The sequence below is a fragment of the Girardinichthys multiradiatus genome, chromosome 13 (assembly GCF_021462225.1).
Source record: "Girardinichthys multiradiatus isolate DD_20200921_A chromosome 13, DD_fGirMul_XY1, whole genome shotgun sequence".
Taxonomy (NCBI): Eukaryota; Metazoa; Chordata; class Actinopteri; order Cyprinodontiformes; family Goodeidae; genus Girardinichthys; species Girardinichthys multiradiatus.
Genome location: NC_061806.1, coordinates 18,719,520 through 18,780,467, shown reverse-complemented (window position 1 = coordinate 18,780,467; position 60,948 = coordinate 18,719,520). Strand labels below are relative to the sequence as shown.

Below are 60,948 nucleotides of genomic sequence, written 5' to 3'. Positions count from 1 at the left end.
TGTAGTTTAAATACAGTTTCTAATTTATATTTGCTACGTATTTGACCTTTCCAAAAGACGCCATTCAAGAATAGCAGCATTATCTTTTATAGCTATCTTACACGCTTCTATTGGTAAAAGCTGTTCAATAAAACATATTTAATGATAAATACGGTTTTCACAGGGAATACAGCAAATAATTTTATTTTTTTCAAATTTTCTAAAGGACATATTAAAGTTGAAATAGTTTTTTATTTGCATAATTAAAAACATGAAGGTGTTAGCCATTATCATTTGGGATTGGAGGAATGGGATTACGAACCAGTCATTTTAAAACAGAGAAGCTAGCTAACCTCCTACTTCAGCAAGTTGCTCCCCATGAAAACATTCCCAGCAGAAGCAACATGTGGCATTAGAGAAGACTTTGGATCATAAAGTCATGCTTATTTTAAGTGAAATGTGGTGCTGCAAAGGGGAAATGTAGTCCTTTGATTAAATTCTGGGTTCGGGCTCCACAGTCTCCCCTTAATCAGATATACTGCGAAAACCTGGGAAGGGAGGCTCAGTTAACTCAACCTGCAAATCTGTACCCTTGTCAGAGAAGCCAAACAAAGCCCAACTTTAAATGTGTCTTTTGAGGCCCAATTCTCAGTCAGGTGGTCAAAACAAAGCCAGACTGTTTTGGCGAAATTTATGGTTTTGGCCACCAACACTGTCCTTTTACCTTTTCAGTCGGGCTTTGGAAAAAACCCCAGTACTGTTACTGCTGAAAAACAGGTAATGATGTATTATTTGCTTTTTGTATACAGCATACTGAAAAAAATCATCTTTTCCTGGAATGTGAGTCCTTCAGTAAATCCTGATCTGATCTTTATAGAAACCATAATGATCCCAATTGAACTTTTAAAGATGTTTTCTTTCTGCTTCTATGAACATCCACAAAATGTCTTTTAGTATATTTTTAATTATAAATTATAATAACCAAGCTCTATGTACAAAAGCAGAAAGTGCTGGATCATCTCCCAAGTTTCAATCATGCCATGCTGTATAGCGCTTTTCTGTAAAATGCCTTGCAATAGGAAAAACAACAAACTGAAGAATATTTACAAGAAGCCTCAGTGTACAAGTTGCTGAAAGACTTTTTCCTCTGATTGGCTGCTGTCACGCATGCCCCACCAACAATCACTCATCTGATTTTAATATGAGGACCAAACCTTTATTTATGTTATTAATTTTTTTAATTTACACTTATGCATTCATGCTTCATGCTGATTCAGTAACCACATTATTCGTGTGTCTTTGCTATAGGATGTGTTTTCCTGTTGGATTATTTGCAATTTCTCAGTTAGAGGGGCACAATTTGGCTACAGTAGTTAGATAGTTGAAGCAGTCTGTTGTGCACATTTACACATTTGCATGCAATATCACAGCAGTGCACTTCACAAACACATTTTTTATACATTCCCGGGAGTAAGGACGTTCAAATGCCTTAGATATGCATACTACAATACAATACAACCCATTTTAAAGTCTTGTGTGAAAGAGCACATAGCTTATTTCTGCATTAACAGTCAGCAAGTCTTAAACAGTGTAAGTATTTGACATGATACAATCATTACATCCTTAACATGATTGCCCCATCTTTGGCGATTTTCTAACAGTGCTGCAGCCAGTGGAGCTGTTCTCTGAGGCAAGTTGAAAAGCCTAAACCTCAAGGGAGAGGGAGTAACTACAGTTAAAAGAAACTAACTTCCGTGACTTTTCATGCCTCGGAGCAGCCACAACAGCTTCTCTTCAGTGCAGTCTTTCAGTGCATCACCTATTTCATAGTTTTGATACTTCAGAAGAAAATCTGAAAAGCAATTTCTGCTTTCAGAGAGGCCTTTTGTGTTCAGGTGAAGTACTTGCAGCCGGCAGAATCAATGAGGCAGGACTCAGTGCATTTAAGCTGCCCAAAGGACCTGCATGAACATAGAAAATGGTTAAAAATGAATACAATTTCCTGTTTAAAGAAGGTCCACTAACATAAATGTAAAGCATGTAGAAGGTTAGCTTAAGGAAACCAGCTGGTTCTGGTCAAAACACATCAAAATAAGTCCCCCTCTGCATCTGCAGCATAGTTATATGTTTTAGTTAGGCTTTTAATAGAATTTATTGCACAAAAGGCTTTATAACACAAAATGAAATTATGCACTTTCTACCCGTGCTGTAAGAAGATATTTGACCTCCCTCACCATTCACATATTATTTTTTGGTCCTCGTCCAGCAATATAATATAAGCAAGTGTAGCTGTGTATTTTCTTGTCCTGACTTGCTCTGTATGTAGCTTCATGTATGTAGCTTCATTCATAAACTCCCATAACCTTTGAACAGCCTTCATTTCAAAGAAAAGCATCTCCACAGCATCAGGCTGCAATTACCTTTTTGCTTCACTTCACAATTGAAATCTTTACCAAATGTTGCTGCAACTGACAAATAACCAGGTAAATTACATGTGTATGTGGCCTAAGAATCAGTTAACATACCCAGAAAGATAGGATTTGCAGGTCTGATAGCCAAAGTCCTTTCCATCGCACTCTTCTATTCCCTCATGTCGGTATCCATCTCCACAGTAGGCCCATTTACAGTCTGCAGGGGGTAAGAGAAAATGTGAGGATGCGACAGAGGGGGAGAAAGAGGACGCTACTAATTTCTTTGGCACAGCAACCTGTGTTCAGTGATGCCAGCACAGCATTTTCCTGCTAATTAAATTGGTTAGAAGCAGAGCTTAGTGAGAGGCTGGCAGGAAAAGAGAAGGTTGAGGGATAAATAAAAGATCAAGGAAAGTCTTTCAGAGAGTAGACTGCACCACATCAGCACAGGATCCGATGGCGTGCTGTGGTTTTGCTTTGCAGCACATTCCTTTTTTTCTACAGCAATAAGCTAGTTTATAGTTAGTGGTTTATAGTTAGTGGTTTATTCTGCATAATGAACTGAAATAAAATAGAGAATATGATCTGGGAAAAAGTGAGAGGCTGAAGCAGTTAACTCACTGAGACAAGAATCGGTGACAATCTGGTTTCCGTCATCGCACTCCTCCCCATGCTGGACCTGCACCTTCCTGTCCCCACATACACCAGCTCTCTCTGGGACAGTCTCTGTGGACTGGAATGGTTGAAAGGGCTAAAGGAATTGTGACGAGAATTTTTTAGTAGGAGCAAGGGTGTTGCTATGCAGACCTGAAAGAATGCTAACTCAAGATCGTTTTAGAGATTCTAATTAAATTATGCTTTCAAGCTGATGTTCAGTACACGTTTGAATATACAATGCTTTGCAAAAGTATTACCTCCTGAATTTGTTCACATTTTATCACATTACAACCACAAACTATAATGTATTTTATTCAGATTTTATGTGCTAGACCAACAAAAAGTAACATCACATAGTTGTGAAGCAGAAGGAAAAGGACATGTGGTTTTTACATTTTTTTTTTTTCCAAATACAAATGTGAAAATGTGGTGTGCATTTGTATTCAACGCCCTTTTCAACGCCCTTTACTTAGATGCCCCTGAATAAAATCCAGTGCAACAAACTTTTTGGTCTACATGCAAAACACCATGAGAAGAAAACTGACACTAGGTATTTATCTCTGAAACACGGCTGTGGCAGCATCATACTGTGGGTACATTTTTCTTCTACAAGGACAGGGGAACTAGTCAGAGTTGATAGGAAGACATTTGAAGGTAAACGCAGTGTAATCCTGGAAAAACAATCCTGTTTGAGGCTGCAAAGAGTTGAGTCTGGGAGGAAAGGCTGGACTTCCTTTAGGATAACAGTCATAAATGTACAGCCAGGGATACCATGGAATGGCTTAGATCAAAGCATTTTCATGCATTAGAATGGCCCAGTCAAAGTCCCAGGTTCATATCCAACTGAGAATCTGTGCTGCTCTGTTAATTCTATCACATAGAATTCCGATAAAATAAATTGTGGTTGTGAAGTGACAAAAGGTGAAAAGTTCAAAGGTTTTTTAGCAATACACAATATTATTGCTAATACACATCTTTGAATCTGTTTACCTGTATGGGGCTCCAGCCGTCTTTATCCTTATAGTAAAGCATCCTCTTATCTTTTCTTAATACCATTGCATTTTCTACATGAAGGCGACCCATCTCCTCTTCACTGTTCACCACAAATATCTGCATAAAGAACCGGAGGACAATCACAAACCTAGTGACCATATCAAATATGCAGGTTCAGTTGGCATTGTCAACATCTAAAGTCTCACTGCAGTGAGTTTGTTGCCACCATTTCGCTGTGTGTAGTAGTTTCCAAAGGGGGCATTATTTGATCCAGGTACAGAATCACAATCACAGCGACCCGGTGGTCCCGGCAATCCCCTCTCCCCCTTCTCCCCCACCAGATAGAGACCTGCAAAGGAACGTGCATGGATAATGCACTCATGTGAGGTATAATATGTTATGACTGAGGAGAAAACAGAGGTGTGTTCGTGAGCTGTTCACAATACCTGAGGCTGGAGGTCCAGGTGGGCCAGGGAGGCCATTAGGACCTGGAGGTCCTGGGGGCCCCATGACTCCTGGGGATCCTGAAAATCCTTTCATGCCCTGCACAAATGAAACACCAAGCCAATATTAAACACTCAGAGAATGGCCTTCTTACAAATGTCATTTTTATTGTCTAATCCATGTCTGGTCCACTTATACAAAAAAAAAAAAAAAACTTTCTTTACCTGTTTGCCTCTTTTCCCTGGTCTCCCAGTTGGTCCTCTCTTCCCTGAAACACCTGGTTCACCCTTCGGGCCCACCTCACCCTTAGAGACAAGTTCCATTTTCATGTAAAACTTCTGAAATTTTCCCGACTCAATTTACCAGACCTCTCAGCCCCTTCATTTTATTTTTAAAATGTGAAACACAAAGGTTCACTAAGAATTTGGTAGATATTTACTTGATGGAAGGAAGGAAGGAAAGAAGGAAGGAAGGAAGGAAGAAAGGAAATAAAGGCATAAGGAAAGGAAAGGAAAGAAAGAAAAGAAAGGAAATAAAGGAGTGAGGAAAGGAAAAAAAGGAAAAGAAAGACAGAAAAGAGCAAGGAAAGGATGGAAGGACACATGAAGGAAAGAATGAAGGTAAGAAACAAGGATGTTAGAACAGAAAAAATTGAGGTAGGACACAACATTTAGACAATGGGATATAAATATTTTTCCATCTTCTTATTGCCTTTTCCATTCTTATGCAGACCTAGAAATTAGTGAAATCAAATTTCATTTTTTTTTGAGTTTGCATAAAAACCCTGAAACTTAAGGAGCATGTAGATTTATTATTTTCTAATTTTAGCCCTTACCTTCTGTCCAAGCATCCCAGGCAAACCAATTGAACCCTGAGAAGAGAAAAATGGGTGAAAAAAGACAGCAGGAAGAAATATGTAGTTTTATTAATGTAGTCATGAAAACTAACTATTATTAGAGCATTTTCAATGAACCCTGGTGATTTAGACATTTAACCCCTACTTTGAACTTTCAGCTCATTGAAGGCAGCTGCTGTAGAAGATCTTATAGTGTATTTAGATTGTAAGGTCCACTGGGATGCAGCAAGTGCTGTTTGTCATAGTTCCAAACAGATGCACTAAATGCAAAGATACAACACATTCCAGATGATGTCTGGATCTGAAATTTAAATAAACACACCTTGTCCCCTTTTGGTCCTGCTGAGCCTCGGTCCCCACGGTCCCCCTTGTTTAAAACAAATGATCGAAATATGTTAAATTTCAATTAAACACAGAATGCAGTTATCTTAAAATTATTTAAACCTTTCTGACCAACCTAGTTTAAAAAGATGTAATGAGCCCTAAGAGTATTTTTTGCTGTGATGATGCTTCAAAAACAAAACCTTTATTAAATTTACATTCATATTATTTTCTGTAGTGTTGCATTTATGACAGAAAAAAACGGCCGTAGGTCTACCGACAGTTTTTGGTTTCACTCACAAATTTCTATAATTAAGAATTTCAATTTCTTGCAGCTTTGTCTCCAGAAATGCAAATTGGTACCATATTACTTTTGCATGTTCCTAATATGATCCTTTAAATGTGGCGAATTAACAAACATTTTGATGGCTATGAAACTTTATGTTACATCTGTAGCAATAAAGGCACTCAGAAATATGAACTTGTAGCATACACACACACACACACACACACTTAACCAATGCTTGGGCTAAAGGTCTTTATAATAGCATTGCATTGGGCACATTAATCTTTTATTTTCAGATCAGGATCCTGGAATTGGAGCTGTGTCCAGATGCTATTTTTACGACTTGTTTTGTTGATGAATGTCAAATATGCTCTTTAAACTAAATAATCTTATTATGCTTTTAGTGCATGTTGGTAACCCTGAATTAAACATCTGCAGCACTAGCCCGGCAGATATTATCTCTGCTATGGAAGTCGGTCTCTAAAACGTGAAGAATAAGGTTTTTGAAAGAATAGTTGGTCATTTTCAGTCTTATAATCTTGTTTAGATAATGTGCCACGTGTAACTCCTACACTCCTCCATAATCAGTGCCTGAAGACGTCACGATGGGGCAACTTCTGCGTTGTGACTCAGAGGTTATGCCAAATTCTAACTCTTGGGAGTGAGCAGGCTGCACATTCGGTTGCATTGTTTTTGTGCACCTTCTGCTTTTCCAACAAGCTTCTTTCTTTTTTGCCTTTGTGCTCCTCCCATAGAGACCAGAACCCAGCATATCCAGCAAGATTACTTTTAGACAGTTTTGCAACTTAGTCCAGAAGTCCAAGTGAATTCACCACAGATTCATTCAGAGGTCAGTGCCAGGAGAGAAACTACCCATCAGTCTTAGGTTTGTGTTCCCTGTCTGCAGCGTCAAAGACAGAAGCTTGGAACTCCACCTCCTGAGGTCCAAATTTGGTTCTCGAAGAGAGGGGACACCATACTATGACTGTGGACCAAAAAGTAAGGAGCCCTTCCTTTCAGTTTTATCATGGTTGTTTGGATTGGCCAACCTTAATTGCCAATCTAGTCTCTTCAGTTGGAGTTTACTTTGTCATTTTCCTCTCCAAAGCTTTCCTTAAAGTTAAGACATGTATTTAGGACTCCAAATATCCACATAAGCCACGAGTTTATCTTTCAGACATGCAGAGACATCTGGTTTCAATTTTAATCAGTTTATAATACTCTGAACATTCAAACTCATTTCACATCAGAATTTCCCTTACAGTAGTGAGATATCATGTTTGTTTAGGTTTATGCTGTTTCCCCATTCAATTAATCACTGAAATATATTAGTGAGATTACAAAAAGATTAATTATTGATTCTTTCAGTCACAGGATCCAATATAATTATTCAGTTCTCAACTGTAGTGTCAGTATTGTTAAGGTGAGAATAAAAGCAGTTTTTATACTATAGTCCTCTCATTACTTTCTGTGAATTGTGTAATTAAGGTTCTTTGACAGAGAGAAATTAGCCCTTTAGAAAGATTTCTGATCAATTTGAGGCTGGTTACAAAACAAAGTTTTAATGAATGAAGCTGATATTATTTTGATACATACATATAATTAAGTAAGTTATAAATTACTGCACGTTTGTCTCCAATCTTACCTTGTCACCTTTGTAACCAGGTAAACCCTAAAAAGACAAGCAGGGAATGTTAAGGTCCACATTTAGTCTACATGTGTGTTTTCATAATGGAACGATTTCACTGACCTTTGTTCCCGGTGGACCTCGCAACCCTGGTAGACCCATAAGTCCTGGGTCCCCCTTTTCTCCCTTATAGCAAATACAAATCAATGACGTTTAGCTGTGTATGACAAAGATACAGGTCCCATAGTACATAATAGTATATTTGTACATGGAGGGGTGGCAATGATGCTTACCTTGGGTCCTTGTGGACCAGGAAATCCTGGAAGTCCTGGTTTCCCTGGAGAACCTTGAGCGCCAGGGCGGCCCTGCAGAAAAACAAACATTGGTGCCAGTAGAAAAAAACTAAAGCACTGCTCCCTGTTACCCAAACTTGTTAAAAGAAATACAAAAGTATTCATCTCCCTTGATTTTGTTTCACCGTTTTTCTTCCTGTTACATCAAAAACCTCTATTTCTACCATGACACCCTGTGGCAGCATCATGCTGCATGTATGATGCTGCCACATCATGTCCCTTCAAGGACATTTTCTTGTCCTTTAGCAAGGACAGGAAAAATGGCCAGAATTGGTAAGAAGAAGGTTGGAGCTGAATTCAGGGAAATTCTGGAAGAAAATAGTTTAGATTGGTATTTTTAAACAATTATGAAACCATGTATCATTTTCCTTCATGTTTTACAACTACCTTGTATAGGCCTATCATAAAATCCCAATACAACACATTGTGGTTGTAACATGCTAAAAGCCAGAAAAGCTTGTATCTGTCTTCAAATGTCATATATAATTCAATAAACTCAAACAGGTCTCTTGTTTTTTAACCCTGTGAATATTTTACCAAGATTTTGTTCTTCACACTAGACTTCTGCCACATCTAAAGCACAGATATAGAAAGGAATTAACTCTGGATGCAAATCCTTAACATCGACACTGGTGAACACAAATAAAGCCCTAATTAGTCCCACTCTGCAGCTCTACGCTCGCTGAACAACAGAGAAGCATCCTGACATCTTGTTTACACCTGAATTGTATTTCAGAGCTGCGGCCATGTTTTCATTCGGCAGTCCATGATTAAAGCTGCAACGTCTAGAGGCACAGTGGACCTGCTGCGTGATTTATCATGGAGAGCAAAAGCACTTAGAGAGATTAAAATGCACAGGCAGAGTGCTGGTGGAGGGGCTTGATCAGCAGGATTTGGGGTCAGTCATGGAGGCGAATGGGACCAGACGAAGGAGAGCTGAAGAGTAAGGGAAAATGAGCAAAGAACAATAGGGTAGTGAAGGATGCACTAGGATGATGGCATATTAAGCCTGACTAGACTAATGTTGCATGACCCACTTAGTAACGGGAGGAGAATTCATATTGATAAACAAATCGGATCATAGAGAGAATGCTTGGAGGAGACATGAGAGGCAGAGAGGGGTATGAAGGGACACTGGAGACAGAGAGGACATATGCAGGAGAGAAGCTGCTCACCCTTGGCCCCGGACGTCCAATTTCACCCTGGAGGCGGACATATGGAAGGAGAAGAGATGTAGTTAGGGCGCAGGTGAATACAATGACAAATTCCTTTAGCAGAAAACTGAATTAGGGACATAATTCTCAAAAAGCACACACCTTTCTCCCTTTTGGCCCCCTCATACCAGGTAATCCAATTTCACCCTGAAAGATGACGCCAACATTTTTATCCAGCTCGTACGACCTATACTAAGCACAATACATTTGCAGCAAGATCGATACTAACATGGTTATCTAAATTTCTGTCTATGCTTGCTTAACAATATTTCTGTCTACGTCCTTAAATGTCTGCAGACATCCAATGTAAAATTATTTGATCGGACTAAAAAGCTAAAGCTAAACTAATTACACCCCTTGACCCTTTCTATATTTTACCTGGTTAGAACCACAGGCGTCAGTTTGTTGCTGAAGAGTAAGCGTCCCCACAGCATGATGGTGCCACCACTATGTCTCTGATACGCAAAAATAAATTATACTGCAACAAATTGCCTTTCAGAAGTCACAAAATTAGTAAACAAAGTCAACATAGTAGTATGGGAGCTGTTCTGACACACCAGACTGGTTAGGGATAAAATTGTGGAGAAAGTTAGGGTGGGTTTAAGTTGTAACCTTTATCCCAAGCTTTGAACATCTCACTGGGACGGTACAACTGCAAACCTATCACCTAAACTGGACATGTGGAAGAAAGTGTTCTGGTCACATGGGACCAAAATGAAACGTTTTGGCTAACAAGTGTGAGGGGAAATTAACACAGCACATCATACTGAATATACCATTGTAGTGGTGAAAAATGGTGGTGGCAGCATCATGCTGTGGTGATGTGTGTCTTCAGCATAAAATTGAAGTTTGTGGCTAAATGCGGAAGAGTTCAAGAGATGAGTTTGTTTCCAAAACACTGTAAATGTAATATTGAGAAGTGAGGCCTTACCTCACGGCCCTGTGGTCCTGGAGGTCCTTGTGAACATTGTGGAGTAACAGGCTGCTTATTATCCAAAACTTCACCTCGAAAAACATTTGGTTCTAATAAGCTTAGTGCTTGCTTCATTCCACCAATCATATGAACAGAATAAAACAAAAGAACAGCTTTTCAGTAAGTGGCCAACAGTGGGATTACAAGTATAGCCTGATGAGAGAAGGGTGTGGTATGCAAACTTACAGGTGTGTCTCTCCTCCAAAGCCGAGGAGGAGGAGGGAAGAGCAGCGGTGGAGGAGGTGACATGAGACAACAGGGGTCAAACCTCAACGCATCGTCCAGGAACTTGAGGGATGGGAGTATGCCCCTCTGCATCGCTGCAGCGAAACACTCATGTAACATGCTTTTCTCTTACAGAACCGCTGGTCCTGCAACCAGTCTGCAACACACACGCAGCGGAAACCTTACCTGAGTGAGGCGAGAGGATGCTGTCCAGGTAAGTGTGACGGGATAAGGTCCATGCAGGACACAGAAGAATGGGAAGGGACAATGCAATTTTCATCAGCTCCATGCTGTTTATTTAGTGTCCCTAAAATGGACACAACACAAGCACCCATAAGAACACAGGCTAACTCCGCAGTCCCCTGGCAGCTGTCCCTTTTCCTTTTTTCCCTGAAGGGTGTCACCATTCCATCACTTTAAAGCCTCCGCAACCTGCCACCCTTTATAGGTTATCTCTGCTCTATAAACTTGTTGAAGCCCCTCATTGCAGCAGATGCAGCCACCGCTGTAATTCCAGCCTTGTACATACTTCCTCTGTGCCAGAATTAGACTGGGGGGCTCACTGACACACACCCACACGTACAGTAAACACACACACAAGTAATGTCAACTGTAATAATGCTGTCACGGGTTCATTCTAACACCGTGTTAAATTGCGCTCATACTCAGCATTGTTGATCAGTGCAGGTCAATAAGCGTTGGGAATTGCAGGGAAGACCCCCAATTAATCCTGATGTTCTCCTGTTGTGTATAAACGGGACAACCCGTCCAGGGGATAAATCAAGATCAGTAAAGTAGCATCAACAGGGTCTCTCCTACCTTGCACTTGAATCTGATTGTGTCGCACCTGCAGACACGCTGCCTGACGCTCCTCTCACCTAAATGAAATGAAGCGCGTCGAGCAGACGCGAACGCCGATGCTTCGCTGACATTCACCGTGCAAGATCTGGAGGGCTGATAAATCAGATCCTATCGACCCCTCTCTCTCCCTCCTCCGCTGGCCAATAACACAATTTTAACAAATGCAGTTTTTTTTTTTTTTTTTTTAAACCCCTCGTCCTCTGGCGCTGAAATCCCGGGCAGAAACCACAGAGCAGTGGCGGCTCAGTCCCACTGGGTCCACTGGCTCAGCGGTATCTGTTGTGCCACCCGGATCGACTTCCGATTCGCTGGGAAGGATCTGACACTTCTAACGAGTACCTGCACCAGGGTCTGGCGCGATTTGTTGCCACTCTTATTAGAATAATGGCGCCCTCTGCTGGATATTTCAGAGTAAGAAATAAAATCAAGATTACATGTTGTGTCACAGATAAGGCAAAAACTCAATGGAGCCAAAATGGAACTGAATAAACAAATAAGTCGTCATAACTGACATATTTATACATGTGATCATTTAGATGATCTAGAAATAATTAAATAAAGCAATGTTAATGATCATTTTCAGGACTTCCTATATAACATGCTACTGCAATAGCATGTTCACTTGTCTAGAGTAGTTATTCTAAAAGTTGGGGGTTCGTCGAACCCATTTAGGATTGTGAAGGGTGGGATTTTCTTGATCAATACCAAAAACAGAAAGGATTTTAGAGCATATACTATAAAGAGATAAAAAAGGTATCTAAAATTGATAAAAGCAAAAGCTGTTGATGTTGTCTGTGTTTACCCCAGTTTAAGTGACTTCTTAGAAATGCTTGTTTCCCCACCAGGATTCTGGGACACAAGACGTTTCCTCTGTGTTTTGTGGGTCAGTTTATTTAGGGACCACTCGTCCCATTCATTATATATTTATTATCCATCTAACCCATTAATTGTGATTCTGGTGGTTTTGTAAAAAAAAATATATATATTTGCTTGCATCGTTTTGGTTTACATGGCTCTACTCCCCACTTAAGAAATATGCTCAAGCTGAAGGTTGGCTATTTCCAACATTATCAGTTTATAAAATAATTTATTTGAAGGAAATGAAGAATAAAGGTAAAGCCGTGGAAACAATACCCTTCTGAAATCTTTGGTTATATCACATGTTTTGAGGCATTCCCATTTAGTCAGGGTCAAATTCAAGGGTATGTTGAAAACACAATGAGTAAAAAAGGGTGACATGGTTGATAACATTTAACGAGCAGAAAATCTACAAATGTAGTTACTATTCTCTCCTCTTTACCTGGTTATTTTTCCAACTTTCTAAATTACTGGATCTAAGTACCAGATTGGGTTGAGCATTCTGTCCTCAAAACAAACAGAAAAAGGAAGAATGACCACATAAATAAGGCAAGGTCCTCCTCACTCAAAGTTCTAGTTTATAAAAACACAACCCTGTAAGATACAAAAGCCCCAAAAGTCAACTAAGAATAAGACCAACATGTTCCATTCATGCAACATGGAAAAGGAGCACACAATGAATCCTGTAGCTTAGAAAAAAAATGAAGTTAAATGCAGACACAAAATAAGACTTGAGTAAATATGCATGTGGTCATCTCAGGTGCACAAAGCAATAAAACTTGTGCTTTCCCCAAAAACTGCAGGCAATGTGACTCATGGTCATTAAAAACAGGCAGTTTTAGGGAAACATCGTGGTTAGTCAACAGTTTAAAGATTTTTTACAACCAACTTTTCAAAAGCAATTCAGGAATAAACCTCCAATTATCAGTCAAAGACAAATATTTGTTTTAGCAAAGTGAACTTTGCAGGAACTCTCTGTGTAGTCTGGGGTTATCGGTGTATTAAGAGGTAACATGCTTCAAGTAGGCAATAACGTCTTCTCGCTCTTTTTTCTTTTTCATTCCAGCGAAGACCATCTTGGTACTTGGAATGTACTTCTTTGGGTTTTCAAGGTAGACATTCAGAGTTTCCTCATTCCATATGATACCTAAATGGAAAACAAAACAAACAAACAAAAAATCAAGAGCATATGGAATATGCAGTAATGTTTTCAGAAATACCGCCTGATGAATGTCTGTCAGTGTGATGGTTTATTGCCTGGTGTTAGAACATCGCTCTGCCTGTTCAGACCTGATGTCTTTACTTTAAATACAGAAAACAGGCTCCCCTTAAGGTGGAGCAAGAGAAACACCGATATTCTGATGGGAGGAGAAGCTACAAACATTGGTGTTGTTGAGTTGATTGCAAGTAGACATGAGAAAGAAAAAGAGGTACATTTTGTGTCTTTGACCTGTGTACATATGAAATAAATGTTTGCAGAATACTTTATTTTAAGACAGCAAATTAGTATGAATTACCTGGAAAAGCGTTCATTCCTCTTAAAATGTTTGCATTTTGTCACATTTCAACTACAGACTTTTGTTGCTGCAAGTACAGCTGCCGGTTTTTTGAAGTATGTCTCATTTTGAACATCTCAGAGTGGGATTTCTGCCCATTCTGCGAAGCAAAGTAGCTCCAACACAGTTAGGCACCTTGTTCCATATGTTTGTTGTGTCCCATACATGGCTTATTGGCAAACTGAAAACAGGGCTTCTTATGGCTTTCTTTCAACAATGGCTTTCTTCTGGTCTCTCTTCCATAAAGGACAGACTAATAGTTGACCTCTTAGCAAATCCTCCTAGCTGAGGAGTTGTGGATCTCCACAGCTCCTCCAGAGTTACCATAGGTGCCTTAGCTGCTTCTCCGGTTAATACTCCTAACTTGTTAGTTTAGGTGGACGGCCATGTCTTGGTAGGTTTGTAGTCCAGTGTTGCACAAACCTGTCTCAGATATGCTCTGTGAGATCTTCACAGCTCACTTGTCTGCTGTGTTCCCTGATCTTTATGGTTTTGTCTGTTCACTAATGTTCTCTGACAAACCTGTATAAACCAGCTGGGTTTATACTGCGATTAAATTACATAAAGGTGGATTCTATCTAATGATTAGGTAGCTTCTGAAGCCAGTTGGTCTGACTGGATTTTATTTGGGCGTATCAGAGTAAGGGAGCCTGAATACAATCGCAAACCATGCTTTGCAGACCTTTATTTGTAAAAAATTATTGCAAAGCACGTGTCATTGCGCTACCTTCTGTTGGTCTATCACATAAAATCCAAATAAAACCCGTTAAAGCTCGCAGCTGTAACATCAGCAAATGGATTCAATGGGTGTCAATACTTTTTCATGACTCTGCGATGCTCTGCCATGAGTAAATATAAAAGTAAAATAAAGACAAACCCGCTAACTATCGTACTTGTTTGCTTCAGATGTGTTTATTGCTATTTTGGAAATTAAGATGTCTGAAGGAAGTTGAAACTTTATACATGGTGCTACATTTTTAATTCAGTGATCATGGATTAACATGGATTAAATCACATTTATTGCCTTTACATCATTAAAACTCTTGAGATGACATGCCCTTTGTAACTTTAAAAAGTGACCCATGAACATGCTGTCTATTATCCAGTCACCTGCTTAATTGTTCATTTCTTAAACAGAAGCTAATATTCTGTGCATGTCTGTAGTGATCCATACCTTTCGTCTTGTTGGCCTGAGTATAGGAGTATCCAGGTGCTTGGCCCGTCTTCCGTCCAAACAACCCCCAGAGATTTGGCCCCACCTTATGGCTCCCCCCTTCCTCCACAGTGTGGCACTGGGAACACTTCTGGACAAACACCTTCTTCCCTTTCTGAATGTCCCCCATGGCTGGCAGCTGGGTAGGGGAGGAAAGCACAACAGGAGACACAATCAGCCACATCGAAAGGCGAGTGGAAAATTACAACAAACATATAAAAGCTTCTGAACTAAAAAAGCAAACAACGCAGAGCAAGAAATTACAGAGGAGGCAAACAAGAGGCAAATAGTACCGTCAGATTGGAACGCCCCTGGGGTAGATGTCGTCTTTCTTTCTCTGACCTAGAAATCTCGTGTTGCTGCGATCTAACGGGACTTGAACCCTAAAGTCTATGAAGTAACGTTTCAGAGAGGGGCGTGTTTAGGTCGGCTTGAATAAGACTTCGGTAAAGTTAGAAAGATATTCACATATTCGGCTTTTCCGGATCAATAACTCATCAGCGGAACATTGCTTCTACAAAACCAACACCTCTCTGCAACCCCAGCAAGGCAGACAGTGAGCTACAGTCGTATTTTCCTCAAAACGAGCCAAACACCGCGCTGGTAGCCCCAATACCCACACTACACCCTACGCCCCTCTATGAAGTGTTTACTTTGTACAAGTGCATGTAAGGGTTCAAGGGCGCAGGTTACAAGCGTGCAAAATTGGAGAATTGGGACAGTAGGGGTTACGTCATCGACTAGCACCTCTGCAACGTAACTGCAACATCAAAAAGGGCGGGAACCAGAGCGGTTTTTACAGTCTTGCTGCTAAAAAGAACTATTTAAAACTGCAACAAGCAATTGTTTTGAGGAGAAGAAAGTGCAGGAAGTGACGTAGGTTTATACACCAGACTCTCGCGGCGCCATTGAAAGGTAACTTCAATGTTATGGCCTAATGACTGCCCAGAATCACTCTGAACCCAGTGGTATCTCACAATGTTGAACCTGGAAAACCAGTAAAAATATATTTGTCGGCTTGCTGTCTAAAGTTTACGCAGTTCTTGTTATTCTGATTTGATGGCTGGTTACGTTGACGGTTGTGATTGGTTTTTGCTCAGAACGTCATCTGCAGCAGTGAATTGTGGGTAATATACTTCGGCGAAGTCCGCTTCGATGCGTGCTTCGCCGAAGGGCGGATGGGGGGCACAAAGGGGGCGGGGCTAAGGACCACTCTGGAAGTGCGGGTATTGTAACAGGCTGCATTGACCTCTATGCAGAGCTCGCTGCTCCTCAAATGCGCAGGGACCGTCTGCAAATTGCAACACCAGAAAAATACGATGGAGAAATATTCAATAGCCTCGCCAAGGAGAGGTGTATTGCCATTAAAATCATTTTATGTGTATGTGATCTCACGATTTTTATAATACATTTCTTGGATTGGAAATTAACACCAAAATTGTTTTTTTTTTAGGAATTTCCCAAAGACTATAGCCTAAATAGCCAAAATATTCAGTAAAATATGTATAAAATGGTCAATAACTTCACTATAGCATATTGTAGTGCCATCAAACTCATAACACACAGAGAACACCTCATCTTGAATCTTTTGAATAAACATAACTTTGCCTTTATTGATGCAGACTTGCTTATACTGATAATAACTCTGTATTACAACCAAATAATATTTAACTTTTCCTTTGCTGTTTGCAATGTGTCACAACCTGAGATCGAACACCATTACATGAGCACACAAAAAAGTCTTGCAGCTTGTTCATGCAATATTACATAAAATCAAATCCCAATGAATAATAAAAATCCCAATATTAAAGAAGCCCTTACAGCTGCACACAAAATCCTGTTCACCTGAATACCATTTTCTGTCTTGTTTCTTGCATTATAATGAGGAAGACTGCAGTGGGAATTGCCTGCAGGCTCCACATCACTCCAACTTGCTCACTTACAAAAGAAGAATTTAACTGGATTGATATATTTTAGTTCTAGTTAGTATTTTCAATTAAGCTATGATTTTATGTATAGTAGACTCAAAATACATTTTGAATATTGTAATCTTAAGTACACTCTCTAGTAGACCCACTTTTTCTGTTACTGAATACTTAAACAACTTGACTTTATATAACTTAAAATGTTCCGACTATTGTAAATTTAAATGACTATACCTAAGCAAATTAAATGAATAACCAAAACCATTTGTTGCAATCACTTGATTCAAATGGTTCATGTACTAATTTATCCAGGTTTACATTAGTTCTATCTACAAAGAAAAACCCATAAAGGCCACACAATATAACATTCGATAGTAAAGTTATTGACCATTTTATACATATTTTAATGGTAAAAAAAATCATAAAAAATCTATTTAAGCACATTTTTCCAAAATAAGAGTTGTAGTATGATCAAGATGAGGTACTTTCTGTGTACTATGTGTTTGATGGCACTACAACGTGCTATAGTGAAGTTATTGCTTACTTTAATGATTAAACATTATTAAAATGAAAGCCCATTATCCAAAGCTATTTGATTGTAGAGCACACTGGTATTCGTGATGTTTTTTTTTTCTCTCCTACACCTAGCAAAAGAGATTTTACTGAATATTTGGCTACGGTTGGGAAATTCCTACATTTTTTAAAAGTATTATTTTCCAATCCAAGAAATGTATTATAAAAATCGTGAGATCACATACACATAAAATGATTTTAATGGCTATACACCTCTCCTTGGCGACGCTATTGAATATTTCTCCATCGTATTTTTCTGGTGTTGCAATTTGCAGACGGTCCCTGCGCATTTGAGGAGCAGCGATCTCTGCATGGGGGCCAATGCGAGTCTCCCAGTGCGGTGGTGGGCTCGTTTTAAGGAAAATACGACTGTAGCTCACTGTCTGCCTTGCTGGGGTTGCAGAGAGGTGTCGGGTTTGTAGAAGCAATGTTCCGCTGATGAGTTATTGATCCGGAAAAGCCGAATCTGTGAATATCTTTCTAACTTTACCGAAGTCTTATATAAGTGTGTTATTCACATATATGGCCAATTGGCATTGGGCCAATAGTTCACATGTTTGTAATGCTTTGGTTCAGTGCTTGTTGCATTGGAGTCACAGATTTTCTTTTACTTTTTAGGACAAAAAGTTGAGTCAGACAAGTACCTCCTGCTCTGAGTTTCTTCTTTGTTGGTAATGTTAAGATTTCTGATGGCTGGTTACGGAAAAACTAAGAACATAACGAGGAAAATTTGATAATCCTCATATAAATAGCAGTTTGTGTATTTATTTATATAATTACCATTTGCAGCAAATATTGCACTAGAGAGAAAAAAAAAACAACAATTTTTTACCTGATTGTTACAAACTGTTTTTTTATTTCTTGAGATACATATTTTAAAAAGTGTCCATATCCATAGCTGTATATGTTATGTACTACAGAACAGGCAACCTGTCACACTAGTGAATAAACAAGCTATTTTCCACATCTCTGCTTAAATTCAACTCATGGTGGTCTATCATATAAAACAACCCTAATAAAAAACTTTGAAGTCTGTGGTTGTAATGTGAAAAAGTGTGAAGTGCTATAAGTACTTTTACACTATCCGGTGTGTCCATAATATCAAGTATATTTTAATAGTTTTTATTTGTAAGATTGTGTATCTTACAAAAGCCTGAATGGTTTGACTTTCCCAGTACAAACATTCCAGTGCAGATTTATTCATACCTCTGACAGATTTAGTTATAAAGTTTGCTTTTAATTTTACCAGCATGTTTCTTCTGACCGTTTTGGAGCAGCCCAGTCAACTTAAATCTAACAGAGAATCTGTGAAGGGATCTAAAGATTAGGGTGATGGTAGGGAGACCTCCCACCTCAAATATTAGGAGCTCATCGCCAAAGAGAGTCTAGAAATACAGGATCCATGACAAATATTATACCACTTGTTGATTATCTTTTGAGAGATGCCCGTCTCATTCCCTATCAGAAACAAATTTCTTGTCTGAGTGGAAATAATTTTACATTATTACATAATTTTTTTGTCAGGAGTATGAATACTTTTCTTCCCTCTTACCTAATTCTTATGTATATCTAATAATAAAAAAAACAACTAAATTTAAGTGTGATAAAGGGCATTGTGTACACGTTTTAGTTCTTTGGTGTCTCCCTCTAGTGTTCAGTTGGTACAACAACTGCTTTATCGTCAGCTTGCTAACAGGTTCAGTTTTGCCCCATTTGTCATGAACCACTTGGAGCTGAAACCATATCCATTGCCCTCTACTGGATCAAAGTGTGGATTATGTAAACTGTAGACTTTAAGAGAAATAGTCAAAGTCATAATACTTGACGAAGAACCTTTATGTTTTTTCATCAGAACATCTCTTATAATGTGGAGACGGTTCTGTAGCTGCTGGGGAAGTATGACAGGTTGATGTCATGATGATTTCAGTGCTTGAAGCTTTATTTTTTTACTTTTTGTGTAAACTTCATCATTCACTATTTAAGATCAGTTTCTCATACTGACAGTGACATTATTTTTCAGAAGACAACATAAATTGAAACACTCTAGATCAAAGCTTTGCTTTAATAACCTGAAACATCTTTACAATAAGAACACCAAATGCTGTAATCAGGAATCAACGGTGGTCCAGTTAGATCTGATCGTCCTTTGAAGGTCTTCTCTTTGTCTCTACATCTTCTTCAGAGCTGGTCTTAAAGTCAAAATCTTCAGTCCTGTTAGATAAGATAAAGCCAACATTTTCTTCCATTAATCTCAGCAAAGCTTACTCCAGAAGCAGGGTTAGTGGTTAGCGTTAGGGTAAGATGGAAATTTAAGACTGTCAGATCCCTACCAGTGCAAACCAGTGTCCAATATGTGTTCACTGGCCAGAGTCCTGAGGAGGCTCCAGTAAGGAACGTTTCTTCCAAATCTTTGAGGCAGCAATGGGCTGGGGGCGTCGCGGACCTCGCGGCACTCTCCACACATCACCTCCCAGGACCTCCCGAATCTCTGAGGCATGTTGGGGCTGGAGTTGGGCACTCTCTCGTCATTGCTGTCCCTGCCGAAGCGCAGGGGCATGTTGGCGTGCATGTGGAGAGGTTTGGCAGTGGGGGGGTACAGCCTGATGATGGTCGGCAGGCTCATCTTGCTGGTGGCCGGGGTCACGTGTAGCTTGAAGCTTTCCATATCCAAACTTCTGCGGATTCCGCTAGCCATCTGGACATATTAGAATTGCATTTAATCAGATTAAATGAAATTGTTACTGTTTTTAGTTGTTCTACAAGTCAAAGCCAACAATTTTACATGTTCAGTTCTCAAATCAAATGGTTTAATGCTTTTTTTAGTGCTACCAAGCGATGAATTGTTGAGCAAAATCAATCAATTAATCAATCAATCAATCAATCAATCAATATTTAGTTAGTGCTTATCATATATACAAGTGTAATCCAAAGGGCACAGGAAAATAAGCTTAAAATGTAAACAAACAAGTCAAAAAATTGTAAAAGGATAGGAAGTGAGGAAATGTTGTTCAGTGAAGATTTACTGGAAATAATCCAAAAAGATTATTGATAACACACAAAACTTCCAAAACATTAGCATAGAGTTACAAAGTTGATTAATTAATTCATCAATCCCACAGGTAGCCTTAACAAGTTATGTGAGGTCGCTTTCAGATCACAGTTTCTTACAGGTGAAACTGGAAAGCAGTTTTTAAGCTTTGCTCAGAAAGCAGAACATTCTAGTAATCTGTCCTACAAGAGTAAACACTGGTATTACTCTTCAGCTGATAAAATGCATTTCTATTAGTGTGATGGTACAAAGGATTTCTACTTGATCTAAAGGGTTCATTGCCATTTTTCAAAGTTGAGCTGTAAATTTCTGTCCCTGAAGGTTTGTGCCCTACATCTTCGGTTTAGCCCTCCCTGAGCTGGAGAAAACTGTCTGCCATTCATGATGTATTATCTAAAATACAGCAGAATCAACTGATCCTCGGCCATCTGGAGACCCAAAAACAATCGATTCATTGGTCGCTTCTTACCTGCTTGCGTGCCTGTTTCCACACAGAGTGTCTGTCATCATTGCTGCTCTGCAGGGTTTCATCATTGTGGAAGGATTTCCCAAAGAAGTCCGACGCCACCGCCCCTCCAAGACACCCCATCGTCAGGAGCGCTGACAGTATGGCTGCTGTTAACATGTTGAAATCTGTGTTATTTCTTTCTGAACTGTGTTTGGACATGTGGCTTATTTCCCACTGATCGCCCTTCCACGTGTCATTTAAACCCAGTGAAAACCCACGTCACAATATGAAACCTGGCACACACACATGAACAAAGTGACACGTGTACATTTATTTTTAGGTTTCATTTAAACAAGGCAAATTCCTGACAGATCCACCAGTCACACCTGAAAAGGTATGCATGAATGTATGCACTAATTGGGCTGCTAAATGAACAGGATGCTTTTGTTTCTTCTGAGAACAGACGACATAAACAACTAAGCACACTTTACTAATTGGACTGATTCAGTTATCGGTTCGTAACAACTTGTAATGCTGGAAACAAGTTTCGGTAGTTTAAAAAGCCTTGTAATCAATCTTTTCATCTTAAATTGTGAACTAATACAACATGTACATTTTGGGTCGTATAGTATGTATGCAGCCCCCTTTATTATGATGCTTCCAAATAAAATCAAAAGTCTTCAGAAGTCACCTTAATAAGCATATAGTGTACCTGTGTTTAATTTATTCTCAGTCAATACAGCAGTTCTGCGAAGGCCTCAGAGGTTTTCTTTGAGAACGTTAATGAAGGAGCAGCATCATGAAGACGTAGGAACATAGCAGACATGTCAGGGAGAAAGTCGTGGAGATGTTTTAAACATTGTAGCTTGTGAAACAATATCTTCAGCTCTAAACATCTCATGAAGCACATCCATCATTCAAAAATGGAAAGAGTACGGGACAGTTGCAGCTGCAAAGTCGTGGTGGTCCACCTAAACTGACAGGTGGTGTAAGGAGAGCATTGATCGGAGAAGCAGACAAAAGGGCCTGTGGTAACTCTATAGGAGCTGTAGAGATTCGCAGCTCAGGTGAGAGAACAGTTGTGCTTTCCACATATCTGGCAAACTTGTCAGAGGCTACACAACATTAGGGCAGAGTTTCTACTTTGTGTTTGTCTATCACATATCCCTATACAATACAAGTTTGTGGTTCTTACTTAGCAACACATAGAAAGGTTTGAGTGAAATGAATACAAATACAATGGATTTTACATGATTTCAACAAATCTTCGGCGTAATGTGCGCCTACAAAACAATTTATATTAAAAAAAAAAATTTTACACAAATCTTATACGTATTTTTTTCCACTGTACTGTATTCAAGATGGGTATCACTGCACCCAGCATGCAAATAGTAAGAATGGTATTTACCGGACCGGATTGACGTCACCAATTATTTATATTTCACAGGTTTCAAAAGGTAAAGGCAGTAATGAGTCATTTGTAGTCGTGCTTGGACCAATAGCACACTGAATGAGAGGAATCCCTGTTAAACAACGGTGACAGTGACAGCCGGAAGGGGAATTTTAATTTGATCAATGCACCTCGACCCTGAAATTGTTGTCATTTCCCATGTTGCCATGCCTGAACAAAAAGAACATGCAATACCGTGGTTAAAGTAACTCAGAGGAAAAGAATTGCAGTCACATCTGGTTTTAGTGATACAGATTTAGCCTTAAGAAGGCTTACATCTCAGTTTACCTTTCTGTATTATCATTTTCCTCCCATCTTCTCAGCTCGTCTCTTTGTGCTTTCTTTGCCTGACCCTGGCCCTGGCTTGCGGACGGTGGGATTTGGGATTTACGACCACGTGTCGGACACTCATCCTGTGCACTATCTGCAGAGGGCTTCAATAAACCTTTCCCTTTGTTCTTTAGCTGAGCTCATAGAGCACTCCCTAGTAGACCTTGTTCTCTGAAGCTGTAATTCTCTCTTCCTAATGTTTTTAATGCTCATCTTTCGCCACCCCACTGGCCTTTTCATCTTTCCATCTACATGCTTTCAGGCCATCTTCCCCCTGCCCTCTGCTTCTACATGTTTTTAAAGCTTGTCCTGCATCCTGGATAGAAATATAGCCATCATCCCTGTGTTTTATAAATAATATATTTATTTTGGGAAATCTTGCATTCTCATAACATATTTGGACATTATAATGCTCTTCTTTTGCCTATATAGGTGCATCACTAATGTGTATCTTCATTGTGGCTATTTACTGCAACTTGCAACCAGCAGATTTATCAAAGTGAGTCATTTGGTCATTGGCAGGAAACATTTGCCCAGTTCAACTATAGCAAACTGTTAGCTTGATAAATGAAGTGCTGCAAGTACACTTAGCATAAATGCAACTGTTCCAGTCTCATGTTTTGCTTAAAATGGGAAGAATTCTCTACAGAGCATAGACTGGTTAGCATAATCAAAACACGCCAAGGTAAAAAAAAAACACGGTTTGAAAACCACCAAAACTTTCTCTCATATGGTTTAAAGTAATGAGATGTCAGAGAGACGTGCCAGAGTGACCAAATTTTCCTCTGAAGCATGGGGAATTGCTGCTGAACACCCTCTGTCAGCTGGCTTAAAGAAGGCTTTGAAAATATTGGTGGTTATTTATGGTGTGGAAACTGAAAAAAGAGCATGTTGGTGGCAGCGTCATGACAGCTTTGGGTGGTAGGCGACAATATTAATCCTATATATTGCTTAGTATCAAGGTCAAAATAACAAGACATACATTATGTATTATGTTTTTTTGTTTTAACCCTTAAACTACAGAGACAAGTCATCGTTTTACTAATCTTGATTTATCCCTTCCAAATGTCAGTCAATGTCATCTGTGCCTGACATAATATTGTTTGACAAATACAGAATCTTCTGAGAATTAAATGCTAGTATTTCATTGGATTTACATTTTGCAGATTTGTTTGCTCTAGTTTACTGGAAACTCTTCACAAGATTATGCGAAGGAAGACGGAGATAAACAAACTAACACAAGACAAACTCCAGAGAAACCAAAGGAAATGTGAAAACAGATTCTCTGTTATCACTGCTCCCTCCTTGTCTCTCTAAACATCTTGTTTAAAGTTTGGCTATGATCCCAGAATTCCTTTCCCAGACGTGGACACCCTCAAATTCCTGATATGAGATGTGGGAGTCTTCTGTTACCTCTCCGCTGAGCTGATTTATGTGGAGCTTTATCTTCACCCTCACTTAGACATCAGGCAGGTCATCATCACAACACTTCAGATGCCTGCACACTCTAAAAGGAGACCCATTCATCAAGCCCTCCTGACCGCTTATGGTTCAGACGGTGATCAAATCCATTTCTTTGGGATCAAAACATTATAACGTATGTCACAATTAGCTGACACAGGACACCCAGCGCTGCATGTGTGGTCTGTGTAAAAGCTGGACACAGAATGAGAGCGACCAGAAAAACAGTTAAAGATGCAGTGACACAAAAGTGTTCCTGCCAAATTAAACTTTCTCACATTTTGTCAAGTTACAAACACGGAATTTCAGGTGGGGATTTTATGTCAGAATTAACACAAAGTCATGGATAATTGTGAAGTAGATAAACATTTTGTTACAAACGTTTTTACTAATAACTATCTGAAAAGACACCCCCTTTACTCTGATACCCCCAAATGAAATTGTGTGCAACCAGTTGCCTTTAAAAGCCACTTAATTAGAAAATAGTCCACCAGAATATATTTAATCTTAGTATAAATGGAGCTGTTCTCTGAAGGCGTCAGAGGATAGTCAGAACATCAGTGAACAAAGTGCATCATCAAGACCAAGGAACCTAGATGACAGGCCTGGGTTAACATTTTAGAGAAGTTTAAAACAGGGTTAGTTTAATAAAACAATATCCCAACCTTTGAACATACAGAGAACTGTTTAGTCCATCATCTTCAAAGGAATGTGGCACAACTGTAAAACTATCAAGACATGAACCTCCAGCTAAACTCACAGGGTGGGTGAGGACAGCATGATGCACAGAAACAGCAAAGAGGCCCAAGGTACCTCTGGAGGAGCTGTGGAGATTCATGGTTCACTTGGGAGATTCTTTTGACAGGTCAACTATTAGTGCCGCACTCTACAAATCTGTTCTTTATGAAAGAATTGCAGCACAGAAACCACTGTTGAAAGTTAATCAGCAGAGGTTGTGCTTGCCACAAGCCATGTAGAGAATAAATTAAACATGTGGGAGAAGGTACTCTAGTCAGGGGAAACCTCAAATATACAGGGCTTACTTAAAAAATGCTGCGTGTGGTGGAAACCATTCCCACTGCCACCACAACGTGAAACATGGTGGTGGCAGCATCAAGCTGTGGGGATACTTTTCTTCAGCAGGAGTAGGAAAGCTTGTCAGAGATGATGGGAAATGGCAATTCGAATGATACAGCCAGAGTTACAATGGTATGGTTTAGCTAACAGCATGAGTTAGAATGGCCCAGGTAAAGTTCATTCCTGATTCAAAGGTATCTGTCGTTTTGTATATTGTAGTTTGGTTAATTACATGAAACCCCATTACAATACATTGAAGGTTGTGGTTGAAATGCAACAGAATGTGGAAAAGTTTAGGGGTAGGAATTATTTAGCAGAAGCTAACCGGAGCTTTTCTACCTACCATGATTGTTTCAGTAGATGACATTACTTTCCTTTTGATGAAATGTTTTAAAATGGTGTGAATAAGGGTGAGCAAGTTATCTACATCTTGTCTGTATTAGCAGAAAAAAACCAGAATCCCCATTTTTTTAGTGACATGTTCAACCTTCTGTTTGATTTATAAACTCAAGACATTAACTCAAAGGTCATGGAGTCAATTTAGAAACTGCAGCTTGCACTGACCTTAAATCTAGAAGTAATAAATACATTGACTGGGGAATATTTTCAGCTGCAGCTTTATTATTATTAAGAGCTATAATAGCGTTATGAAAGCACTTGATGCACTGTCACCAAGGAAATAAGACTCTTGAGGAAACATGTTAATTGTGGATCTCACTTCAATTATAAGTGTTTTATTTGTCCTACAGGAATGAGTTGGGTGTTGATTTTGGTCATTTTACAAATAATCTCTAGAATGAAATCAAATGTATAAGTTGTGAGCAGAGCTAGGACTACCTCGGGGTTTCTGTTACAGCGTTGTGGACCACAGTTTTCCATCAAACAAGCAGATGCAGCAGTCTGCTGGCTTGGGTATGAATGTAATGGTGCTCATTGCTCCCAACATTAAACACTAAAAAACACACAATAGTCATGGATGGCTGTTCTTTATAGGCTATAAAAAACACCAGCTACTGTAGTTCAACAGACTTGGTTTTAGCACCGTATTAATATTCATGTGATGAACCAGGCACCACAGAACACCCTGGATAAAACAGCCTTCGGTCCAGAACTCTGTGGCCAAACATAAACGGAACTACCAGCAAATGTTTAACTGTTTTCCACCAGGGCTTTCACACCATCTGTGAGCGCTAGTGTTATTTTAACAGTGAATCATAAATATGCTGATCCCAGCCATACCTTTAAAGGAGTAATTTCTCTTCCCAGTTGGATGTACTTGCATCTCTGGCTCTTGCAAGTTTTACCACTGGCAAGTTATACAGCACCTTGCAGATCCCACACAGCCTGAGAAACTCAATCTCCAATTGATGTTTTTGTTAGGCTAATTCACTGTGAATCTAGCTGTATTTTTAGGGTCGTAGTCAGTGGAAATTCTTGCATGAATGACAACCAGGGATGATAGTGACAATGAGCCCAGCAGATTTTTTGTAAATGTTAAATTGCTGGGCCACTTGTGGGTTCTGTTTATAGTTTTTGCTATTAAGGTATTTGGACATTGGTCGGCCCCATTGTCTCACAACTAGAAAGTTGCTGGTTTCGTGTCATGCCCCATATGTGTTTTGCCCATGTGATTCACCCCACAGTGCAAAAACATCCATATTAGGTTAACGGGCTGCTCTAAAATGTGCCTAGGTGTTATTGTGTAACTTGTGTATCTGGGTGCTTTGCAATAGCTTGATGCCCTGACCTGAGTGTACCCCATTTCTTACCAATTATCTGTTGGCTCTGGCTCCAGCACCTCTGCAACCCTGAATGCTAAGTCTGTAGAACTGATGATAACTTCATTAAATGTATCAGTCTGCAAACATGGTAAGGTTTCTAAAAATATATTTGAACCTTGGCATTTTTGATTCTCAGGAGTTGCTGGTTGCTTTTTTCCCACTGTGATTGTACAGGTAGTGCTCCTGTTTAGTTTTCTGAAACAGTTAACTCCTGAAAACACTAGATGGCATTAAAGGATAGAGAAATTAAAAAGTGCATAGCCTCCTTTAACAGAAACATCTCGTATTCTGTTTTTCATGTTCTGCCTTATTTAATTGTTTTTAGATTAAGGTAATGCATTTTTAAATGTTTATTCATTTATTTTATTTTATTTTATTTTTTTTTTATTACCTTTTTTTAATGTAGAACTGAATAATCACTGTGCTAACACGATGTCCTAATCTAAGAGACTCACGCCACCAGATGGCGCCCTGACACGCCTTTCTCAATTTGCGGAGAAGGTGGAGCTTCTAAAACAGAGGTGGAGAGTCAGACAGGGAGGCCGTCCTAACAGAAAGTAGGATGTTCCAGTAAAAGGGGAAGGTGTTTTTAGGAAGAGGGGGTGCAAAAGGCTCAGGTCCAATCAGAGCCTTGTCTAAACCGACCAATCAGGAAAAATGCTGGGATAGGCAGGAGGAAACTGAGCAAATGACCCTTGATGAGAGAGGAGGTGGAGGATGGGAAGGATGGGGGGAGGAAAGGGGGCCCTGGAAGAGAGATATGTGTGGATATGTGTGTGTGTTTAAAAAAATCTTCCATGTCTTTTGTCTGTCTTCAATACGAGATATATTTCTGCTCTCCAACAAATACATATAACTTGTTTTGAATTTAAAGAACCAAAGTTTGCTGGAGAGGCTGAGCTCTGTTGATTAAGCATGAACAGAAGAAAACGTTTCAATGAGAAGTGAGAAAGAAAGGAGAAAAACTGAGATTTCTACGGGTTACCAATGAGTTACGATTTCTCCCACAATGACGCCTTGTTGAGCGATTAACGCTCAACGAGGTTTAGACATGCCTGCTGTTTTCAGGGTGGAAAAAGAACAAGTCCTTTTATTGCTTTCCTTGCTCGCACTTGATTTGAATGTTTACACGGTCATTTATCTGTTGAGTGACTTTCATGATCCCTGGGCCCTGGAAACCTCTTAAAAGCCTGGAACATAAATTCAAAAAACATGCCTGTCTTTAGAAAAATAAGCATTTTTGTCCCACCTTTGCGATTAAGTTCATGGCACATGTTTTGTATAGTTTGTGCAGCTCTGGTTTTGGGAGGATAAAATGAGAGGCTGAATAAGAGAGAAACAGAGGGAATGAGTAGAAAACATGGCTGAGAGAAAGCTTTTTCCTTGATTGTTTCTCCTGACCCCTTTGCATCCTCCCCTGCTCCCAGTTGGATGGCCAGCTTTGCTGCTGTTCAGCGGGTCAGAGGGGGTCAAAGGGTACTAAGACACCCACACAAAAATCTACACTCCAACCTCTGACCTGTTTTTTCCCCAACATGCAGCTGAATGCAGAACTGAAAATGAAGCAGAAAAGACTACGTCCAATCAGTTTTACTCCAAAAGGCTTTCCTGTGATCTTGTAAAAGTCCTATTTAATTTGTCAGGGGGAAAATTAGACATAAAATCTTTTTTCCCTGTGTTTTAAAGACTCCCAAAAGGGTAGATTCCACTCTAATCATAGTAGATGCAACTACTGAGTATTATGTGTAATTGAACACATGAGACTTGTATAGGCAGGGCTGAAAGCATGCACTTCTGACAAACTTTAACAAAGGACCAAAACCTCTTAAATGAAATAATAATACTAAATTCACAATAATTTGAATAAGAAACCTTTCTTTGATTTTTGGCGTTCCTTCCAGTCACTGTGTTTTTGCTTACTAAATAAATCCTAAAACACCAGAAGTGGTGGTGCCACCCAGGGGGTGTGGGGATGAACTTCAACATTTATTTAGTTATTTATTTTTATCAATGTGACAGCAATATAATAGAACAATATTACTTAGCTTTGGTTTGGTGCCACCCTAAGATCATCAGTGTTCCTTGATCTGGACATGTCCCTTCCTGGAGGTCTGACACGCCAGGTCGAAGCAAATATCTCAGTTAATATAATCATTAATCACCCTCAGACATTTTGATACAAGTCTAAAACAAATCCAGTATATTCTTTGTTTGATTTGTACATAAAACGCTTCAAACTTTAACTGCTAAGTTTAATCTTTATTACTCCTGGATCCTCTTTAGAGCATGAAATAAAAAAAAGTCACAATTTAGAAAAGAAAAAAAAGTAAAAAAAAAGTAATAACAAATAATAAATAATAAATCAGAAATATATAATATTATACATTTTATTATATATAATAAGAAGAGATATAATATTTCATTTATTTAAAAGAAAAACAATATTAAGGAAAATGCTGCCATATGTACAACTGTAATTTTGTACCAGGGATGTTGTAGGTGTCTGTGTGTGTATGTGAGATGATGGGAAAAACTCACAAATCCCTGAATGAAATCAATGCAGATAAAGTAACAGCTCTCCCAAAGTTCTCCATTCAGAAAAAAATGTTTAAACACAAGAGTCAAAGTGCATGCACTTACTGTAGCTGCTTACGGTTCTAGTAAAAGCACTCATGTTTCACTTCCAGGAAGCTCTCAACCTCTGATACAATAAAGCCTTTAAATTAGGATTACACAGTAGTTAATGCTATGTTAGGCATTTTCCTTTGAGTACTGCTCCACTGTCTGAGAAGTCATGCATATTTTAATTATAAAGAAGAGGGAATGACAGGAAGGTGTTTTTACTATTGATATGCTATTTGAAAAATTACAAGTTGCAAAAGGATTCATAAAAGTAATGAGCTGAACAGAAACCAAAACAGTGTTGGATGAACTTTAAAGCTAACTCTATAAACTTTTGTGAGAACAACTAACAAGCTCGCACTGTGGGGGCAACCCGGCATTTTGGCTGCCATAATAATTTTACAGCAGCATCGAGACGTATGGTAGCTCCTAACTAAATGTTCATTACTCCAGCTGCAATTTTTGAAGCAGACCACTATTTAGCTCATTTATTTATCTGGTGAACTAAAATGCACTTTAGGAATTTGATGGCATAGCATCAGTGAAACAACAGAACAATAGCTGCAGTGAGTTAAAGAAACGAAAGTGAACTTTTAATTTTTTCTGTGTGTGGTTTAGCCCAGTGTTCTTCATAGCAGCATGTTTTTATCTACAGTGGTTTGCAAAAGTATTCATTCCCATCGAACACACTGTGTCACGTTAAATCAACAAAGTCAATGTATTTTATGGGTGCTTTGTAGACCAACACAAGGTAGGTCATAATTGTGAAGGAAAGGAAAATGCTATGTGGTTTATGACATCTCTTATGAGAAAAATTGTCATTTGCTTTGAACAGGCATTTGTGTTTCTGGAGCACATTATAAACAGCATCATGAAGAACAAGAAACACACCAGACAGATCAGAGATAAAGTTGTAGATATGGCTGAAGCATGGTTAGATTATGCAACAATATTTAAAAGTTTGTAGTTCGCCACGGAATATTTCAAACATGTGTAAGAGGACGATCTGGTCAGAAAAGCGACATTTTTACAGGTTTAACTGTGTGCAGTGGAAAACTAAACCTGCACATTAAAGTGAATGCACTGTCTGCAACGGGTAATACGGTGGTGGCAGCATTATGCTGAGGGGATGCTTTTCTTCAGCAGGCTCAGTGAAGTTGGTCATAGTTGAAGGGAAGAGCTAAATCTAGGGCAACTCTGAAAGAAAAGCTACTACTGCCCCCTGGGAGGGTTTAAATTGACTTAGGAGGGCTATATACAAATGCACACCGCACTTTTCAGGTTTATATAAGCAAATTTTACAATTATGCACAACGTTGTGTTGATCTATGACATACAACCTACTGAAGTATGTTGTTGTAACAGGACAGAGTGTGAAAAAGTTGTGGGAGTATGAATAGTTTTGCAAGTCACCAAAAGTTTTAAGCGTTTTTGTTGTACTGGAACAGCCCGAGTAAGTGAACTATAATACAATGAAATTAGGCCTTTTCAGGCATTTTAAAGCAAAGATATGTACAGTTCTGGACAAAATTATTCATACCCCTGGCAGATTTAGGTTTAACATAATCTTTTAATTTGACCAATATGAAAGGTCGAACTGAAAGTAAAATTAATGCTGTGGGTGGCCCAGCCAGGGTCCTGGTTTAAAGCTTTTAGATAATCTTTTGCCTTAGGTGGGTGAAGAGGAGACCTTTCAACCTTGAAGACTTTTAACTCACTGCAAAAGATGAATCGACAAAAATAAGAACAGAAACATGCAAAAGGATGATCAACCAATGTAGGCTTATGTATTTAACATTGGACATGGCATTTTTTTAAATTTAAATTTTAAATAAAACTGAAATAAATAAATAAATCTAATTTGAGGAAAATGATATCCTTTGTATTTTATCTGATTGTGATCATCTCCTTTATGAAACTAGAAGTTTTTATTTGAAATAAAAAACAAATCTAAATCTAAATTGTTCACTTAAATGAATCAGTCTTTGCTTTTTGTAAAACTACTATGTTTAAGATTAGTTTCTGTATCTGCCTATTTTGTAACTTGTTATCTCAAAGTTAATATTTAAACCAATCTATTTAACTGAAATCATTTCGTTTTCTTAAACCAAAAAGTTCAGTTAAAAAACACAGCTTGACATAATTTTTTTTATAGTTTCAAGAAAAGAAAAAAACACTTTCAGCCTTGCCTGGATTGTGTTTCTCTGCATTTCCACTCTATTCTCCCCTGCTCAGGATACGGGGGTGTGTGTGGCCTGTTTTGTGCGAATAAAATATTGTTTTACCCTGATTGTTTGTGATGGTGCTGCTGTAAAAGCATCCCCACTTTTCTCTCATTTCCCCACTCCCTCCCCACCTACGCCCGAGCTATTCCCGGCAGCCGGAATTGGAGCGTACAGCGCATGTCTGTGTGCATCTGAGTGTGTGTGTGTGAGTCTTAGTGTGTGTGTGGCTCACATACACCGGGGGGAACATGATCCAGACCATTGCTTTCAGCACGGTGTGCAGAATCCCTAGAGTTTTGAGAGAAGACAGAATTAAAGGACGGGAGACGGAGAGAGATTTGACCTCGGTCAAAGCTGTTCACACACACACACACACACACACACACAGTGTGTGTGTGTGTGTGTGTATCTCTGAGTGGTAGGGACAGCTGTGGGTTAGTGACATCATCTCTAGTTGCTGCTTCGCATATTTGATATGGCCAGAGAAAGAAATTAAAACTGAAACATCAGACTTCTCTTTAGACCTACATCCTTTGGGAAAGTTTGGGAATGTGCATGTGCGAGCTTTTGAGCACATCTGGATCTGTGCGTGCACTAAAGGTATAGGAGCAGCAATACAAACACCACACTGAACCATACACCTCGTTCTTTGTCTCCGTCTCCCTCCCTGCTGATTGATGAGTTGTATATATCTCGCGCAGTAACCAGATCCGTTTTATCCAGAGGTTGCTGTAAATACAGTCTGCTGGAGTGCCAGGCTGCCAGGCAGACAAGCTGACTGTCTCTGGCAGGGATTTGGCCGAAGCTGTAAAACCCTACTATCGTGTTTTGGAGCCCCCCCCCCGGGATGCAATGGAAGAACACATGATGTCCTACTGCAATAAGATGAGGAGTAGTGATGTGCTTGTAATTGTGTGTGTGCATGAGAGGGATAGAGCGAGGTCAAGTGAGGTCCATGTTAGCATGGCTGTGATGATTCATTAGACATCAGAGTTGATTTAGCTGGTAAATTAGCTATTACATGCAGATGAGCGAAGCAGAGAGGTGGTGCTCTGATGTGACTTTTTGCAGTTCAGTGAAGAGGACACAAGCTAGAGGACACGCAGAAGTCATACACACAGAGTGACACATCCATGTTAGGATGTGTCACTCTATCAGCTAGCAGATACGAACACACACACACACACACACACACACACGCAGGCACACACGCACGCACGCACGCACGCACGCACACACACGCACGCACACACACAGGCTCTGTGTCAGCACTGCAATAAAACCCACTGCAAAACCAATGAGAAGGGTGCATAAGAGAAAGTGTAACAAGCCGTGACTTGTGCAATCTAATTACACATAGACCCTTCAACCTAAACAACATGTTAGGCAGAAACAATTATTATTATTGCTGCTATTATCTTTCTGTTTTTTCTCTGTTTTTCTTTCCATAGAAAGTATTCCTAGCTCACTGTGTTTGTATTTAGCTGGATCTCATTCCTGAATGGAGTCTTTGACTGAGCTGTTGCTGCTATTAACTATGTGGGATCTTAGTTTTTCTTTCTCACAGTAAGCACCCCTGGCCCATTGTTCTTGCATTTTTTTATTTGTTTTCCTCCTGTCCTCTCAACCCCCAACCATTCATGCCAGGCGACCATTCATACCAAGCCTGGATCTCGTAGAGGTTTCTACCTGTTAAAAGGCAGGGCTTCTTCTCCTGTGTCACCACCTGCTTGCTCATGAGGAGGCCTGACTGACTCCTTGCAATCTTGGCTGGGCCTCCATGAAGAGATGTAATCAGGATTAAATTGGAACTGCATGTAAATGGATTTAAATCTGATTATATGATTGGATTGTATCAGAGCAGTAGATTTATTATCATGTAAAGTCAGTTTCTTGTTTTATAACTACTTATTTTTGTTTTAGCGCAAATTAAAAATCTAATAAATGGTCAGATTTATTTGCATACTTTGGGACTCTTTTTAAACTCATTTTCACAAGAGGTATTAAAATAGTAAATTTTATATATTAATGCTGTCCTTTTTTACTTTATGCATGGTCTATACATTAAAGGTTTGATATTTGATCAAAGGACATTAATTCATGAAGCGACCAAAGCTGTGAAATAAAACTACACACAGACGTTCCTTTTTGTGTGTTTGATAATTATTTGGTGGTTTGGTTCCCATCAATTTGAAACATTCAAAAATGGTCTATACATAATAAGTTTTGTGTTTCTGTTTTCGGTACATTGACATTCAAGACTAACCAAAAAAAAAAATAATTTTGAATTAAAGTTATTCCTTTTTTTGCATGTCATAGGTATGCTATGGGTTTAGATGTGATAAGATTCCTTTTGCTAGATGTGCACATTCATTTTTATCAAAACGAGACAGGATTAGAAAAACAAATAAAATTGTTCAAATATTCAAAAGAAAACAATACATTTTTGGTTGCGTCAAGCTTGGTTTTGGTTTCAATACATCCCCACTAGCTGCCAATGCAAGAGCTAGGCTTCCCCGGCTGTTTTAGGATATTAGCAATTTCTAAAATTGTTATTCACAACATGACATTGCTGAGTACAGCTTTTGTTTTACAGAAACATCTAGAAAGCAATGCTGAAAAAGTAAAACCAGCAAAATGCTTCAAGTAAAGTTTTCTTGTGACACATTGCTTGACCCGCTGCATGTTAATATGTCACCTAGCGTGCCTCACCTTTCATACATGTCAAATTCTCTTTGGTATTGTCATTGTTTTCTATCACTGTCAAAGAAATGGCTCAAAACAATGTTAAGAACAATTTAAAGAAAACAAAATTACCACAGCTAATTTGCATAGATATTAATCTTTATAGTTTTAAAATACAAAAATATTTGTGTATCTACATACACACACAAGTTTGTCTCTGCATGTTTTTGCATATAAATATTTCTCTGTAAAATATTTTGCTCTGCTTGTATTATGAATTTCTTTGCTATAGCATTACCCAATTACTGTGGCACATTTGCAGCAAACAGGATTGATGCACCGAAAACAAGGGATCGAGCGACAATGACAGAGAGAAAAAGTGAATCCAATGAAAGTGATAGGAGGGCTACCACCCACTGGAGCAGACAGCACACCCTGTCTCACTCTCCAGAAAGTCAGTTCAGACACAAAAGGTACAAAAGCCATCTGGGCTAGGCGGCTACGCTACATCCAGACACAAAAGGAGCTCATTCACACAGTTCGGCCCAGCCAGGGCCATCTGCTCTTGGTGAGAGTGAGTGGGCGAAAGGACACACGGTACCTCCACAACCCCCGTTGCTCTAAGGCACAACAGAATGGCCATCAGATTTCAGCATAATATGAGGACTGAAGTATGAAAATATGAATTTGGATGAGCAGCTTTACAAAATGGGCCATCATAATGAGGACAGTGACTGATACAAGCATGTTAGGCTGCATAATGCTCATGCACTGGGAATGACGACATGTGTTGTGCTTCTCTGCACAACAATGGTGAAAAGAGAGCAATTGTTAGATAGACAGAAAGCGAATGTGGGTGCAAGCGAACATCTAGACGTTTAACATGAAAGCACAGATGTACATACTTTCTGCAACATAACCTGTCATTCATCATACAGTGGAAACTAAACAAAGAGACAAGAGAAAGAAAGCCAAGGAGACTAAGAGCAAATGTCTTTGACTTTTTTTGTAAACATCATTTTGCATTGTCTGAGCCCTAAAGGGTTACGAATTTATGTAGAAAAACATCTCACTGGAGATAAGACCCTCCTGTGCTTTAACATTACGGGAAGTGTTAAGAAATTATGTCACAGCATGACATGACAGCTAAAACACACAAGGTTATAATGCACAACTGAAGCATTGAACTCACACTGAGACCTTCTCTGAAAGTCAGGATTGGTATGACATATCAAGCATGCAATCATAAAAGCTATGAATGTGCGTAGTGTCCAATTTTCCCCATCTGGACTTGGGACTTCCCCATTTGATTTAGCTTCCTTTGTTTTTTATTTAATAATCCTCTTTGAAAGAAATCTGTTGTGCATTTAATGCTGACAGTATGAACACTGATGCAACGCGTTAGCAAACACACTGGCCTCTTCAGACATTTAGTAGATTAAAAAAGATGTAAGTTAAAAGTTGGTGAATGGCTAGATTCAGCTAAACATCAATGAGCATCCACATGACCTTCATTAATCCATCTGTAACTGGAAAATTAAATTAGGCTGGCACATATGAAGTGGTGCCAGATGGGTGTCTAGAAGTTGCTCTGATCAATTTTGTTATTACTTAGGACTGTAAGATGAAACCACACCTAACACCACTTTTGAGGCAACCTCCCTGGTTTACAGGAATGAACAGGTTAAACACCTGCACCTGTTAACACTATATAAACTATGTTAGCTTGATAAAACCAAAACCTCTGAGATTTTTTTGTTGTTGATGGCCATCCATGTATTGCAAGTGAAATACATTTTGGACTGCTACACTTGTAACTGAAGATCTCTATCCTGGAGCAGCAGGCTGTGTTGCAGTTGTTACCTCTACGTCCTACTCCTGGCTCTTTGTATTCTCCTACAATGAAATCCCTGATTGGCCCACAGATCGCTGGATATTCAAGACATCATTCTGTTCCTCTGCACATTTTAACTTATCGAAACTAAAATTGGCCAACATAGTTTTAAAACCTTAATAGCTAAAATTTCTCATTAAACAGGACATTATTATATTTCACAAAAGTTCATTTATTTCAGCAACTCCATTCAACAAGTGAAACACTACGCAGATAAATTACACAGAGAAGGATGTTTTCAAGCCTTTATTTGTGTTGTTTGTGATGATTTTCCTCTCACAGCTAACGAAAAGACAACATTTAAGATTAGAATAATACATCGGACAAATAAAAACACATTCTAACGAATGAGCCTCTTCAGAACGCATCTTCTAATTTCCTTGATGTAGCTGCAGTTTGAATTAACACCATTTAGTGTTACAGTGAGATTTTGAAATCTGCAACACTGCAAAACACATATTGTCCAACGAAAAAGTCCCGGTTTTAAAACCAAGCATCAACAACTTGGTATGATGTCTGGCATATTTTGAAGTTGGCCTAAAGTTATAACACATGAAAATGTTTAGGGAGTTGGTTAAAGTGGGATCTTTCATCCAAAATGGTGTTCTTCTGGTTGTGCTTAGGTCATACCGTAAAGTGACATATCTGTACGCGTTGGACAGATTTTATGTAGGTAAAACTAATAAAAGCAATTTATCACTTTTTTTCAAAACCCTTAAAATACAAAAAAAACAACAAAAAAAAACATTAACTTACTCAATATTAGGGGTGCTCAATTCCAGTCCTCGAGAGCTACTATTCTGCAGCTTCTAGTTGCATCTTTTCTGAAACGCAACTGAATCAAAGGAACGGCTCGTTGTCAGATCTCTGCAGAACTGAATGACGTACTGGTGAGCGAATTCAGGTGGAGAAGGGATGCATGCATCTTAAAGTTGCAGGATGATTGCTCTCGAGGCCTGGACTGGGGGACCTCTGGTCTATTTGCTTACTAAATCTATTGAGTATGTTAGAAAATGATTTTAACAGGTTCTCCAGACTACGTTAGGTGTTTCAGACAGAACCATTGGTTTGTTTTAGCTAAATGAAAAAGGTTTAAGCAATTTACACTCAGAGGAGCAAAATTGACTAAAGTCTCCTTAAAAAAGGCGGGAAATGTACAAACTGATATATTCTCATCATATTATGTCTCTGGTTTTTATGGTTTAAAATCAAACTCAGAAGACACAACAATATGTCCTTAGTTAAACTAGTAGTACAGCGCGGACACGTGCTTGTCATCAGCAGCTATTGTTAAACTGTATCAGACACAATGACAGCCTGTCAGCCGGTAAGTATTTGGCAGAAGCTATTTTTTCAGTGTCAACACTGTCATCTCTAACCTTTTGTCTATCCACTCTTCACTGACACACACTGTTTACACAGCCAAGACTGTGCAAGTAGTATTTTTAAGCCCGGGTTTAAAGTGAGTTTTGTGTGGGCTGTGTTGCTACTTGTGTGGGAGTGAGTAATGCATGCCGCTGTGGATCCGTCTACCTTTACTTCTTGCACGAGGAAGCGCCTGAGTTTATTGTGAAACCAGATATGGAGGTACACACTGATGAGGGACAGGGTGTGAAAATGAATGCCTTAGCAATAATGAGCAGCTTTTTTCTCAAACTCAACCAGACTGAAGAGTGTGGAAATCCCTCTCAGCTGGTGACAGACAGTTGTCAGAAGCCTCAGATTAATGAAAGCGTCTCTCAGTCAGTTGTGTCCCAGAGTTCATTCCAGGCGCTTAGGTCTCTTGAAGACTTCTGAGGTTGTATGTTCACAGGATATACATACACATGTATTTCTATATGACATGGTGTCATTGTTATGATATCTCCATAAAGCCCAAAAGCCACAAATTAAACAGAGATCCGTCTGTTTAAGGATGATTACAAGCTGGATTCTGCTGAAGTAAATCAGGAAGATTGCATTTTGTCGGTTTGTGTTTTATTTGGAAGTTCAACAATACATCCAGCTCAACAGAATACCACAACGAGCCAAAGCTACATTTTAAGCTAACAATCCACACAGAAAGAGTAAAGAACCCACAAATCACAAAAAGCATTTTAAAGACTCGGTCATCACTGTACATTAACTAGATCTAACTAGTCACCATATTGCAGTTGTTATGCTTGTCTCAATCGAAGGCCGTCCTATTCCATTACATGTTTGATCCATTAAAATATTTTAAGTTTTGAAAAGATCAGAGAAGCTCAAATACAGTCCATATTCCTGAATCAAGACTTGTGAAACAACCCTTTAGTTTAGCTTTAATAGGGAGATTTTAAGTAGTAAATGCTGCCATGCAAACCATTTAAAAATGGTGGGAGCTTCTTCAATGCTTTCAGAGCTGAGTGTGGTCAGCCAGCCGGACGAGCTGTCTTTCTTAATCGTTTATGCCAGCGGTGTCCAAAGTCGGTCCTAGAGGGCTGGTGTCCTGCATGTTTCAGACATTTTCTTGCTTCAGCACATCTGATTTCTATTGATGTGTGAGTAACAGGCTTTTGCTGAGCTGCAATCACCTGAATCAGGTATGTTAAAGCAGGGAAACATTGAAAATGTGCAGGACACCGGCCAGCCCTCGAGGACTGACTTTGTTCACCCTTGGTCTATGCCAAAACACCAGGGCAACTTCAAAATGACTACCTTTCCTGCTTCAAAATGAAGGCGGTATGGTTGTCATAAAGTAGCCCAAGAGCAATGGGAGAATTTATGTGATTCAACACTACACCATTTGCTCAAATAATTTCATACCAGGTTAGTCTCTTTTACCGCTACTTCTATATTTCCTGAAGGAAGAGGACTTTATTTTTTCTTTTTAGACATCAGCAGGCCGGGGCCTTGAATGTCTATTTATGAAACTCAAACTGCTTGAAAATAGTAGTCTTAACAATAGACTCAGTGAATACATAAAAAAAAAAAACATCTTTCAAAACTGCCCTCCCTTATTAACTATTTTTAATACTTGTTGTTTGACCAGATGACCAGATGGGTACTTTTTTTTGTAGCATCATTCCAAACACCCTATATCCAGTTCTCAAAGTAATAGCTACTTAATAATTACTTCACCAGATGAAGCAATGGCAACTGAATGTCAGCCTTTATTATGACAGAAATTGTTGTGGGGCATTAATATCAAAATCTCATTAAACCCCTCCATACATGGGAATAGGGTGAAACATATACCCACCATCTACACCATTATATTGTTACAACTCTATATATTATAGCAATTTTACTGAAATGTGAGTATCCTTAAGGTGAATCGTCCGAGCTTCTGCTGGCAACAACTTAATGCTCACCCTCTACCGATGATCCACATAGCCCTGTCTTTCAGTGTTTAACCCTTTCTCTCTCCTAGACATGGCAATTGACTGAGCTTTTACTGTAACTAATTATATGTGCTCTTTTTCAGACTCTAACCTTGAAAACTGGCTCAGAGTTTATCTGTTCTTTCTTTCTAGGTGAAATGACTAAAGGAGCTACATCCATCAACATTTACTTTTCTTTCCCATAGAAAGTACTCCTGGATCAATGCTTCTTTGTTCTTTTTGTGTCTCTGCTCTGTTCTCACAAACCCCCAGTCGGTCGTGGTAGATGGCCGCTCACACTGAGCCTGGTTCTGCTGGAGGTTTCTTCCTGTTAAAAGGGAGTTTTTCCTCTCCACTGTCGCTACAGACATGCTCAGTATGAGGGATTGCTGCAAAGCCAACGCCAGTGACTGTTCACTGTCTCTACATACTCATCCAGGAGGAGGGAATGCTGCAAGTCACTGACTGGATGCAATCTGCTGGGTTTCCTTAGATAGAAAAACGTTTTATCCAATTTGAATAAAAAGCTAACTCCGACTGCACTGTTCAATTGTTATGATTAATTGGAATGTATGTACCTGACTGTTGTGAAGTGCCTTGAGACAACATGTGTTGTGAATTGGCGCTATATAAATAAAACTGAATTGAATTGAATTGAAGGTAGGCAGAGCTAAAATATGCATTTACATTCTAATGACGGTAAATTTCCAAGGTGCGGGCACAGCTGATCCGGTTGTGCATGCATGTTAGTTCCTGTTTTTCCCTCGCAGAATGTCCAAAGTAGGCTTAAATTCTTGATTTTGGCTCACCAAATTATCCAGTCTTTTGTTGAAATGCCACCCACAAAGTGAGGGATTACACCTCTATAGCCTGAACTTAACACGTTGAAGTATACTGAAGAGTGAAAGGAAAAGCTTTATTTTAGTTTCCCTTGTTCTCTTCTGAAAGGGTTTTGTCATGTGTGGTGTTGTAAGTTGTTTTTGTCCTAGAATTTCACATATATTTTATTAGATACAAAGATATTTTAACAACAACTCAGGTTAGCTAAAAACTTTAAAGCATCTGATCAGGTTACCCTCATTTTATGTTGTTTATTTGTTGAGGGCTTGGTGTTCTTTTCAGCAGTCTGTGATCCAAGTGATGTGCATGTGACTTCCTTAGTTACCATTTGTCCTGACTGCCAGTGAATCAGTGAATTTCTGAGAAAGTGACAGGGAGCAAACTCTTAAGAATTCACACAATTCAAACAAGAAGCCAGCACAAAACTGCATTCTTCTCTTCAGTGAGCCCTTTTTTCAGTAGATACAGGCCACATGCATGGGTTGGATCCACCAAGCAGCAGTAAACAACCTCTGTAATGTGATATATTACATTTTCAAGCTAACTGGATTGAATTTGCAGAATAGATTTAATTTGTAGAGAGAGTTTAGGTGCTCTGGGGCCAGACCTAAAACCAATAATGGCTCAATGTCTCAACAATTTCCATCATAACTTGTTTCATGATTTGTACGCCAGCAGCTTATCAATTGCACACGTACAGTCATTCAGAAAAAAAAGCTTCTTTCTCTTCAGTTTCTTTTTCTATGCTTTGCTACTGTTTGGGGAGTGTGTGTATGCACCCAGAGGATGGAAAGAGGTTTTTGACAGGTTTTGACAGGTATGGCATGGTGGCAGACCTCCTGGCTGTCAAACAAACAGACAAACCAATGAAACCAGACATAAACAGTGCTCACTAAAGAAAGATGATGGATGGATAGCTCAGCAGACTGGGAGAGGCGTGTGCAACTGACTGGAAAACAAAGGAAGAGAATAAGAATATTCTTTACTCTCTTCTTTTTCCTCCTCTTGTCACATTCACTCAACACCTGGGTCTCACCTGGATGAGGGGACAGAACTGCAACAAAATGCCGATTCACACAAGTAAACATAAACGCTCCTCAAGCACTCTGTGTCTGTGTCTGTGCAGTGACTTGTAAAAGTATTAATGTTTGTTGAGAATTTGGCACATTTTGATTGAGATTTTGCATCATAGACCAATGTAAAATAGTGCACAGTTGTGAAGATGAAGGAAAATCATAGATTTTTTTTTACAAATTAAAACTTGAAAAGAGTGACTTGCTTTTGCATTCAAATATCTTTACTTTATCCCCAAAATAAAATTAACCACAACCAATCACCTTAAAAAGTCACTTTATCGGTTAACAGAGTCGACCTGTATGAACACAGCTGTTCTGTGATGGCCTCGAATGTTTGTCAGAGAACATTCGTGAACGAACGGCGTCACAAAGACCAAGGAACACACCTGGCTTGTCAGGGATAAAGTTAAAGGTGAAATCACGGTTAAGGTTATATAACAATGTCCCACAGATCCACAATGTTTGAGAATTTGTCAGCAAGACAAACTACAAATTTGTCATGCAAACCACACGTCTTTCTTTCAGGGACAAGAAAGCCATAAGCAGTCTTGTTTAGACTTGCGAAAACCCTTGTGGTGAAATAAGGTGTCCTGGTCAGACCTAAATGTAACCCTTTTGGGCACCATGCAAAATGCTGAAAATCAACCAGAAAATCAAGCAGAACACATCATCCGCAAAGTGAAACATGGTTGTGGCAGTATAAGGCAGTGGAGATGGGCTTTTTGTTCAGCAGAGACAGGGAAGCTTATCAGAGTTGATTGGAAGATGGATATAGCTGGATACAGGGGAATTCTGGAAGAAAACCTGTTAGAGGCAGAGATTTTCACTAGTCATTTTCTCCAAGTTCAAGTCAAGTCTCAAATCTATGAGTCTTTTATTTTGCAACTTAAGTGCGACTTGCATCAGAGAGTCAAACTCTAGTCACCATCTCCGGCTGCAAAAAACAGCAGAGCAGCTATTTTAAACACACAACCAGAGCTACAGTGGGATTTAGAATGACCTAGTCAAAGTCCAGACCTAAATGCAATTGAGAATCTGTGACAATCAATCTAATTTCACAGAAGAGAGATGAATGGGCAAAACTTTCAGTCTCCAGATCTCTATATGTAGTAAAGATATATCCCAAATGATTTGAAGCTATTATGGATGAAGTATTCACTCGGGATAAATTCAAATGTATGCACCTATCAGATTTTTGTCAAAAATGTATCACACCTACTCCCACAAAACTAGATCATATAGTAGGATGATGAAATGTGGAGAAGTTTAAGAAATACAAGTACTTTTGCAAGTCACTGCACAGTCAGAACCTGCAATTAGAGTGTTTGGAATGTTGGGAGAAGCACAAAGTGAGCTTTCAGGAAGAAGCAACACAGAGAGGAGGGAACATGCAAAAAAAAAAAAAAAACCACAGGAGATCTGTGTATTTCCTTGGTGAGAGGGTGCTGATGGTTCAGTTGGAGTGGTCTGTCAGGGCTTGTCACCCCAACAACCAACCCTGTATTTCACTCAATCTGTGAAAAAAGAGGCCCCTGGTTTCACCAATACACACAAACATTTCCTTACACCACCCAAACCCTCTTACACACACATAACTAATTCATTCCACTTCCTCATTTAGCTCTGCAAGCTAGAGATCTGTTTCACAGAAATTATGCAACCTGTTGAGGCTGTGCTGAAACTCTCAGGAGTCATTGCGAGTCTTGTTTAGTGGCAGAGGCGCACCTGGCATCTGCAAACTGAAAACACCACCAGGAAAACTGCACCCTTTTTATGTTTTGGTGCGCTGCGAGGCACACAGGTGTGAATTATCCGTGAGAATGCATATAAGCATTCCCCCGTCCTCTGCTTCAAATCTGTCAGCGTATTTCTGCAGGGGCAAGCCAAGATCACAGCAGCAGTCACAACCGGGTCCCAGTGCACAATAGATGCAATGGACAGATGAATGAAGGAGGGATAGGCTGAGTGAGTCGCTTGAAAGATGGTCTAATGGATGGATGATTTAAGTGACAAGAGAAATGACAGATGTTGCTGAATAAATGGATAGATTGACTGATCGATGGAGAGGCAGACAGATCCATAGAGATGTAAAGTGACAAAGGCAGGGAGGAAAGAAAAATGAAAGCACACAGTGAAAGAAGATATGTTCTGTGACTGAAACGTTCACAGAGAAACAAAATCTAAAGAATGGTCCTTGAAACCATTTATCTTTAAGTGTTTTATGGCACAAACTGAGGTTTTGACAACTCCTAAAGTGACTGAGAAAAAGCATCTCCACAAGCAGTTCAACATGAGAGTGGATTTCCGCTTCTTCTGCCTTTGTGGATTGAGAATGGGACAGGAATGCTGTTTTCCAGCTTGAAGGCAGGACAAACACAGACACTCAAAGACTTTCCATCAAACCCTCACACGCAACAGATAGAGGATGTGGGAGACTTTGTTATACATCAGTATTTCATAACCATCCTGAGTGGTTTCATAAGACTTTTTAAATGTAGAATAGTAAGTGAAAACAGCACACACAAATGTGGTTTGTTTGTGTATTTAACATCTAGCAAGAAATTTCATGGAGGGAAACATTCCTACTGCAGTCTAACAGCCATAAATGCTGCCAAATAGAATATAATTTTAGCTTTGGAGAAAGAGTCAGACTTACTTATCAGCACAGGTAGAAAAAAGATTTTATCATCCATGGCAACTGACCTGAGAGATTAAATTATTTTAATCCTTGAACTGCTGTCACACTGTTTTGCTTTATGCAATATATGTTGGCATATGGTCTAAGTGCAAAGAAATGAGGTGCGTTTTTAAAACATCATATCCATATTGCAGAGATGGAAACTCAACTTTCAGACTTGGACTCAATTTGTTTTTAATTTGCAAAAAGAGAGACTGCAGATTTGATTTAAACTTGCACTCTAAAGACTCGAGATTTGACATGGACTTGTTGCTTGGGACTCTAGTCTCATTAACAATTACCTCATGTAATTAGGAGTGACAGCAAGGCGGTATGTAAGCTACAGACAGTTGTTCTAACTGGAGATGCACAAATGTTCTTCTGAAAGGGTGCACTTGATTGTCTAGGCAATGACATTTATGAGATGCACGTTATTAATGGTTTCTATCAATATGTTTACTGCTTTAGACATTATTGCTGGTTTTTAAAGAGGGTATAATCCTATGTCACCGTTGTACATGTTAATGCTTGGAGAGCATTTGGTATGCCTCTTAGTGCTCGTCACAGTATTTTATATTAGAAAATGTATTATTATAACAACTGATATTGAAATTAACATGAAGTCTTCAGGTCTTAGCAGGAACTTAAAGAAACAGTTGACCTCAGACATTAAAATCCACCCAGAACGCAGCTTTCCTGGAAATTATTGGGTAGATGTTTCTACAGCAGAGCAGACTGAAGACATTTATGGTGAAATATATAACAGTCACATTCTTTTTTGAGAGATACTGCTGCCATTAATTATCTGTACTTTCTCTTTAACATACATAGCACTCCTGGACCAGTGGTTTTGTTTTTTTGAGGTTGCACTGTTTTCACCAAACCATAACAGGTTGAGGCAGATGGCCGCTCACATCGGGCTGGGTTCTGTCTGAGGCTTCTTCCTGCTAAAAGGGAGTCGTTCTTTCCAATGTTACAATATGCTTCTTAAATAGTGTATGTCAGATTGCTGCAGAGTTCACCACTTGGTGCAGTAAGCATCTATGAACACATGCTCACTCTGTAGCAGGGATTGCTGCAGAGTAAACAACCAAGTAAAATTGAGTGGGTTTCTGTTGAAAAATTATTTTAAGCAGTTGGCATATTACAATATATTTGATTGCATTTTTTTATAGAAATTCTGAAATTAAAAAGTATGTAATTGAACTTGATTTACATAATTATGTATTTCTCTATATAAACTGCGTCTGCAATAAAATTACCAGTTTGGAATAAACTTGAAATGTTTCTATTTTTGTGTCTTTATTTCCATCACAGCTATTTTGACTATCCACTAGTCGCTGGAATCCTTCCCTTATCACACATACTAAAAGGACTACAGTTTCCCAAATTATTATTATTAAGAGAACCATAAAAGCGACAGCCAGCCTGCACAGGGTAGGTTGTTATGTTTCTAATATGTGGATATTCAGTCCAGGTAAAACACCATAAACTGCTTTTTTGGCAACTTTTCAGCTTTTACATGTTTGCCATTGGACAGGAGGTGCAATAAAAGTAGAAATTTCTGCTTTTGTATGGAAAAGTACCACCAACTGCATATAAAGTTCATTATTCTAACACTAACTTTATAGTTTAAAATATGATATGAAGATTTTTATTCCATTGTTTTGTTTGCCGATGTTTCTGAACATTGTGAAATTTGTCATCCTTTGGAGACTTACATAATTTAATTTGCAATGGGAATATCTGGGGCATATTTTCTTGATGACTGTCATGATCCTTGGGTGTTGGTTTTCATTTGTGTTTGTGTCCTCACCATTTTCTTGTTGTTCATTTATGTTCTATATTTTCCTCTGTGTTCATTAGTGTCAGTTTTTGCCTGGTTAGTTCAGTTTCTTAGTTTATATTTGTGTTCAGTTCCTTCCGTATTCTAGTTTATTTTATTTAGGTTACTATTAGTCTTTCTCCCTGGTTTAGTGTTTTCTTGTGTCTTAGTTCAGGTTCTCAGTGTTATTTGTCTCCTTTATTTAGTCTCCCTGCTTACCTTCTGCCTCAGCTGCTCCACATTTCCCCTGATTGACATACCTGTAGCCAATGTCACACCTCCCTCAGTATATAAGCTCTCTGGTTCACAATGTTCTCCACTGGATCATTCTGTTTCCATACCTGTTTTCCCAACATTGTTCTGCTTTTTGCTCGGGTGCTGTTCTTGTGCTGCAAATTGCTGCCTTTTGATATTTCTAAACCATTCAGCTTACCATGCTGCTCCCACTTTACTGTCTGCTTTTTGGTCTAAGGCACAAATCATGATATGACAGCTATGTGATTTTTGTCAATAGACAGGAACAAATGAGCACTTCATTTGTTTAGGTCGAAGTCTCTGTTCCCCACAGAGATGATTCATGTGTCATTGTGTTCGAAATAGCTCAGGCCCACATACAGAGAACACTCAGGAGGAGGAAGTAAAATAAAGATTGTTTGTTGAACATATGGTCAGGAACGGAACGGACGAAATATCTCACTGTAATGAGAGAAGTGAAGAGAATGGATGAGTACGGGGAACGGAGGGAAAAACAAAACTAAGAGCAAATAGTTATTTTTATACTGAGATTGGCTTACTGAGTTATGATGGTCAGGTCGCCAGGGGGAATGAGATTCAGGATCCAGGTCTTAAGCAGGTATATCCACAGAGAGTTCACTTTGTGCTGTTCTGTGGAGCACAGGTTACCGTAAACAAGTTCGGTGTGCGGTGGCTTACGTTGGAGGGTGGACAGGGTACGCTTGTGGCTTGGCTCAGGAGACGAAGAGGACAGGAAGCTGCCAGCTTGATGCGAATCCAAACGAAGGTAGATCACAGGATAGGAATCCTCAGAACGAAGACAGGCTTGATCATCCAGAGTAACTTTCAGAAACGTAGTCCAGAAAACTCAGTGACATAGATCCAAAGCTTAGGCTTTCAAAATCTGCAGAGGGGCAAAAACCAAAGTTAAACAAGGTTGAAGTATGAAGCATAACTTGGAGTGTGGATAGAGTTTGTACCACTGTGGCAAAACACTCTCGCATTGAAGTGCACGCAGCCTCTTGCTTAAGTACTCCTCCTGGCAATCAGTGGAATAAATCGCACCTGTCACCCAGCACACCTGAGAGCCCCAGCACCACCTGAGAATGAGCACATGTAACAAGCACAAAAACACAAACACAAACCCAGATCCTGACATCATGTTCATTGTTTATACAGAGACATCATTGTCTGGCATCCACAATGCAGAAAACAGCTTGGTCGTGATCTTTTTATGTGACTGAATCATTTCTTCTGTGGTTGCATTCTAGTTAAAGTGACCCTGATTAACTCTGAACTCAAGACAGAGATACATGTTTTTATTTAAATAAAAGAGTAACATATAAAAAGTTTCACAACGTAATTGTTCAAATGAACATAAAAAATAAAACAGGTTTTCATCTTTTCTTTAATAATTCCAATTATGGACTGAAGAGAAGTTCTTGGTGAGTTGTACAGTTATAGTAAAGCGTTTTAAACCCCTCTCAAATCACTCTGCACCTCACAGCTGTGGGACAAGAGGTGTTGAAAAGTCAAAAGATACAATTTAACCATGCACACACTTTTACAAACCACCACCTACACATTGTATGCACACTCAGGTTTAAGTTTGTGCACAGTTTGACTCGTCCACTGACCCTTCAGCCTCGTCTGCACACACTTTACCAGGACCTTATTCATTAATCTTCATTTCAACACACACTCCGGCTGCCGTCAGCACATATGCTCCCAACAATCACTTCGCACTGTGTATTCTCTCTCCCACGCAGCCTCGCACACACACAAGTTCTCAGCGGGTGAGATCTGATTGCTGACACTGATATCAGGTCCCCTCTTGCTGCTGAGCTGTCCATCTGGTTGCCCGATCAGACAACAGAGTGGGGTCCTCACCACAGGGCTCCTGTCACTGTGCATTAGGAGCGAGCTGACGAGAGATCGGCACTGACATTGAGGATAATATTGGCATCAAAAGATGCCTCAGGAGCGAGTATCCTTTGAGTTTACAGTGGAACATGATGACATGTAAGGTGGCCAGGTAGAGTCGTTTGCAGGGCACTATATACCCCCATGATTCAGTGCATCTTTTTCTGTTTTTTTCAAGAGACAGGTTTTGGAATCTTAACCAGTTACTTTGCCTGACAAATGTTTTAATAGTGTTGAATTTTTCAACATTTTGTCACATTACAAAAAAAACAAATAAAAAGTCTATTTTGGAATTTCATGTGGTAGAGCAGCACAAATAAATACATACCTGAAAGGTAGAGGTGAGTCTTCAACGCAGCCGCAGCCATACGGGGTTCAATTCCTGACCATGGAACCTTCACTGCATGCACCCCCCCCCGACCCGCCTTTGCCCATTTCCTGTCTGAATACTGTAAATAAAGGCCACTAGTGCCACAAAAACATTTAAAAGAAATGCATACCTGTGCAAAATCAAATCTTGCAATAAATTCTCAGTTCGATTTAGGTCTGGACTTTGACTGGGCCTTTCGAGCTGTACCGTTTGGTATTGCTGACCTGCTGGAAATCTCGGGTGTTTAGCAGCCTCTGAAAATTGCCTTGTATTTGGCTCCATCCAGCTCCCCATCAGCTCTGTCCACTTTGCTTGCTAAGGAAAAGCATCCCCACTGCATGATGCTGCCACCACCATGTTTCATCTTGGAGATGGTGTGCTCAGGCTGATGTGCAGTGTTAGTTTTTAGCCACACATGCTTGTAACAAAAAAAATTTCGGTCTCATCTGAACAAATCACTTTTTCCATATGTTTGCTGTGTCCCTTAAATAGTTTGTGGCAAGCAAGCTTGCTTGTGCTTGCTTTGTGGCATAGTAGGAGAACATATATATGAGTCTATGGAGGCTATCAGTTCTTGAAGAGTTTGAATCTGGAACTTTGCTCTAAGTCTTCAAGACATTCTTTCATGTGTGACCACTAAACACAAAGATAGTAGAACCAGAAAATCTTGCTCTGTTAACAGTCTCCCACCTGTGCTGTGTATTCCTGCAGCTCCTCCAGAGATCACTCCCTAACAAACGTCTAAAACCTTAATAGAAAGTCAGTTTTTACAGTGCGATTCAGTTACACACATTTGGTTTCTAATTACTAATAACGTGACTGCTGAAGGTAATTAGTGACACTGGATTTTATTTTGGGGCTATCAGAGTAAAGAGGGTTAAATACAAATGCAGATCCTGTCAGGATTTGGGTTGTGTTTGTGTTTGTGCTTGCCACATGTGTTTTGTTTCAGACTGTGCTGGAGCTCTCAGGTGTGCTGGATGACAGGTGCGACTTGTTCTACTGATTACTAGGAGGAGTACTTAAGCAGGAAGCTGCCAGCACTTCAAGGCGAGAGTGTTTTGCCACCAGTGGTACAAACTTGAGCCACACTCTAAGTCTATGCTTCATTCTTCGACCTTTGATTAACTTTGTTTTTGCTCTTCTGCAGATTTTGAAAGCCTATGCTTCAGATCTATGTCACTGAGTTTCTGACTTCGTTTCTGGAAGTTATTCTGGATGATCAAGCCTATCTTCGTTCTGAGGATTCCTATCCTGTGCTGGCAGTTTCCTGTCCTCTCCGTCTCCTGAGCCAAGCCACAAACGTACCCCTGTCCACCCTCCAACGTAAACCACCGCACATCGAACTTGTTTCTTTGTTCCGAGCTCACACAGAGCCAAGTGAACTCTCTATGGATATACCTGCTTAAGACCTGGATATACCTGCTTAAGACCTGGATATACCTGCTTAAGACCTGGATCCTGTCTCATTCCCCCTGGCGACCTGACCACCATAACCCAGTAAGCCAATCTCAGATTCATGATAATTATTTGTTCTTTGTTTCGTCTTACCTTTCATTACTCGTACTCATCCATTCTCTTCAATTCTCTCCCTACAGTGAGATTTTCGTCCGTTTTGTTCCGGATTACATCACCAATAAAACAGTCTTTATTTTACTTCCTCCTCCTGAGTGTTCTCTGTATGTGGGTCAGAGCTATTTCGAACATTATGACAGATCCCATATTTCCGATTTTTATTTCTGACGATTTGGAAAATTGTCATTATCCTTCCACACAATAGCTATGCTGTACTTTGTGTGTGTTTCTCATGAATTCAGAATGAAACACATTGAGGCTTTTGAGAAGGCGCAAAGTTCAGGATGTTCGTGCACCTCAGGTCTTCAAAACATTTGAAAAGAAGCGGTGGTTTCTTGTTATACACTACAGTATTTCTCTGGTGTTGTGACATTTCTGAATCATGAAGTTTCCAGACAACATGAAGCATGTCAGTACACATGCACCCCCCTATTCACAAAGTACCAATCCACCCGACCTTTCAGTGTTTTAAAGATGTCCAAATAGTTGGAGTCCCCTGTTTGTTTGAACTTTGTTTCTAACAGGGCCTGACTGATTCAGTACAACATAGACAAATAAACTCCACATCTGTGTCTTGCCAAGCAAATCAGTGCTGCTGAATGATTCAATCATACCGTTTATTATGGTTTTTACGGCATGAATTTCAAATGAGGGCCTGAGCTCAAACAGGCGGGCAGGAAAAAAAGAACAGGCACTTATGCTTTGTATATTTATTGCTCCAATGTTCTGGCTGTATTTTCTCTATTAAATCTCTTCTGTTAAAAAGATTAATTCTAAATCTACAATGCTGCATTGTCAAAAAATAAGAACAATGTTTAAGGAAAAAAGTCAGATAAAAAGCCTGTTAATTCCCAAATTGCACTGAACAGAGAGGCCAGTGTAGGCTGGAACCATTTCTCCCTTCGTCCCCAGCTGTGACTTGGCTGTCAGCGAGACATTTGGCCCTCTGACTGAAGGTTACAGGAAGGTTTAGGTGTTGCAATCAAGCCCCCCTTATTCCTTCAAGGCTCGTTACGACGCTCGAATTCTGCACTAATTGGCCAGTGAGTCCCTTGGCAGCCAAGCACCCTGCCTGCCCAGTAACCCCTCGTAGGGGGAGGAGAAAGAGGGGTTTTTATTATTTTCACATTGTAACAATACATAGCCTTTAAGTGAATTTCCAGAATTTAAAAAAATGACAATTATGATTATGTACAACTAAAACCAGATATTTACACACACTGTATAAAAAGACACATAACCATTGCTTTCTCACAGTCTGAGGTCATATCAGACTAAAATTTAACCATGTTGGGCCACCATTACTGGAAAGAAGGCTGATCAGGCTGATCAGGATTTATTGCAGTTCCAGGGTCCTAAGGTTTTAAGGCTTTTAGGATAGCCAAAATTATTTCTATTTGCTTTATCGAACAATGAAAGATATTTTTTATACTTTGACCTTAAACAATTTAGGAAAGTCCAGTTTATGATGTGATGCCTTTGTACGCTTCGTTTGTCTGTTCAAGTATAACTAACATAGGGGAGACAGGTTTTGTGTTCTAGAGAAGAACAGGTTTTGGCATGAAAAAAAACCAAAACCAAAAGACAGTGTGAAGATTCTGGCTGCAGCGAATACCATCATCCACAATGAAATAGGTCTTGTTCTGACATGGTCAAAAAGGCCACTCAGAGAGGAAGAAACCATGACTTCAAAAAAACCAGAAAAAGTCAGATTACAGTTTGCAAATGCACAGAGGGACAAAGACCTTAATTTTCAAAGACATGTCCTCAGTCTGATAATACTAAAATTGAAGTCTTCAGCAATAAAGACCATTGTTACACCAGCAGGGGAAAGGCCCCTGAGAACACCATCCCAACTGTGAAGTACAGGGATGACAGCATCATGTTGCATGGCTGTTTTGCTGCATGAGGTGCATTTCACATAACAAATGGCACTATGAAGAATGAAAATTATGTGGAAATATTGAAGGAGCACCTCAGGATGTCAGCCATGAAATTAAAGATTGAACACAAATGGGTCTTCCAAATGGACAATGAATGTAAGCATACCGCCACAGTAGTTGCAAAGTGGCCTTCACAAAGCCCTGATCTCAGTCATGTAGAAAATCTGTGTGTCAGCAAGGTAGCCTTTAAATCTGACTCAGTGACATGAGTTACTATGTCAGGAAGAATGGGCCAAAATTCCAGCAAAATATTGTGAGAAATCTGTGAAAGGATACCTAAAATGTTTGACCTAAGCCATACAGTTAAAAAGACAAATCTGTCAAATAAAAAATAAGGCATGTAAACTTTAAACTCAAAAGAATACTCTGAACAATTTTCTCTTTCATTATTCTGACATTAAAAAATAGAAGTGATTAAGGTAATCCTAAGTTATCTAAAACAGGAGTCTAATTTAATGCTAGACAGTGAGAAAAAAGGAAATGTATCATCAGTTAATCATCTTTAATCAGTGCTCACATTGAGTTCCAACTTTCTTTACCAGGCTTCCTTTTTTGATTTTAGGAGAAGTTCGTTTGGAAGATGAAAAACTATCAGCAGATGAATAAAACACTATCTGACCAGAGGCTAAACATTCGCCTGTTTGTCATTCTTACAATGGTGCATGATGTGTTTTCATAGAGATTTATCAGGATCTGCAGTGGACAGATTTGAAAACTAAATGGATTCTGACATGGCCAGGCACTAAAGATAATGAAGTGTAACACATAAAGCTGGGTGATGCAAGCGTGGTTTTTCAATAATTGGACCTGGAAGATAAAGAGCCTACCTTCAGCTGCTCCTCTATCTCTGTAAATACCTCCACTGTTGTCCTCCTTCTCATTTGATCTACTTTGCTCCCTTTGTTGCCTCCCTTTCGCTGGTTTATGGCTTGCAGTTCTCTGGTGAACCATCATCCCACTCCGCGGCCTAAAGAAACAACAGATCCATGGTCAGCTGAAGTGTCCTTTTTTGCTTAGGACAGATGAGGAATGTTTTCGTTCATCTTTCCATCTCTCTTATGCACAAAGACATCCAAATGCATCTCCCCCGCACACTCCGCAGCACTTTAAAGATGAAAGGAAAAAGGACAGCTGAGGACAGAAGACAAGAAATCTAGAGGAGTTGGAAATATAATCTGTTATGAGATGTTTTTGTCTTTCCCTGTTTCATTGTTTCTGTGTGGTGTCCCTGAACCAAAACAACTAACACGTGTACACCTTTACAAAAGCTTTGAAGAATCATTTAAAAGAAAGACATTGTTATGGTTAACTTTGGTTAGGTATGGACTCTCAATTTGTTTCACGTTTTCTCATTACACACCACAATATTCTATGTATTTTACTGGAATTTAATGTGAATGACCAACACAATGTCATTGTGAACTGGAAAGAAAGCAATGCATGTTTTTTTTAACGTTTTACAAAGTAAAGTCTTTGGCATGCATTTGTATTGAAATGCATGCCATACCCCAAAATAAAATCATTCGTAATCAATTACCTTCTGAAGTCAGAGTCTATGTGTGTAATTGGAGTCTATACACATGCAGATGTTCTGTGAAGGCCTCAGATGTTTGTTAGAGAACATTAGTGAACAACAGCAACATGAAAACTGAGGAACACAGCTGACAAGTTAGGGATAAAGTTGTGGAGAAGTTAAAAGCAGGGTTAGCCTTAAAGAAATTATCCCAAGCTTCACACATCATACAGAGCACAATTCAATCCATCTTATTGGGAATGAAAAGAATATAATGCATTGGAAATGTATGCAGACATAACTGTTCACATAAACTGAAAGGCAAGCAAGGACGGCATTAAACAGAAAAGCAGCCAAGAGATCCATGCTATCTCAGAAGGAGAAGCAGAGAACCACAGCTCAGGTGGGAGAATCTTCGGACATCACACAACACTGTGTATGAGCACTATCCCCTTGGTGAAACATGTTGATGGTAGTATAATGCTGTGGGGATGCTTTCCTTGAACACAGACAGGAAAAGCTATCAGAGCTGATGAGGAAATGGATGAAGATAAATACTGAGCTGTTATGATTTGTGGGTGTTTTGGGGTTTTGTTGGTCTTATTTCACAGTTGAAGTTTTGAATCATGTTTCTGTTTATTTTTCTGGTCATGTTTTTGTTCATGTTTTGTCAAGTTTGGTTTTTGGATCTGGTTATGCTTTAGTTTCATGTTTTTCTAGTTATGTTTCTATTAGTTTGTATTCTTGAATTCCTGTTTTGCTCAGTCACGTTTGTTCTCTCCTGTCAATTAAGTTTATTCGGTTCACCTGCACCTAGTTAATCTGTCTCCTTGCTTAACCTGGTTCACACTCCATATATACACCTCCGTTCTGTTTATTCCTTGCGGAAACATTTTCTGGATCATGCTCATGTCCTGCTGTTCACGCCAAGCCTGTCTTGCCAGCCTGCCCATGTCAGTTTTGCCTGTCTTGCCTGTCTGTTTATTGTTTTGGTCCCTGCCTCCTAGTGAGTGAGTTTTTTGTTATTAAATATTTTTTTCACTTACCATCATGCTGCCTGCTAGTCTGCATTCCGGGGTCCTTCGCTACACAAACCTTAACACTGAGCAATCCTTGATCAAGGCATATTAAAGTGTTAGAATGGTTTAATCAAAGTCCTGATCTACTTTTAACTAAAAATCTTTGTCAAAACTTGAAAGTTGATCTTCACAAGTGTTGTGCATACAATCTGATTGAACTTTTTGTAAAGAAGAATGGGCAAAGATTTTGCAAACATTAGCAAAACTGGTAGAGGCAACAAACTTGCATCTGCAACTACAGAGAAAGATGGTTCTTCAAAGTATTCAACCAGAGGAGCTGAAACAAATGTTAGCCATACTTTACAGATTTTGATTTGGGAAAGACTTTGAAAACCATTTATCAATTTCCTTGAACTTTTAAATTGTGCACTACTTTGAGCGGGTCTACCACATACAATCCTTGTAAAATACATTGAAGTAAATAGTTGGAACATGACAAAAGGTGAAGAAGTTCAAGGGGTAAGATATTAGTCCTCATATTACGTCATTGTACATGTTTGAATGTTATGTTAGTTAATAACATAATTGTCCTTTAAAAGTTTACATTGTGTTTATAAGGTGCCCTTCACTATTATTGGCAACCCTGGCAACAATGTACACAAAAGCATATAAAATATAAAGTTTTGCATGTAGGCCAAAAAGTAAAATTTTGGTCTCATCTGACAAGAGCACCTTATTCCACATGTTTGCTTGGTCCTCTACAACTCTTTTGGCATCTCATGGCTTTCCTTCAACGGTGGCTTTTCTGGCTGTTCTGTTGATTGGTTCTCCCACATTAGCTGCGAATCTCTGCAGCTCCTACAGCGTTACCACAGGACTAGTGGCTGCTTCTCTCATTAACACTCTTCTTGCCTAGTCTGTCAGTTTAGGTCGACAGTCTTGACTTAGTATGGTATGTATGCAGTTGCACCATACTCTTTAATTCCCTATAAAATAAACTGAGATTTGTGGTTGTAACATGACAAAATGAATGGCACGACATGAATTGTTTTGCAAGGCACTATACAGCCTTTCCAGACCGATGAATGATTGTGTAGTTTTGTATACGCTCAGCCGCTCCAGAGCCAATTTCAATCTTAATTAAGGGAAATAATACTGAATGCCAAGCACAGTTTCTCTTGCAAGTTTCCCTTGCTTTCAACAGGGTGTTCGCTTTTCATGTTGATCTAAATTAAGTGTGAATTTGTTCATGGTCATATGCCTGATTAAGCACAGGTCTCATGAAGGCTTGGGTTTCTCGCTCTGACCCGCTGCCCACCCAGCAGGCATCACCGGACAGCTGCTGCCGGAAGAGCGCGATAGAGGGAAAACATGGAGGCCTAGGACCCCACTGTCACCATTGCTCAGTATTTTTTAACCTTTGTTGCAAAGACCACGCACATACACACAACCATAAATACACACATACGGAGACATAGTATGAAAATGCCCAAGCCATCAGCTTGAATGCGACATCAGAGATCTGACAAAGACAAGCTGGCCCTGGCTGTCTCGGTTTTAACAAGCTCCAGCTGAGGGTGGACGTTATGTGCATGAGTGTGTGTTTGGGCTGGCACCCGCAGCGACACAAGGCAGTCTGTATATGTGTCTGCTTCTTCATTTCCTGTTCCTGTGGGGCAGACATTCCTCCAGCGGAACATGGCAGCTCACCACTGGGGGCCATATGGGGCCTGTTGCGAGAGAGCATGTGTGTTCCTGTACCAATGGGACTGAAATGTTATGTACACAAAATGGACTCAGTCGCACTTGTTGCTGATTAAGGCCTGACTCCACCCGTTAGGTCTGTCCTTCTCCTTCTTCTTCCTGTTCTACTACTCCCACTCCTCAGCTGTGAGTGATTAAGTCAAAGAAAGTGCGGTGGAGGGGTGGAAGGGCCGGGAGGAGGGGACATGGTACTCACTCACAGGCTGAGTAATAGCTTCCAGAGATCCATGACTGCCTGGCTCTGCGCAACACGAGAGCTAATCAGGAGTGACGGCCCGACCCGTTTGGACAGTGTAAAGGCAGCCCTGCTTCTGTCAGGAAAAAAGACGTGGACAGCCACTCCCTCGTCATTTCCCTTTCACCACAGAATCCCAGCTTGTCCCCTCCACAGCCATCTGACAGGCAAAAGTTGGGTAATAAACACGAACTGAAGGACAGAAAAGAATAATTCAAGAAGATCTGAGGCTGAAAAGAGAAAAGCACGTCAAAGAAAAGCACGCAGTGAGATACATGAAAGGCCCAGTGTATAGGGAAGGGGTTGATGCGGTGTGCTGGTTTCATGTCTGTGCATGTTTTGCTGTCAGATAGAAGCCGGGTGTTTAATGGAACCTCTGAGAAACCCATCATGTTCATTTACCCCGGCAGATCTCAGAATAAAAAAAATAATGCAACACCGAGGTTGCAGCGTATGCGTAGACGCCCGTGCTACGCATACAGTATCCATCGCAAAGGGCCGCGACGCAGTCTGCTGATTCGTGCTGTTTCCACAGCGATTGGTTTCCTTCACGCGTCCGGGGAGGAGGACGGCGTGAGGGAGGGGGGGCCTAGCCATTGACACCACTCTCCCTTTACCCACAACCTGACTTTCTTTTCATTTTTCAATTTCACTCTCACTCTTAGCCGCCGCCTGCGTTTTCTTTTTTTTTTCCAGCCAACAACAGAGAGTGTGTGAAGTGTGAAATTAGAAAGAGCGTCTCTAAATAATGGCGTGTAACACGAAGAACACACAGATGGACAAACATGCACAACCACATGCATGCTGTATTATATAAGCTGCGAGACAAAACTCATTACCTTCAAACTGAGCCAAAAGAAGTAGAGAACTGATTACTTAGTCTTGCTTCTAAATAACGTCCAAACAGAAGTTGATAGCTGGACTTCTTATTTGCTTATAAAATTCAGCTAAACATGAAAAAAAGAGAGCCCTGTGTTACTTTCTGGCTCTGACTGAGACAGTATGAGCTGAGTTTAAGTATTTTATTCCATCCTTTTGGGGTCTCTCCATGAAGGAGCCCCTGTTCTATGTCTATTTGGCACAAACACACACTTTCACACACGGCTTGTGCCCCCACCTGGGTTTAACTGTCTGACAGAGTGAGATGTTGGCGTGGTGGAGTGCTGAAGAAGGAGGTCAGGGGCGCAAGGGCAGCCAGGTCCCTCCGACGTCCATCAAAATGACAGGTACCCCTGCCTTAAAACTCTGTGAACCCACCCAAAACAGCCAGTTTCCCTCCTTTTTCAGTAGACACACAAACATGCAGAAACGCACACAAATACACACATGAATACTGAATTACCAGGCCTGAAAAAGCAGCCCCGCAGCAAAGTAGACCAGCTCACCGTAATTAGGACATTCTGTGGCCATGAAATCATTCTGAAAATTAGCTCCAGGAAGCAAGAGAAGGGAGACAGAGTACTAAAGAAAGAAAAGGGTGAAGTTTGGAGAGGGAAAAAAGTGTTCTGGATGTCTTCAGCAGGCAAACTGACAGACCACATGTGCTGGCAAGGTGAGAAATGAAATAACTTAGACCATTCTGAGATAATGACAGCTGTTAAGATTACCAATTAATCCTCTGGCCTTGTGACATGTTAGATTTAGATCTGGGGAAACTGCTTGAAGAGGTGCGGGAGTGAGCAAACAACAACTCAGTCAAGGTAGGATACCCCTTTCTGTGTCTGTGTTTGAGCCTCATTTGGCTGACGGTGTCCAGGCCTCTGGTCCTGACAGGAGAAGGAACCAGGGGTTTGGATCTCAGCACACGATTGACCAGATCTGCTCTATGTTCTTCTTTTCTTTCAGGTTTTGGCTACAGTAACGTCTGCTCTACATTCTGCAGATCCGTAGAGCTCCTGTCGCCACCGGTTTACCCTACTCTGACCTCCTGCCATTGCACAAATAGCATCTGCCAGCGATCAACCCTCCAACAGGCACTAAGCACTGTCGGACAACATAAACCAGTGTCACCACAACCCTAAGGTCATCTTGTCTTCTCGGCTAAACACTCAAGAGATAAAATTGGGAATCAATTGCTGCTAGCTATTTTCTTCTAACTCTAGGATAAATGAATGTGTGGGTAAAAGTGGTGTTGGCCCAGCTGTGGGTTGTTAGCATTAAACCAAGCTTTGTGGGGAAGGGACATCAGATGTCTGACGAACGGAACAATTGAGAGTTGAATAGGAAAGTTGGAAAAAAAGGCAACAAGATGGAGAAATTGTAGAACCAAGCACAGCCGTAAGCTGAAATAAAACTTCACCATCACTTTACTTCAGCAGAATCATGTAGACACAAGTACAGTGCCTTGCAAAAGTATTTAGCCTCCTGAACCTTTCTACATTTTGTTATTTTTTTGGAAACAAACTTTGGTGTATTTTATTGGCATTTTATATTATAGACAAACACAAAGTAGGAGTAGTTGTAATAGTACTATTAAGTGTAAAGTGGAAGAAAAAATATTTGTTTTTCAAAAATCGTTCAGATACAAATACAAAACTGTGTTGCTTGCATTTGTATTCAATTCTCTTTACTCAAATACCCCTAAATCAAAACCAGTGCAAATAATTTCCCTCAGAAGTCACTTCAAGTTTAGTTTATAAAACAATATCCCAAGCTTTTTTACAACTCACAGAGCACTTCTTGAGCCACAAAAGAGGGCTGGCTGCCCACCTAAACTGAGAAGCAGGGCAAGGAGAACATTATTCAGAGACTGTAACTCAAGAAGCTGGATACACAGTTCAAGTGGACAAATCTATTGATAGAACAACTGTCAGTTTTGGAATCCACAAGTCTGGTCTTTAGAGAAGAAAAGTCATAAGAGATCCTATTTACAGTTTGCCACAAGCCATCTAGTGGACACAGCAAGCCCATAGAAGAAGCTGCCCTAGTCAGAAGTGATTAAAATGTAACTTTTTTGGTCAACAGGCAAGGTGCTATTTGCGTTAGAAAACCAATCCATGGCTCATAGGACCTGAACACACCATGTACGCAAGGAAACATGGTGGTGGTGGCATCATGCTGTTACGATGCTTTTCTTCCACAGGTTCAGGTAAGCTGGACATAGATGATTGGAAGACATATGGGGTTAAATACAGGGAAACACCAGAAGAAAACCTGTTAGAGGCCGCAAAAGAAAAGTGACTGAGACAGAGGTTCACCTTCCACCTGGACAACAAACCTAAACATACAACCTGAGCTACAATGGAATGGTTTTGATAAGCTTCTTTCTGTGTTAGACTGGCCTAGTCAAAGTCCAGATCTAAATCAAATTGGAAATCTGTGATAAAACTATACAATATTTTGCTTATTGTGGTGAAAATGTGAAAAAAAACTTGAAGAAGTTTCTTGAGTGTGAATTATATTAATAGGCAATGCATCGCTGCTTAAATGATTAAGATTTATCAATTAGGACATGTGATTGGCTGTTTTTAGTTGGGGTTTTTTTTCATTCTGCTTCCATGTGTCTATGGAGACAAAACAAGAGGAAACATTGTTCCAAAAAGATTCTGTAATCCAGGCTGTTACAACATGTGTCCCTTTTCATTTAGTTCAAACAAAGAAAAAAAACTCTGACCGTCAACCAAATAGCACGCTATCGAGTGAGCAGCTAATCAAGCGATGAGAGATGTTGGGAACTCCACTGCAGGCAGACAATAGAGGCGGCACTCTTTTTTTGCGATATCCGGAGCAGGAGGCAAGGAGAAATCATGCTCAGATGACTGGCCAGTCAGACACACACACATTATTATTTGACAAACATTTGGCAAGGGAAGCGCAGATCTTGATTAAAGGCTGTGCGCTTACTGCATGTTTCTACTAATGACATATTTCTCTGCCAGTGCTGTTGGTGTGTAAGAACATGCTAATTTTTCCCCTTTGTAAACATGCTTGTGAGTTGGTGATTAGCTGCTGTTGCTCTCAGGTGTCTCTTCCTTATCCTGATGCTCCCTAATCACAGTTGAGGCCCCTCACCACAGCCGGAAGGAAAGCCTGCCTGTGCAGTTGGCCTCGATGTGGCTTTTGTGTCAGTTGGACATCAGTTGAACTGAGGAAAAGGAAAAAACACTATACTTTGACGTTCTAAAAATCCAGATACTTTCAAATCCTGTCCTGAATGGGAGGGTGTGGTCTTATGTGTGTTTGTTTTACCAACGCTGACTGACAACTTGTTGATATAAACGACAAAAAAAACACACATCTTAGTCCGTTACTCAACACCCCTACACA

General features: G+C 39.7%; 3 protein-coding genes across 7 annotated transcripts; all 3 read right to left on the bottom strand.

Annotated features, from left to right (window-relative positions):
• Positions 1 to 923: 923 nt before the first annotated feature.
• Positions 924 to 11,935, bottom strand: LOC124879703 (acetylcholinesterase collagenic tail peptide-like). 4 transcript variants are annotated; one of them, XM_047384418.1, is made up of 19 exons: positions 11,218 to 11,926; positions 11,005 to 11,080; positions 10,526 to 10,646; positions 10,301 to 10,434; positions 10,073 to 10,183; positions 9,244 to 9,288; positions 9,103 to 9,129; positions 7,868 to 7,939; positions 7,698 to 7,760; positions 7,593 to 7,619; positions 5,663 to 5,707; positions 5,320 to 5,355; positions 4,709 to 4,789; positions 4,487 to 4,583; positions 4,247 to 4,389; positions 4,038 to 4,157; positions 3,012 to 3,141; positions 2,505 to 2,607; positions 924 to 1,940 (listed from the first exon to the last, which is right to left on the bottom strand). In XM_047384418.1, exons 3-19 carry the CDS (start codon positions 10,626 to 10,628, stop codon positions 1,871 to 1,873), a joined length of 1,407 nt encoding a protein of 468 aa, XP_047240374.1. In that variant the 5' UTR covers positions 10,629 to 10,646; positions 11,005 to 11,080; positions 11,218 to 11,926; the 3' UTR covers positions 924 to 1,870. The 4 variants fall into 4 exon arrangements, with proteins under 4 accessions (XP_047240374.1, XP_047240375.1, XP_047240373.1 ...); XM_047384419.1 differs by lacking the exon at positions 11,005 to 11,080 and having other exon boundaries at positions 3,012 to 3,123; positions 11,159 to 11,935; XM_047384417.1 differs by lacking the exon at positions 11,005 to 11,080 and having other exon boundaries at positions 11,218 to 11,925.
• A 683-nt stretch (positions 11,936 to 12,618) lies between these two features.
• On the bottom strand, positions 12,619 to 15,461 carry LOC124879705 (cytochrome c iso-1/iso-2-like). 2 transcript variants are annotated; one of them, XM_047384421.1, is made up of 3 exons: positions 15,121 to 15,461; positions 14,789 to 14,966; positions 12,619 to 13,205 (listed from the first exon to the last, which is right to left on the bottom strand). In XM_047384421.1, exons 2-3 carry the CDS (start codon positions 14,955 to 14,957, stop codon positions 13,060 to 13,062), a joined length of 315 nt encoding a protein of 104 aa, XP_047240377.1. In that variant the 5' UTR covers positions 14,958 to 14,966; positions 15,121 to 15,461; the 3' UTR covers positions 12,619 to 13,059. The 2 variants fall into 2 exon arrangements, with proteins under 2 accessions (XP_047240377.1, XP_047240376.1); XM_047384420.1 differs by lacking the exon at positions 15,121 to 15,461 and having other exon boundaries at positions 14,789 to 15,114.
• A 3,841-nt stretch (positions 15,462 to 19,302) lies between these two features.
• Positions 19,303 to 21,042, bottom strand: npvf (neuropeptide VF precursor). The gene is made up of 3 exons (XM_047384523.1): positions 20,844 to 21,042; positions 19,656 to 20,020; positions 19,303 to 19,536 (listed from the first exon to the last, which is right to left on the bottom strand). Exons 1-3 carry the CDS (start codon positions 21,039 to 21,041, stop codon positions 19,455 to 19,457), a joined length of 645 nt encoding a protein of 214 aa, XP_047240479.1. The 5' UTR covers position 21,042; the 3' UTR covers positions 19,303 to 19,454.
• Between the last annotated feature and the right edge of the window lie 39,906 nt (positions 21,043 to 60,948).

What these genes read in the sequence shown, in the direction of transcription:
- LOC124879703 (XM_047384418.1), bottom strand. Translation starts at nt 10,628, where the DNA reads ATGGAGCTGATGAAAATTGCATTGTCCCTTCCCATTCTTCTGTGTCCT. An exon ending in CAGGGAAAAGAGGCAAACAG is followed by an intron (nt 4,584 to 4,708) that starts GTAAAGAAAGTT and finishes TCATTTGTGCAG; the next exon opens with GGCATGAAAGGATTTTCAGG. An exon ending in TGTCACCGATTCTTGTCTCA is followed by an intron (nt 2,608 to 3,011) that starts GTGAGTTAACTG and finishes TACCCCCTGCAG; the next exon opens with ACTGTAAATGGGCCTACTGT.
- LOC124879705 (XM_047384420.1), bottom strand. Translation starts at nt 15,011, where the DNA reads ATGTGGCTGATTGTGTCTCCTGTTGTGCTTTCCTCCCCTACCCAGCTG. An exon ending in TCAGGCCAACAAGACGAAAG is followed by an intron (nt 13,206 to 14,788) that starts GTATGGATCACT and finishes TTTTCCATTTAG; the next exon opens with GTATCATATGGAATGAGGAA.
- npvf (XM_047384523.1), bottom strand. Translation starts at nt 21,041, where the DNA reads ATGTCCAAACACAGTTCAGAAAGAAATAACACAGATTTCAACATGTTA. An exon ending in GGAAACAGGCACGCAAGCAG is followed by an intron (nt 20,021 to 20,843) that starts GTAAGAAGCGAC and finishes TAATATGTCCAG; the next exon opens with ATGGCTAGCGGAATCCGCAG. An exon ending in TTGGACACTGGTTTGCACTG is followed by an intron (nt 19,537 to 19,655) that starts GTAGGGATCTGA and finishes CTTATCTAACAG; the next exon opens with GACTGAAGATTTTGACTTTA.